This window comes from Cuculus canorus, chromosome W (genome assembly GCF_017976375.1).
Source record: "Cuculus canorus isolate bCucCan1 chromosome W, bCucCan1.pri, whole genome shotgun sequence".
In the NCBI taxonomy this organism is placed as follows: domain Eukaryota; kingdom Metazoa; phylum Chordata; class Aves; order Cuculiformes; family Cuculidae; genus Cuculus; species Cuculus canorus.
The window spans coordinates 15,134,103-15,206,191 of record NC_071440.1 but is presented as its reverse complement, the minus strand read 5'-3'; the positions used below and the strand labels follow the sequence as shown (position 1 = coordinate 15,206,191).

At 43.2% G+C, this 72,089-nt stretch overlaps 1 protein-coding gene across 4 annotated transcripts; it reads right to left on the bottom strand.

Moving 5' to 3' along the window:
• Positions 1-36,957: 36,957 nt before the first annotated feature.
• On the bottom strand, positions 36,958-67,337 carry LOC128850283 (vasculin-like). Of its 4 annotated transcripts, none has more exons than XM_054053304.1 (10): positions 67,273-67,337; positions 48,988-49,130; positions 48,270-48,493; positions 47,521-47,587; positions 45,026-45,210; positions 44,075-44,215; positions 43,428-43,592; positions 40,388-40,572; positions 38,688-38,790; positions 36,958-37,116 (listed from the first exon to the last, which is right to left on the bottom strand). In XM_054053304.1, the coding sequence occupies exons 1-10, from the start codon at positions 67,335-67,337 to the stop codon at positions 36,958-36,960; spliced, it is 1,437 nt and encodes a 478-aa protein (XP_053909279.1). The 4 variants fall into 4 exon arrangements, with proteins under 4 accessions (XP_053909279.1, XP_053909281.1, XP_053909278.1 ...); XM_054053306.1 differs by having other exon boundaries at positions 43,428-43,550; XM_054053303.1 differs by having other exon boundaries at positions 45,026-45,258; positions 47,515-47,587; positions 48,988-49,111; positions 67,275-67,337.
• Positions 67,338-72,089: the final 4,752 nt, after the last annotated feature.

Sequence of the window (72,089 nt, the reverse complement as noted above, 5' to 3'; positions counted from 1 at the left end):
TTGAACTGATCTAGGAAGGTCCACACATATCCCCTGGTCTATTTGTCCCCACATTCTATGGTAACCTCAGATTAGCTCCTAGGCCAAATTGGGGGCCTCTTGGTTTTCATGGGTTGTAAGAATATTGCAAAACAGTAAACATCCTAACATTAAGGCATGAGAGGTTAGGGAGCACAGTTTACACGATAAAACTTCTGTTGTCAACTCCCCCCACTCTCTTCTTTTTTTGTACAAATATCAAACTATTTACACAAACAACATATCAAAACTGCAGGAATACAGGGAATCAACAGTAACAGAATGTCAGTCTAGTCTTCCTGAGCAATAGATGTACTGACGAGAATCTGTATGGGAGACAAGAAGGGATATAGCTGATCCTTTCAGGTTGGGTGTTAAAAAGAGGGAATGATCCACTTAGTACTGATCTTATGTTCTCGTGCTTTGTTGTCAACAACGACCCAAGAATTAGAGTTTAGAGGTGTCTTCAGGGTCAGTGGTACTTCTCTGATAGTAGGCAAGAACAGGCTGCCCAACTTGGTATATTGGTTCTCCCTGAATAACTTGGGGGTCTTCTGTCATCTTTTGTCTATGACACAAAGCAGGAGGGGTAGAGCAAAAGGCATTAGGTTTGGGACACCCATTGCCCCCGCCCCCTCATTCACACAGGTCATTGCATTGGAGAGGCGAGTGGACCACTTTGCCTCATGGGGTTGAAGGTACCGCTTTAGGAGCCCATTGGCCCTCTCAAGTATTCCATTTGCTTGAGGGTAATAGGGGGCATGGAATACCCACTGCATTCCTTCCCCTTTTGCCCATTCCTGGACCACCCCAGCAGTAAAGTGGCTGCCATTGTCAGATTGAAGAGTCTTAGGTTTAGGGAGAAAATTGAACTATATCTTTAAACCTTTCACGGTACTCTCCCCCGTCACACTGGCAAACGCCTCAGCCAGTACAAGTCCAGATACAGCTTCCACTCCCACCAACACGTACTTTTAACCTTCTGATAGCCTAAAAGACCCAATATAATCAACCTGCCAGGCCTCCCACAGTCCCTTTCTGTCTCATATATGAAGCAGAGGGTCCTGTAGGGGGTGTTTCTTGAATTGAGTTGGGCAAACACCACATGTAGAAATTACAGTGGAACACATTTCCTGTGTCACTGGCCATCCTTTTTCCACTGCCCCTCATAGGAGGTCCTTAATTCCACTGTGCCCTCTTCTAACATGCAACCATTCAAGCAAGAATTCTCATCTACTTGTCTCTTCTATTTCCATTCGCCCCATCAGATGGATGAGGGGATCGACTTGGTTGTTCAATACATGGTCCCCTTTCTGGTGGGCAGCCACCTATCTTATCATTACTGGCCTCTGTTTAGCTATGTCCAGTATTTCCACATATCTCTGACATACTGAGACTCTATTCACCTCCTACTGGTTCTGCTCCCAAAAAGGAAGCCACTCATTACGTCCCTTATACACAGCATAAGAATCCATACAGATGTATCTGGGGTCTAAGTCCTCTTGTTGCCTATCCAATGCACTCCACACTGCTACTAATTCTCCCATTTGGGCATTGCCTTCCGCTTCTGTTATAATCTGCTACCCTGAATCAACGTGGAGAGCCACTGCTCGAAATTTCCATTTATTTCCTTCCCATCAGGAGGAAGCATTAGTGAACCACACATTCTTCATATGGGGGTCAAAGGAAGGGTCTCCCCTGAATTCACTGGGAGGGGTCCCTTTCTCTAGGGAAATAGAAGATCCATCTTGGATTGGCAATAGCTTGGGGTTCCTTCTTATGTCTTATAGGTATGGGAGAAGTGTTCTAACTGTGCGTACCACTTTCTCACAGTATCTCACTGTGCCACCCCAGCAGGGGGAAAGGTACCAGCCAGTACCAGCCTCAGCACCTTAAAAGGTCCTCACAGAAGGATTTTCTGTCACTTGATGGTCTTTTCTGCTGCCTGTAATGCTAGAGTAACCACAAAAAGGCCTTTCTCAAACACTGAGCACCGTCTCTCAGTGTCCTTGAAGCTGCGAGAGTTGGACCCTCTGGACCACTTTGCCACGCGTGAATGGACGCACCGTGTGCCACAAAGCCCCATTCAATGTGGAGTGGGTCAGTTGGGTGAATCAGACCCAGAACGTGGTGCACCCCCACCTCAAAAACTTTAAGGTTTCCTCATGAATGTAGGTCCAATCCCATGGGACTCCTTTATGAGTGAGATCATATAGGGGACGGGCTATAATGGTATGTGTCTCCTCCAGAAAGTTAACAGGCCTAGCATGTGTTGTAACTCTTTCTTATTCTCAGATATTTTTACCACTTCCAAAGCTGTTAAAGTTTCAGGAGGAATGCATGCCACTCCCCCTTTCCACCATATGCCCAGAAAATTCCAGAGATTGAAGTTGTATCTTTTAGTGTGGAATTTGTAGCCTTAAACTTTCAAAGTGAGCAATCACCTTGGTCTGAGTCAGTCCTACTGAAGTAACATCCAGTCCACCTATCAGTACATCATCAATATACTGATATAACTTGACTCTTTCTTCCAGGCATATCTCTGCTAACTCCTGCACTAGGGTATGATGTGCCAGTGTGGGCGAGTGCCGATAGCCTTATACTGAATTCCTTTCCATGTGAAAGCAAATTTATCCTGATCAGCCTTCTGTGAAGGCATCATAAAAACCCATATCTTTCACATCAATGGTGGCTAAAATTTTGTGGGACTGCTCTTGTATAGTGGAGATCAATTCAGCTATTGGGCACAGCAACTGTTAGTGGGCCAGTGTCAGCATTCAGCTTTCGATAGTCAACGTTGAGCTGCCACTTACCGTTCTGTTTATGAACTGGCCATACTGGAGAATTGTAGGGAGAATGAGTTTGTATAATCACCCCCTGTTCCTGTAGCTCCTGTCTTACCGGGGTAATGCCCTCTTTGGCTCCCAGTGGTAGAGGATATGGTTTCACATTTATGACTTTGGAGGAAGGGAGGAATAGGGCAACTTGCAAGAGCCTCACTGTCACAGCAGGAGACACAAATTTCCACTCTCTGCCCTTGGAGTCAGTCCATGACTTTCCCTTCAACAGGTCCAACCCCAAGAGGTTGATTTGAAGGGTGACTAGTACCATAACTGTGTGATCATCTCCCAGGAGACAACACTTTTGCCCATGCCACTGGATGAGGTTGGGAATAGCCAAAAGCATCCATGATTAAGATATTCTTTTTGTCTGACACTATCCTCCTGTGGGTTGCCATGTCCATATTTAAAGCTGAGATTTGTGCCCCAGTATCTAGCACAAAAGTAACAGGAGTTTTGGAAACACCAAGGGGGAAAGTTACCAACAAACCCCCTTGGTTGCTTTCTGTGAGCCTTTGTACGTGTACCCACTCGCCGCCCCTTGGCTCACTTACTGGGGACGGCACAGGAGGTTTCCCTACTCCGAAATATGAGGAGTGTGTTCAGGAGGGGCCAAAGGCATTGTCTCCATGTGCTTTTCCCTTCCTTGTTCCCTATCCCCTGGGGACTTCCACATTGCTACCAGTAGTTGCAGGTTGGAGAAAGACTGACGATCCATTAGCTCTTTTGGGATGTCCTTACTCACCCCTTTCCTCCATAGATGATATTGGGAAACAAGTTTCCCAGACTTTCCTCCTCCAGTTGAGTAGAAAGGAGTGCTTCTCAGTGCTGGTTCTTTCCGTCCTTCGTCCAAAATCCCACATGACATCTGGAATTTAACAACTCCCTTGCTGTCTCTCCCCAAGTGATACTTGGGCCAGCCTGAGACGCCCTCAGCCGCCACGGCTCACAATCTATACTGCATACATTTTCAGTGTATTGTGCTTCTCTCCATAGCTGGTATGGGGAAACAGATTCCTCGAGCTTTCCTCTCTGCTTTGAGAGGAAAGGAGCACCTCTTGGTGCCCCCATCCATCTAACTGCAGCCTGGTTCTTTCCATCCTTTGTCCAAAATCCTACAGTGTCCATAATTTAACAATCCCCTTGCTATCTCTCCACAAGTGAGACCTGGACCACCCTGAGGTCTCAGTCTGTGAGAATCGGCAGCAGGGACGATAAGATCTGCGGCTTGGCACTAGATAGAGGCAAAAAGGCAGTTGCTGGAGTGGGGGAAGCCCAGGAAGGAGATAGTAGCAGGGAGTTCCTGGCTCCTGGAAGAGGCAGCTGCCACGTGGAGGCTGACACAGGGGAAGGGGAGGTGGTCGGGAAGCATCAGCAGGAGATGGAAATACCCTCTAGGAAACGTGGCTACCTGAGCACTGCAAATAGGAGCAGGCAAACAGATGCATTGAGCATCAGAAAAACGTGGTAGGGCACTTTGTGAAGCAGTTCATGCAGGAAGGGCGAGCAGGGAGGGTGCTGGACCTTGGCCAGAAGGACCAGAGAACCATGGTGTCCATCAGTAGAAAATTAAGGAGGTGAGTAGGCTGAAGACCATCAGAGAGTGTGAGAGGGAGTTCGACCACTGGAACAACACCTTATGCTCCCTGTCTCAGACCCAACAGGCAGGCATGCCTCAAGTGACAGAGGACTCCCCATCCTCTCTCCATTCAGCTGAGGAGAGAAATTTAGGAGACGCTGGGGAATGGCAGCAGGTTCCTACCTGGCGCAGCAGGCGTGTCTGCCCTGTGACAACCTCAACCTCCCAGGTTCCCTTGAGCAATAGATATGCAAGTGGAACCAAACTTCAATTAGGATGATGGGTCTCACAGTCTAGAAACGTTCCCTAGGTTAAGGCACCCTAAGCCCTCCATCAAAACAGCCTCTGTAAAGAAGAAAAGACAGGCTATTGTCATAGGGACTCCCTTCTGAAGGGAACAAGAAGCCCAAACTGCAGACCAGACCCATTTCATAGGGAAGTCTGCTGCCTACCTGTGGCCTCGGTTAGAGATGCTGAATGAAAATTTCCAGCTCTGGTCAGGCCCATGGATTGTTATCCATGACTGATTTTTCCAAGAAGGCAGTAATGAAGCCCCAATAAGCAACCTGAGGGCAATTAGAAGGGACTTCAGGGCCTTGGGACAAATGGTGAAGGAATTGGGGGCACAGGTAGTGTTCTCTTCTGTCATTCCAACTACAGGGAATGATGAGGGAAGGAATAGGAAGAGCCAGGAAATAAATACCTGGCTCTGAACGTGGTGTGAGGAGCAAAACTTTGGATATTTTGACCATGGGTTGGCCTACACAACACCAGACCTGCTGTCCAAGGATGTGGTACATTTGTCCCCAAGAGGCAAAAGGATACTTACCATGGAGCTGGCAGGGCTCATCATTAGAGCTTTAAACTAGATGGGTGGGGGGAGGGTGACAAAACCAGACTTGATAGAAAACAGCCTGGGAACAGCACTCCAATGCCCGAGGGATGGTGTGCTAGCAAGGCCCTTTGGTCTGCCACCTCAGAGGAAGTGGGGGAGAGCACTCCAAGTGGCAGCACAGATGCAAAGGTTATTGATGGGTTAGAAACAACAGCGAGGAGTCACTTAGGAATTAAGACTATTCCCCTCAGGAGTGTGGAGGGATCAACAGCCCAACTGAAGTGCATCTACACCAATGCACGCAGCATGGACAACAAACAGGAGGAACTAGAAGTTATTGTAGGGCAGGAGGACTATGATATAAGTGCTTAGGGATATGATTTGGTAGTGAACAGGTAGGATTTGACTTGATGATCTCAAAGATCTTCTCCATCCTAGTGGTCTTCCTGCCACCACAGTTTGCAATCAATCCTGGATCTACACTGTGTACATTTTCAGTGCATCAGGCAATCCCCTAATTAATGGTGTCATCCTATCTATGTTGGCAGCATCTCTATGGGCAAGGGTTGTCCAGGGACTAACCACAGTTCATGCATCAGTTGGTGGCAGGCCTCCTTCTGTACACTCTCCATAAGATAGCTCACTCCTGGGGTAGATATGACCGTGAGGTGTCTGCGTTCTAAATGACTGAGTCCCCAGCCCAGAGTGCAGCACGCTGGGTAAGGGACCACAGCTCTCTGTGGTCATCTACCATCAAATATACCCCAATGCTCCAGTACCTGTGAGCTTCATCCTCACTCTATCTAATCCTATCTCTTCCTTCCAAAGAGATCCTCCATACATGCTCAGTTTCTGTCTCCTTTGCCTGCCTACTGTACTTCTCCTGCAGTTTAGCTAACTCCGCGCCGAGTACGGTATCTGCTTTATAAGCACAGTGGGAAGTGGTCGGGCATTCTGGTCCCCACCACCTTCACCCCCTGTCTCATGGGTTATCTCTGTTCTAACCAGAGGGCACAGTTTGGCTGCACCCATGACTGCAGGTGCTGCCTCATATCCCCTTTGGGATTCATGCAAATCATCCCCATCCCAGGGATAGAGCAAACCACCTTTCTTAACTGTGTGTTCTTCCTCCTTTAATATCACTGAGTGCCCTGACTCACTCTCATTATCCTGCCACAGTTGGAATCTCCGCTGCCTTGTAACAAAGGCGTCTTGCAAGCTGCCTTGTAACTTTCCATTAATCTGCGTCTCATCTGCCAGCGCCTTCTCTGAATGCTACCACCTGACCCATTCCATTTCTAATTCCTCTCAGAAGTGTGCTTGCTCTGCTTCCAGCTTTGCCTGAGTGGATCGCTCCGCCTCCAATTCCACCTTCCTTTGTGCCTGCTCACACCATTCTCTTTGAACAGCCATGAGGGCTGCAGCAAGAACTCTGCACATAAAGGCTTTCCCTTTTCCTGGCTTGCTATGGTTATGCCTTACAAGAGCCCTAATCCGTTCCACCACCGCAACCAGTAACTGCCAGTGTTTCTCAGTTGGCGAGAATCAGCAGCAGGGATGGTAAATTCAGCAGCCAGGCGCTAGATTGAAGCAGAAAGGCACTCCCTGTAACGAGGGAACCCCCCAACAGGGAGCGAGCAGAGCGAGAGGTGAGCGACTCCTGACTCCTGGTCACAAGCAGCTGCCATGTGGAGGCTGAAATGGGGGAGGGAGGGGGTGGCGTTCCCAAAAGCATCTGCAGGAGATTTCAATGGCCCCTATGGAGCAACAGTAACTGGAGCGCAGTGAACAGGAGCGGGCAAACAGGGTGGGGCTCAGCAGTTTTCACGGACAGTTCACTCAAGCAGGGCAAGCAGGGAGGGAACAGGGAAGGCACAGTCTCCGAGCTCAGGAGGAAAGTTCAGTCGGTGAGAGGGAGTCAAGCCATGATATCCACCCAGCAGGAGGCTGCATCCTCTGCACCCGCCAGAAGGGACATGTCAGCCCAGACTGAGTTCCCAGGGAAACACGCAGGAGCTTGCAGGGCTCATTGACAGGGCTTAAAACCAGATGGGAAGGGGGAGGGGGATAATATCAGGCTTGCCTGTGACAAGCAGTGAGGGAACACACAATGGTTGGAGGGATATGGGGGTGCTGGTATGGGCCTTCCACCTATTCCCCGGGGCATGCTGGGGACGTTGCAACACTGCTGAAGTCCCGTGGAGATGAGCGGGGTGCTCCTGAGGTAGTAGGACCCAGCAAGGAAACTTCCATGGAACACCTTAAGGGAAATAAGGGGTGTTCCACTAAGAAGGCGATGCGGCCAACAGCCCAACTGAAGTGCTTCTGCACAAATGCATGCAGCTTGGGCAGCAAACAGGAGTTGGAAGCTACCATGCTGCTAGAAAGCTACGACCTGATTGTCATTAATGGCACTTGGTGGGACAAATCCCATGACTGGACTGTGGGTATCAATAGTTACAGACTGTTCATAAGCGACAGACCAGAAAGGAGGGGCGGAGGCATTGCCCTCTATATCAGGAAATGGATGGAGTGTGAAGAGCTCTCTTTGAAGAGTAGCCACAAACAACTCGAAAGCTTGTGGGTGAGAATAAGAGACTGAGGTAACAAAGGGAACCTTGTGGTTGATGTTTACTACAAGACACCTGATCAAAGGGAGACAACCTATGAAGCCTTCTTCCTCCAGCTACAGGAAGTTTCATGCTCGCAAGCTCTCGTCCTACTGGGAGACTTTAGCCATCCTGACATCTGCTTGAAAATTCCTGCCTGACCAACCTAGAGGCTTTCTATGATGGGGTGACCACATCAGCGGACATGGGAAAAGCAATGGATGTCATCCCTCTGGACTTCTTTAAAGCCTTTGACGTGGTCCCCCACAACATCCTTCTCTCGAAATTGGAGAGATATGGATTTGATGGGTGGACTGTTTGGTGGATAAGGAATTGGTAGGATGGTCTCATTCAGGGAGTAGTGGTCAACGGCTTGATGTCCAGATGGAGATCTGTGACAAGTGGTGTCCCTCAGGGGTCTATAGTGGGACCAGTGCTGTTTAATATCGTCATCAATGATATAGACAGCGAGATAGAGTGCACCCTCAGCAAGTTTGCAGATGACACCAAGCTGAGTGGTGCAGTTGTCACACCAGAAGTGTGGGATGTCATCCAGAGGGACCTGGACAAGCTGGAGAAATGGGCCTGTGTGAACCTCATGAGGTTTAATAAGGCCAAGTGCAAGGTCCTGCACCTGGGTCGGGACATTCCACGGATTCAGTACAGGACAGGGGAAGAAGGGATTGAGAGCAGCCCTACAGAGAAGGACCTGAGGGTGTTGGTGGATGAAAAACTGGATATGAGCTGGCAGTGTGCACTTGCAGCCCAGAAGGCCAACTGTATCCTGGGCTGCATCAAAAGAAGCATAGTCAGCAGGTCAAGGGGGGCGATTCTGCCCCTCTATTCCTCTCTTGTGAGACCCCTACCTGGAGTATTGTGTCCAGTTCTGAAATCCCCAACATAAGAAGGATATGGAACTGTTGGAGTGGGTCCAGAGGAGGCGATGAAGATGATCTGAGGACTGAACCACCTCTGCTATGAGGACAAGCTGAGAGAGTTGGGGTTGTTCAACCTGGAGAAGAGAAGGCTCAGAGGAGACCTTATAGCGAACTTCCAGTACCTGAAGGGGGCTACAATAAAACTGGAGAGGGACATTTTACAAGGTCCTGTAGTGATAGGATGAGGGGGAATGGCTTTAAATTGGAGAGGGGAATATTTAGACTAGACATTAGGAAGAAATTCTTCACCATGAGGATGGTGAGACACTGGAACAGGTTGTCCAGGGAAGTTGTGGCTGCCCCATTCCTGGAAGTGTTCAGGGCCATGTTGGATGGGGCCTTGAGCAGCCTGGTCTAGTGGGAGGTGTCCCTGCCCATGGCAGGGGGGTTGGAACTGGATGATCTTCAGTTCCCTTCCTGTCGCTGTTGAGACACGACACACACGGTGATGTGGAAGCAAGTTTCTTTACATGGCTGGCCAGCCCACGCTAGATCTTACACATGCCTCTTATACCCTTTATTAACACACGCATCTCCGCATGATTGGATTAGCTTATACATAAACAATCTGTGAATGGATGTTACTACTTTCGTGCACGGTCCTATATTGTCTGCCCACTTCCCGTCCTGTGATATCATTCTGGGTACAGTCAGCAGGGATCCCCAGCCCGCTGTGGACCCCCACAATTCCCCCTTTTTGTATTTGTGCTAAAGAAAATTGCCCATTAAAAATTGCCTGTGTCGTTCACTGCAGGGCCCTTCGCAGCAGACGCACAACGCAGGGCAACATCTATAGCACAACTACAAACATACCCACTCTTGAAACAGGCAAGTAAAGCAGCATTAGCATTTGACCATGCTAAGTAATATCGTAGGTACATCTGAAAAGTATACAAGCATTGACTTATACTCCATTCCTACTGATCCTAACAGCTCTAACTTGTGGTTCCGGTACATGACTTATACTCTATTTCTACTGATCCTAAAAACCCTAACTCGTGGTTCCGGTATATGATTTATACTCCAGTTGTTATGTCAGTTCTTTGATGTTAGCAAAGGTTATCCATCACACTCATCTCCGGCTGTTTGATTCTCCACATGTGGCCTCCACGGCTTATCCACAGCAGGGCGAATACAACGAGCAGGGTACCACCAAGGTCCTTCATCTGTGGAAACACAAGCATACCCTCGACCCCAAGTTAATAGCTTGCATGGGCCTGACCACTGACCACTTTGAAGGTCCTTCACTTGAACCTTCACTCCATCAGAGATAGCTGTGGTAGACTTCAAGGATTCAAAATGTCGAATCATTGGGGGATTCTGATGTTCCTCATTGATAGTTATGAAATTTAATACATACATCACCTTGTTCAGCCTTGCTTCAGGTGATTCCCCAGACATTCCCGCCTTTTGTTTTTGTAAAAGGCACTTAAGTGTACCATGGGCACGTTCTACAAGTGCCTGACTAGTGGGGGAGTGAGGAATACCTGTAGCATGGCTCACACCCCAAGACTGTAAAGATGCTTTCACCCACCCACAAACATAAGCGGGACCATTGTCGGTTTTAATGACAGAAAAAAAAGGTATCAATTGATACATGTACATACTTTTGTCGGCCAAATTCTATAATATGAGTTATATCAGTCTGACAAATTTGTAGGGCCTGTAAGCCTCTAGGATTTACTCCATAGACTGTTGGAAAATGTTGGCCTTGAAAATGGGGACATGAGGCAACAATAGATCAAGCTTCAGTAGTAGAAAGTTGAAACTGTCTCTTGAGTACTATGTGACCCTGGTGAAAAAATTGATGAGAAGCAATTGCTTGTTGCATAATGTTTGGTACTGGTCCTAATGCTACTGCAGATACTAATTGGTCAGCCCGGGCATTTCCTTCTGCTATAAAACCAGGTAAGTCAGTATGGCTTTTTATGTGTAGAATATAATAGGGTAGGCTGCGGTTTTTTACAGTTTCCCACAGGAGCTTCATAACTCCAAGCAACAGGGGGGTTGTCACTTGTCCAAGAACTGTTTTATCCAATCTCTGCACTAGGCCTGCAACATAAGCAGAGTTGGTTACCACATTTATGGCTTGTGGGAACTGTTGAAATGCCAATGTGACTGCTCGTAATTCCACCACTTGTGGGGATCCTTGTTGATGCTCAATTAAATGTTGCCAATTTTGTCCATTAAACCATGTAACAGCAGCTTTTCCTGTTTTCCCAGACCCATCTGTGAAAACTGTGGGTCCATCAACAGGTGCTGTTTGGCTTAACAATTTCTGTGCGATAGAGATTTGAGTTCCCAGTTTACAAAGTGGATGGGAAGGAAAATGATACGATATCTGGCCTGTAAAATTCAGGAGAGCAGCTTGAAGTGCAGAACTATTGGCAAAACACCATTCAAAATATTGAACTTGTAGAGGAATAACAATACATTCTGGATCTCGTGCCAATAGTACCACACATCGTGTTCGAATTTTTATAATGAGTTAACAACTCATATAATCCTGGAGCATGCTTTTTGTTCAAAATGGTAAGAAGATCCACTCCAATATATGGAGGGGGTCTTCCCACACCTGATCCCACTGCACAAGCGCAGTGTAGGGCACTGTACTTTCCACAAAGACCAATGCCTACACAAATACAGTCAGGTCAATGCGTCAGACACGCTTTTCCTGAACGGCTTGCTCTACTAGTGTCAGAACATTTCTGTGTTCCATATTTAGAATCCTGGGTGCTGCAATATCTGTGTCGCCTTTTAATAGATGAACTAGGGGTTGTATTTGTGATGACGTAAGGCCCAAATAGGGCCTCAGCCAATTTATAATTCCAACTATTATTTTGAACATCATTTAAAGTCTTGATTTCAGTTACTATCTCAATTGCCTGAGGTTGGACTGTTTTGGCCAGCACTTTCATGCCCAAATACAACCACGGTTTAACACATTGTACCTTTTCAGGGCCAATGGCCAGGCCATAACATTCCAATGTTTGTCTAGTGTCCCTTTCCAATTCTCCTAATTGTTCTGACATTGCAGCAACCAATTAGATGTCATCCATATAATGATAGCAATAGCATTCAGGATATTTCTGCCACACACCACTCAGTGCCTGGGCTACAAACCACTGACAGATGGTAGGTGAGTTTTTCATCCCTTGAGGTAAAACCTTCCAATGATATCTTTTTGTGGGTTCTGCATGATTAGTCGAAGGAACTGTAAAAGCAAATTTTTCAACATCATTTTCATCTAAAGGAATTGTAAAGAAACAATCTTTTAAGTCCATGACCAATATGTCCCATTGCATCAGAATCATTGTTGGGGAAGGTAGTCCCAGCTGTAATGCCCCCATGGTTGCAAGCATTTCATTGATTTTTCGCAGGTCATGTAATAATCGCCATTTCCCTGATTTCGTTTTGATCACAAAAACCGGTATGTTCCAAGGACTGTGTGACTCTTCAATATGGCCTGCAGCTAACTGTTCTACCACTACTGTGTGCAGGGCTGTGAGTTTCTCTTTGTTAAGGGGCCACTGATCCACCCACACTGGCTTATCTGTGAGACATCGCAACCTTAAAGTGAGTTTTTTAGTGCCCTGCAGGATAGCGACCCCTATGGAAAAATCCGTTGTGATACAGACTCCCCATTGTCCTAAACAGTCTCTTCCCCAGAGGTTTAAGGGGGCTGGAGTAATATAAGGTCATACAGTGGCATTTTGCCCTTCAGGATTTGTAATAACTACAGGTTTTGCTGCAATGAGACTAGTAGCCATACCTCCTAGTCCCATTACTCCTGAAGTTGCAGGTACCACGGGCCAGTCCCTTCGAGCAATGATAGTAACGTCAGCCCCTGTGTCAAGCAGTCCAGATATTTGAATGGAATGTGGAAAAGCAGTGTTCATAACAAGGATACATTTCATTTGTGGCTTTGTGCCTGAGAGAAGTTGTGACCAACAAATTTGAGGTGGTCCAGTGGATCCAAATCCCCCATCTCCACGGATGACTTGCTCTCTTTTAAGAACACTGCTTTTAAAAGGCACCAATTGTGCAATGCGAGTTCCCTCTTGTACTGTAACAGGGGGGGTGATAGTAGAAACCATTGCACAAATCTGTCCTGCAAAATCCTTGTCAATTACTCCCACATGAACTAGAATGTTGTGCAAGATAGCACTGGAACAGCCGATAAGTAAGGCACTGAGTCAATAACTGATGGGCCCCCACGCTTTCAGAGGGACCTTGTGTACTCCCTGTGTATTAATAGTTACTGTGTGGGCGGTGGATACATTCATCCCTGCTGCTCCGCTGTTTTTTCCTGATAAGAAGTCGCAAAGGCCTGGGGCCGCATTGGAATTGCAGCGCTACAGACTGGGGGAAGAATGGCTGGAGAGCTGCACAGAAGAGAAGGACCTGGGGGTGCTGGTTGACAGCCGACTGAACATGAGCCAGCAGTGTGCCCAGGTGGCCAAGAAGGCCAATGGCATCTTGGCTTGTATCAGAAATGGGGTCACCAGCAGGTCCAGGGAGGTTATTCTCCCTCTGTACTCGGCACTGGTGAGACCGCACCTCGAATACTGTGTTCAGTTCTGGGCCCCTCACCACAAGAAGGATGTTGAGGCTCTGGAGCGTGTCCAGAGAAGAGCAACAAAGCTGGTGAGGGGGCTGGAGAACAAGTCTTATGAGGAGCGGCTGAGAGAGCTGGGGTTGTTTAGCCTTGAGAAGAGGAGGCTGAGGGGAGACCTTATTACTCTCTACAACTACCTGAAAGGAGGTTGTGGAGAGGAGGGAGCTGGCCTCTTCTCCCAAGTGACAGGGGACAGGACTAGAGGGAATGGCCTGAAGCTCCGTCAGGGGAGGTTCAGGTTGGATATCAGAAAAAAATTCTTCACAGTAAGAGTCATTGGGTACTGGAACAGGCTGCCCAGGGAGGTGGTCGAGTCGCCTTCCCTGGAGGTGTTTAAGGAACGGGTGGATGAAGTACTTAGGGACATGGTTTAGGGAGTGTTAGGAACGGTTGGACTCGATGATCCAATGGGTCCTTTCCAACCTTGTGTGATTCTGTGATTCTGTGATTCTTCATGGGCACGGGTATTTGTGTCTGGGCCTGCCCCCCCCCCCCCCCCCCCCCCGCACTCTGTCTCCCGTTTCCCAGCTGTAGCAACTCACCATTTATGTGATATTTGGACTGGCAATGCTTAGCAAAGTGTCCACCTTTCCCACACCTGAGACATCTGCTAACAGGTGATGTAATCACTGATTTAGCAGTGCCATTATTTTTTTTTCGTCTATTTGAACAGGCAGTTTTGAGATGTCCTGTCTGGTTACATTTACAACATCCTTTGTCAGATGTTCCCATGGCTGCCATAGCAGCAGTGAGAGCAGCCATTTTTGGTCAACCAACCCCATCTGGGCACAAGCCATGATCATAGTTTCAAGAGCCAGTTCACCTGGCAAGGCATGTATTATTTTTTGACAGTCTGCATTAGCATTATGTTGCCCCAGTTCTGTGATCAACAGTGTTTTGACATAGTTATCAAAAACTTGGCATTCTACAGCAGCATGCAGCCTCTCTACAAATTGTAAAAATGGCTCTCAAACTCCCTGTCTAATTGTTGTATATTTGTCCTTCGGTTCAGCGATCTCTGCTGTTCTCATCAGTGCTTCAAGCCCTACTGTTTTTACCTGTTCAAGCACTAAAGGGTGCCACTGAGCTTGATGCTGTGGATTACTAAACTGCCCAGTTCCTGTTAAAACATCTACACCGTTCCCATATCGAGGGTCTGACTCAGGGAGCTGCAGGTTCCGTATTGCCTGTGCTTCTGCCCTTTGAGTCCAAATATTTTGAAAAACTGTGCACTGAACAGGCTGAAACATAATTTGTGCAATTTGGGCAAAGTCATATGGTGTCATTTCTTCCGTAGTTAATAATCGAAGTAGTTGCATTGTTGCAGGAGAGCTGGAACCATACTGTGTAACAGTTTTTTGAAGTTCCTCTATTACTTTCCAGGTGTATGGTCTATGCTTGCGGAAGAATGGCTCATGATTTAATAGCAGTGAACAATCCAGGGTTTGCTGTCTGTAGCTAGGCCTGACCTTGAGATAAGATAAAAGGGAATAGAATACAAGAATGTGGAATCCAGTGCGGGAAAGTCCCGAAGAGTCGTGATGAGAACTTTGTATCTGCCCCTTTCGCGTGCTCAAGAGCGTCTGGCCAGTTGCGTGACAGCATAAGGCACGTGAACAGCGGGACATAACCAATTAGGATTTGTTTTGTTAGTGTTATAAGTTGGAGGCGAATAATTGATTCAGCCTTTGAGGATCAATTCACAATTTTATTAATTACAGCAAGCGATAGCAAGCAAACAGCACTGGGTGCAGTCGGGGGGTCTGCGCTCCACCAACGGCTCACACCCTTTCACCCCCAGCAGTCCCCTTTTATGGTTTTCTTGATAACTTCCGTGTATGCATCTCTTAGGCAAAGGTTTCCTGTTGTGCTGATAGGCAAAGGCTTCCGCGTTGTTTTCGCAAGTGGGGTGATAGGCCTCTTCCTTGTGGTTGTCAGTTCCTGCTAAGTCTGCAAAGCTCCATGCCGTATGCAACCATTTTATTGTTTCACAACATCTGTCCACTTTCACACTTTATGGCTCAACCCCCACATAGTTCCTCCTGCATTCAAGTTTCCACTCTTGATGAACAAACATGTTATTGTTATTTTTCACAGTTAGCGCGTGCACTATTGGGATAAGTATATAAGAAGTGTAAGGTGCATGAATAAATGAGAACGATCATACTCATATTGAGACTCCATCGCTACTCTGGGTCCGCCTCCCACTCCGACATCTGGTAGCAGAGGAAGGTTACAGGACACCTTTGACTTCTCCGAGACTGCGGTAAGCAGCTAGAGGAGGGGAGTGGGAAAACAGCGGCTAAGGGAAGCGCTGCCCGTGCATAGTCAAGGTAGACAGCTGGTGTGAGGTCGCTCCTCACCCCTTAGGGATAATTATGGAAACAGAAGCTGCGGCAACGCTACTTGTGGGAATCCTCTCTAAGAGAGGGCATGAACTGCCCGCAAAACTGCTGGAAACAGAAGCTGCAGCAACGCTACTTGAGGGAATCCTCTCTAAGAGAGGGCATGAACTGCCCGCAAAACTGCTGATAAAACTTCTACATTTAGGTAGAAAATGGGGACACTTTACTGATCCGCACACAATGTTTTTTGTTACAGAGTGGCGAGATTATGGAGCAACGTTGTGGCAAAAGACTATATCAGGAACAGACAAAGAGGAAAAGGAAATTAAAACTGTTCGCGGGGATTGGAATTTGGTGTTGGACACTTCAAAAGAGATGAAAGCGGAGAGGGAGGTGGCTTGTGCAGCAGTCCAAATGCTGGGATCTCTACCTAATGTCGAAAAAACCCCCAGCCGGGGCGGGTTCGATTTCCCGTTTATTCGGATTGCCTGCGGTGAAAGGCACGAAAGGAACTATTTGCAAGAATGTTGGCGAGTTAACGCGAAAAGCTGAAACAGGGGAGAAGGAGGGGGAGCGCTGGTTCGGGAAGGAGGAAGTTGATGCGTTGGGAGACATGGAACCGACTGAGAAAAAGCAGGAAGTACCCAAGGGTGGCTTTAGTTGCCGCCCACGTTCCTGTGCTCCTCCTTCGGTACAGCCTTCTGCCCTCCCCAATCGAGGAATTAACTCCTCCGGTGCTGCCTTCCCCTCCGCCTCTGTATCCTTCATTGTCGCCGAACAAGCCTTACCGCCCTGCTTATCCACTACTCGACCGGCTTTATTACGGGGAGTGCGATGGAAGGGAATTATCAAAGATGCCATAGTGCAAAGCCAGTGGATGTCACCTAACAATAGTGAGGGGCTAATGCCCTTAGCCTTTCCTGCCGTCCAAGAAAATGGACAGGGGAAGTGGGAACCGCATGATTGGAAGATTTTACAACAGGCACGTGCCACCGTGACCACATATGGGCCGAAATCTGAAGCTGCACGACAGATAGTGACCTGGATTTTCTCAGCAGATTTTGATGTGTCCGTATGATTGTCAAAATTTAATGAGACTACTTTTGACCCTGACTCAACTTTTGCTATGGCAATCCTCATGGCAGCAGCATGCAGTTGCAGCAGCAGCACATAGCCAGGATCCACAGGATCCCCTTAGGGGGTAACACCAGATATGCTCACCGGTCAAGGTCAATATGCTGATACCAGAGTGCAAACCACCTTTCCTGAGGATATGCTGCGCTTATCCGCCCAATTAGCTTTAGAAGCCTTTTTGAGCTTACCAGGACCCAGTGCCCCATCGTTTGGTAACCTGGTGCAGGGTGCAACAGAGAAATATATGATCGACTTTGGGATAACGTCATGAACCACCCTGATCTCTCTCCTGAAAGTAAAGAGCAAATGTTTCGAGTATTGGCCTTCGATAATGCCAACAAGGCTACCAAACAGATTCTAGCCGGGCTTCCAAAGGGAGCCGGAGTGGAGGAGATGCTTTTAAGAGTAGAAAGAGCTGACTCTTATAAACAAAGTAGCTCTGTTGCTGCCGCAGTGCAGGGAGCTGTACGTGAACTTGTGCAATCACTTGCTACTGCAGCCCAGAAAGGAAGGGGCTGTGTGCTAAAGGGAGGAAAGTCATCAACCAACCAACCCTTCCACGGGAAGTGTTATCGATGTGGGAATGAAGGGCATTATTAATTATAATACCTGGATTGATCGACGCAGATTATACAGGGACGATACAAGTCATGGTGTATACACTTTGTCCACCTATCTTTATACCAGCAGGTAGTGAAATAGCACAGATTGTGGCCATTGAAAGTATCTTACCTTCACAGTCCCAAGTGGAATTATATAGGGGCGACCGAGGTTTTGGATCTACAGGCCCTGCTGTTTGTTTTACCACTAAACTACATCAACGGCCTGTATTAACAAGTGGACTACTCCGTGACAATGAGAATCGACAGATTCGAGCCATGTTAGACACTGGTGCAGATATCACGATAATCAGCTGTGAAACATGGCCTCGACATTGGCCAGTGGAGCAACCTTTATCAGCTATAGCCGGAGTAGGAGGACACTCTCTCCCACAGATCAGTCGGGAACCGATTCAACTAGAGTTCCCTGAAGGACAAAAGGCTGTATTAAAAGTATATGACAACCAAGGACTGTTACCTGTTAAACAACTGATACAAACCTTATTTTATAATATATGTGCATGTTGTAAGTGTTGTATGTGTTCGGTACCGTGTATAGTTTAAATATTCATACCATCGTGCTATTCTTATTGACTGGTCGTAAACAATATTGTATAGGTATATTAAGCCAGGTCTCAAAAGAGTGGTTCTGTGTGTGTATGCGTGTGTGTGTTTAAAGCGCTTTAAACGTTTGTAAGATTTGCAAATTGGGTTTTCGTTATAGGAGCTTGAGTCTCTGTTTGTTTCAATTAATCTTAAAAATGGAACTCTGAGACCTTTCAATCTCAAACGTCCACTAAGCCAGCAAACAGGTAGATTTACCTGGGACCTTTGAAGTGAAAGGCTGTAGAGGACACAATTTCAAACTAAAAAAAAAAAAAAAAAAAACCAAAAAAAAAAACCCAAGCAAACCTAAAAAGAACGTAGACAATAGAAAAAGAAAATGGAAAAAAACCCTAGCCCTGTGGCTGTGTGTGAGGTTTGTTTCCACCCCCCCCCCCATTCCTCCCCACCCTTACTCCTGATATGTGAAGGTTTTTTTGTTTTGTTTCAGCTTGGCAGTCCTTATCTCTCTCTAGGGGAGTAACAATTTATGAAGAACACTCTGCATTCCAGTGTCCGTTATAACCATTTGATGAACTGGCACTGCAGACATTGAAGGATATGCTGAGAGATAAAGGACTTGTTGTTGCACCTGAAAAAGTACAAAGCTCAGCTCTGTGGAAGTATTTGGGCTGGTGCATTTCTGATGCCCAAATCCCACCACAGAAAATCGAACTGACGACGAGTTTATGAACTGTTAAAGATGTTCAAACATTGTTAGGGAATATTCAATGGGTCCACCTGTTGTGCGGACATTTCCAACTCTGATATTGCTCCCTTGACTGTGTTGTTGCACAATGCCGACACAGCCTCCAAAATTGAGCTTACCGCAGATCAAAGGACTCTTTTACAAAAAATCAGTTGTCGCTTACAAAATATCTTGGTCATCTTGGAAGATACTGAATTTACCAATATCGCTTTTGGTATGTAACAATAGCGAATCCCCGTATGCAGTCATCTGTCAATGGCAAAACAAAAGAGGGGAACCTGGGAAGGACAGAGACCTGAATGACCCTGCCATTGCCAGTAGCAAGAGAACCGATAAAGCTGAATCATTCTGGGTATTGGAATGGGTGTTTCTGGGTGTGCAGCCAAAAACGAGCATTCAAACCAGACCCAAAGCTGTGGCAGAGCTAGTATGAAAAGGCAGATCTCGAATTATTGAGATCAGCGGTCAAGAACCTGCAGACAATAGCATTCCAGTTAATGCTGTAGACCTAGAGTGGTGGTTACGAAATGTAATATCACTTCAGGAAGCCCTATTAGGATTTGAAGGACAAATACATTTGCAGCAGCCGCAAGGGAAAAAGTGGCAGATATTGTCACGAAAGCAGTGGCTGGAAAGAACGAAAGTCAGTAGGCAACCACTGGTGGATGGCCTTACTGTATATAGTGATACCGGAAAACGACTGCATCGTGCTGTTTGTGTATGGCACGAACGTGCTGAATGGCACAAGCATATCTTGGAGGGACAGCCCCAAGACTCTTTACAGACCTTAGAGTTAACTGCTGTTGGTTGGGCCCTGTTGAATTGGCTAACCACCCCTCTTAATGTTGTAACGGACTCATTGTATGTAGCAGGAGTAGTCCCAAGATTAGAGGATGCTCTTCTAAGATAGACAACTAACCCAAGATTAGGAACATTGTTTGTGCAATTACGCTCCACGCTTCAACAACGCACAGAGCCTTGTTGTGTTATTCATGTGCGAAGTCATCAACTTGACGTAGGACTAGGAAGGGGTAATCAGATAGCAGATAGCTTCGTTAGTCCAGCTCAGCATATGCCCCCTATGGATAAATTTTGTGTAGCAAGACAGAGTCACAACCAATTTCACCAGAATGCCAAAGGATTAAAACGGCAGTATGGCTTAACAGAGAATGAAGCCCGTAGTATTGTACAAGCCTGTCCAAGATGTGGAAATCACAGTCCAGGAATAGGGATCGGAATTAACCCTAAAGGACTAAAGTCCTTAGAGCTTTGTCAAATGGATGTCACTCATATTGGGGAATTTGGAAGACTAAAGTATGCTCACGTGACAATCGATACCTTTTCAAAATTTGTATGGGCAACCGCATTACCTGGTGAGAAAGCACAACATGTGTGTAAACACTTGTTGTCCTGCTTTGCTGTAATGGGGGTGCCTGAGACCATAAAAACAGATAATGGGCCTGCCTATACTAGTCAAAAGACGAGGGTCTTTTTGTCCAAGTGGGGAGCACAACATATCACAGGAATCCCGCACTCTCCCACTGGGCAGGCTTTGGTCGAGCGAACTCATCAAGTGTTGAAAGATTATTTACAAAGACAAAAAGACACTGAAATGGACATGCAAATGAGATTGAATAAGGAGTGATAGAGAAGAGCCACCAGTGATAATACATCATCAAAGTATAAGGCTGAATGAAAAGACAATTATCCCCAGCTTTCAAGTATTATATAGAGATCCAGTAACGGGAATATGGAAAGGACCTGTTGCTGTAATATTTAATGGTCGAGGATATATGTGTGTTTCCACAGAAGGTGGTCCTAGGTGGATACCAGCAAAAAGCATTCGACCCTATCTACAGACGTCATCAGAACGTGATCAACGGCCTACACAAGAAGATCCTGCACAGGAATGAATGAAGAAAGCTGTAATTGTGGGAATTGTGATCCCTGGGTGTTCCATAACTGTGGTGACTGTGATAATAATCAGTGACCCTGTAATATGGACTATTAAGGATCAAAATTGGAAGAAAGTAAAAGAAAACTGTAGGCATTCTTGTAAATGGAAACGGTATCGAAAAATGTATGGATTACTCTTGCACAAGTCTTGAACATTACTAGTTTTGTGCCAGTTTGGCGACCATTTGTGACTTGTCTTATAGGACTTCCCATAAAAAAAAAAAAGAAAAAAAGAAAAAAAATTATTTTTTTTTTAACTTTAATCAAACAATGCAAGAGTTGAAGTTACAGTTTAACATCACTAGTAACTCACCCTTTCGATGGGAAAACCAGAGTGAAGCATTCGATAAATATGATAATTGGGATGACAAACTTCCAATTGGATCCAAACCACAAGAACTTGAACTTGTGGATTCACTGAATGCTGCGTATTGTTTTTTGGGTTTTTTTTGTTTTTATAGGTTTAGCATCATAGTCTGAGGTATAGAAGGAAACAAGACTAGCAGATCAAGCAGCACCAACAATAATTAATCCCATGGGGAACAGCAGTGATTGGGAGCAGAAATGGTGCAACATTACAATGCCGCTCCTGGCACTGTATTACCAAGACGATTACCACGATCTTTCGATCTGTGGTAATCGAGCGTGGGCAGGCATGCCCTCTAACCCAAAGGGTGGGCCATGTACCATTGGTCAGCCCAGTTTGGGCATTCCATATCATCATCCAAATCAAACTCATCCCACAAGGTGGAAAAGAGACCTGAATTATGGAATTTTTGGGAAAGATTTTTGCATTTCTTTTGCTATCAAGAGTCGCAGCCATAAAAGCGCATAAAAACTTAGAAGAATTATTTTGTTGGGTAGTGAAGCAAGCCAACATGACAAGTCGAATTTTGTCTGAACTGGCTGCAGCAATAAATTTTTCTTCTTTTTTTGTTTGTTATTGGCGCATGGTCATGGCTGTGGCGATTTTGACCTAGGTCTCTCCTTTTTTTTTTTCTCTTTTCTTTGATTTGGATGGATTATCCAACTGGTTCGGATTGACTGGTTGGCTTAGGAGCGTGTTAAAAATGGGATTAATGTTGTTGATAGTTATACTTGTAGAAATAGTTCTTTTCAGTTGTGTAAGGTTATGTCTAAGAAAAATGCTATCGCGAGCAACAAATGAACCCTGGCTTGTTCAAAACAAAAAGGTGGAATTGCGGAAGAATGGCTCATGATTTAATAGCAGTGAACAATCTAGGGTTTGCTGTCTGTAGCTAGGCCTGACCTTGAGATAAGATAAAAGGGAGTAGAATACAAGAATGCGGAATCCAGTGCGGGAAAGTCCCGAAGAGTTGTGATGAGAACCTTGTATCTGCCCCTTTCACGTGCTCAAGAGCGTCTGGCCAGTTGTGTGACAGCATAAGGCGCGTGAACAGTGGGACATAACCAATTAGGATTTGTTTTGTTAGCGCGTGCACTATTGGGATAAGTATATAAGAAGTGTAAGGTGCATGAATAAATGAGAACGATCATACTCATATTGAGACTCCATCGTTACTCCGGGTCTGCCTCCCACTCCGACATGTGCTCATCCATAATTCCCTGTCCTGGATCCCCCTGGACCACCAGGAATGCCATAGCTGTTGCAGGACTCTGGTCACATTCCTTTAAGGGTGTAGTTATTGCCTCGGACAATGCCCAAAGTCCTTCTAGCATAGCCCGTTGTTTTACCTTTTGCCAAAATAACCAGGGATCATATGGTCTCACAGTAACCTGTGCCAAGGGTGAATCCCATGCCTGAGGGGTTTGAGGTTTACCAGAGGACCCCCCAGAGATTGGCTCAGTGTTAGCCTTGATCTTTCTATTTTTTGAAGCAGCCGCCTCAGTGCCCCCCCGCCACGGGATTGTCCCAATCACCCGGCTCATCTGGCAAAGGCGGGCGTACCAAGGGATTGTACGCTTTGGGTGCCCCTTGCTCTTCAGGGGGCAGTGGAGGGGCGGACGGCGTTACCGGGTTAACCCACCGTCGGCTTTGTTTATGTATTGGACAAGCCGAGTCTGTTTCATCGTCTGACTCATCAACAAGAAAACTTTTTCATGGTAACCGAGATGGTTTATTCTTTGGGCGCGTTATCGGATTTCTTGAATTAAGTGTTGAAACTCAGATAGAGATGCAGAGTCTGGGTCGGCAGTTAATATAGAAAATTCCTCTTGCTCCGTTAACAGATCCTCAGCAGATGGAGGCTCGTCTCGGGAGGCAAGGGGTGAAAGATCTTGCTCTGCCCGATCCCTCTGTTTTTTAAAGACTATCAAAGTATCAAACAAAAGGCACCATGTGGTTAACAAGGATACTGACTCTTTGTCTCTGTGTGAAGCACTATCAAACAGCCTGTTCCCTATTTCTTTCCAATTCAAAACAGTAAATGATGTTATTATATCTGGAGTATAACCTTGCTCCATAAAAGCATCTTTTGCAACATTAATTCCTCTAGCTTTACCCCCTTCTTTTCTAGTATTTGCTTCCACATGCTTATAATCATTTCTTCCTCTTTTGTTAGTGAGGCTCCCATCTTTTTCCCCAGCAGCTCACCTGCACTCGGTGTCTTCTTAAAAGTCCCGGATCCGGAATTAAGCAGCTTCTCTCGCCGCTCCTCTTGGCTATTCTCGCCGAAAACTCTTTTTTAGTGGCTGTGCCACCTCAGGGAACCCCAAAATTAAAACTCTCATTAAATCGCTAGCTATATCACGTCGGGGTCACCAGATGTCGCTGTTGAGACACGACACGGTGATGTGGAAGCAAGTTTCTTTATTGAAGTTACATGGCTGGCCGGCCCGCGCTTGATCTTACACGCGCCTCTTATACCCTTTATTAACACACGCATCTCCGCATGATTGGATTAGCTTATACATAAACAATCTGTGAATGGATGTTACTACTTTCGTGCACGGTCCTATATTGTCTGCCCACTTCCCGTCCTGTGATCTCCTTCATCTCCTTCCGGGTACAGTCAGCAGAGGTCCCAAACCCGCTGTGGTCCCCCACACCTTCCAACCCAAATCATTCTATGATTCTATGATTTTCCGCCCAGTCGCATCCAGTGGGATCAGGGCATGCTTTATAGTCTTTCAAATCATTTTCTAATGGGGAGCAGTCAAACATAAGAGTCCAGACCTCCATGCTTTACTGCTTGGGAACAACCTGCTCTGAGCAGGTGGACAGAACCCCCTTTCTGCAGTTACTAAAACTACTTACCCCTAAATTACACCCACCCCACCCCCCCTCACCATTTCTCACCGAGATCCCACTCCTGGTACCAATATTAAAAAGATGTTGCATCCCACTTTAAAGTGAACTCTTGGAATCAGAGTGACACAAATCACTCAGGAGGAGGGTGTAAATAATATTTTACTAAACAAGGTGCACGCCCTTAAAACACTGGATTCAAATAATCAAACAACCCATACACGATAGAGCAACGACAAGAAACCGCAGTTGGCAGAAGCTACCAGAACAGTCTGTAACTTAGCAACACTGGTAATGCTGTAACAATCTACTTAGCGGAACCGAAAGAAACAACATAGAGAGCCTGATGCTGCTAGAGTCAGAACCAAACCCCAAAACTGCCAGCTATAGCCTGCCAGCTATAGCCTGCCAGCTATAGCCTGCTGCAGCTGCACGAGAGTTACAAGGAGACAAAGGAAAAAGAGAATGAGGAGAGAGAGAGAGAGTTTACAGGAGATAGAAAAGATGAAAGATAGTCACCATTTTCATGGTTCCACATGTTGCAGCATGTTTCTTTGTCCAGAGGGGTCCAAGAAGATAGTGGGTGTCCACGAGGTTGCAGGGTTTCCTGGGGTTATTTAAGCTCTCTGTGCCTACTACCCCTCACTTGTGTCAGGTGGTAGAGCAGGTAACAAGTTGGGACATGCCTCTCAGACAAGTTGAGATGTGCTGGCAAGTGGGCTCCTGCCACTGGGAGGGTAAGCATCTCAGAACTTCCTGCTTTGAGACATTTTTTAACCCATGCCATGCCAGGTCCATACACTAGACCAAGCAGCCATGTTGTTCTTTGTTTCCAGCAGGGGCTAAACCACGAGATTTTGGTACAGAGATTATTTGTGTGCACACACTTTGAAGGGGAACCACAACAGAAAAAACAATGCAGAGAAATGCTCGTGAAGACTTAGTAAAATGTCTGCATACTTTACATTCATATGCAAGCTTCTTTCTAAAATAGCTGTCTAACGTAGACAGAAGTATTCCCAAGCTTTTGTTAATGAAGTTTTTATAGCTTAGTATAAACAGCAGCTTGATTCAGTAGGCTGCTTACAATATACATCAGTTCCTTACAGACCAGCTCATTTCAAACATTATGCATCCAAATGGTATCTCTTGTTACTTAAAGCAATGTTACAGGAAAATAACCGAATCTGATAACTGGTGAAGAAGCCCTTCAGCCTGGATATAATTTAAGTTCTGTATATCCTGGGTAGGAAAAAAACATGATACTGATGACAAGAACTACCATTAACACCAACAGGTACAAATAGCAAGTATAGAAAATAAGTTATTGCTAACAATTCTACAATGTTCCCTTCTATTACATTCAAATTGTGTGCACACGTGTTTGTGCACATGTATGCCAGATGACTCAAAGCTAGATCGTTTTTCATCTGTACTTAGGGCAAGACTACAACTTACACCTTTCCAGTTGTGTCCAACTACAGACACTGAAAAACAAGAGAAGGAAGACAGAAGATGAACATGCATGTAGATAACACTTCTTAAAGAACCTGCTCATAAGAAACTCTTTTCTTTGAGTGATTTTGTGTGTGTGTATTTTCTCTGGATAACTTCAAGAAGAAATATTGCATAGCCACAGCTAGAGGAACAACAAAGTCTTTCACGCAAACAGTAATCGCAGGACCACTCTATCACATGAGAGTTTGGCTCTAAAGGCTACTCTAGTAGTGTAGCGTTTGGTGAAGGTGTAAATAAAGCTAGAATTTGCAAGAATGCAGACACACAAGCTCAGATTGGATGCTCCATAACTTTCTAAAGAAAGCTTCAGTAGTTTTGCAACAGGAAGCAATGTGAGATGGAAGATGCAAAGATTAGGATAGCACTGAGCTCCCAGACACCAAGCTATCATACAGACAAAGGAATAAGAATCAAAAGGAAGCCGCTGTACCAAAGCCACCATACTGGAATAAGCATGATCAAAGCTGCACTTTACTTCCTGCTATTGGCTATACTGAGTAACAATTTGGAGGAAAAAGCTACATCACCTCCCTTTGTGAGCATACAGGTCAGGAGCTGTCTTTTGGTACCTGATGCAAAGAGGACTGTTTCAGAATCTGTACACTTAGAAGATGATAATTCAGGACAGCAAACAGCCAGCCTGGTTGCCTACCAAAATGCAACAGCTCAGGCCACTAGGCTGCTCCAAGTTCATCTTTCAAACATTTGGAATTTATTGCATCAGTTCTCAAGTCTGCTTCCTGGCAGAGAGGAAGAAGTTTGCACTACTTTGCTTCCCAAGGTGAAGCCTCTGTAGTGACTTGCTTAGTACCACCTGAACCAGGTACCTCTCCATACTTCCTAAGGGGAATGCAGGTTTTCTCATATTGACCCAAGCTCCATCAGCCTGATGTGGAGACACTTCTCTGGAAAGTAGCAATCATATCAGTTGCTGAGAATGTCCAAGGAAGATGTATACAGAATGAAGTCTAAGCATACTCTCGGGTATCTTTGTAGGGATTTAACAAACACATGTCACTATAGGCCTTGTAAGATCTTGCATCTCTGTCAGATGATCAGATTTGCACACGAGAACGCAGTGGAAGCAGGCTTTGGTAGGCAGTGAATTTAGTAACAGAGCAGTACACTCCATTGACCAACTGGTTAAAGGTATGATTTTTCTTAGTCTGTCTGAAGGTCCTTCCTAGATGGCAACACAGAAATAAACCATAGGACTTGCTTTCAAATCTCTGAGGAAGCACAAACCTCCTGAGATAGAAGAAAGTTTTCAATACACACCTATGTTTCACACAGCCATACTGCCTCGTAAATCACTGCCAGTGGCAGCCTAGCAAATGCATTGCCAGCTATCTGTAGGAAAAGCTGAAGAGCAAGATCCAGAGAATTAAACAAACCTCATTCAATTCGCAATAAGCATCACTATGAATGATATATGATATATTATTCATGACTATGAATAATAGCATAAGGAAAGCTGACCAGCTACTCAGCACATTTATAATTCTAATGAGACAGTAATTCTTAGTGCACAACAATAATACTAAATCAGACCAAATGTTCCATGCAGCAGAGTAAACTGTCTCAACCACTGCCTAGACGCAAAGAGAAAAAAGGAAAAAACAAAGACATCTTTGACTAAGCTCTCCTTCCAGTTTCTAGTGGACAGCAGTTTCATAGATTCATAGAATAGCTTGGGTTGGAAGGGACCATAAAGGTCATCCAGTCCAATCCCCCTGCAATGAGCAGGGACATCTTCAACTCGATCAGGTTGATCAGAGCCCCATCCAACCTAACCTTGAATGTTTCCAGGGATGGGGCTTCTACCACAGAAGTCCATATAGATCACATCTGTTGGTTTTCCTGTGTCCAGTGCTGCGGTTACCCCATCATAGAAAGCCACTAAGTTGGTCATACAGGATTTGCCTCTGGTGAAGCCATGCTGGCTGCTATTAATCACCTCCATGTCCTCCATGTGCTTTAGCATAGCTTCTAGGAGGATCTGTTCCATGATCTTCCCAGTCTTAGAGGTGAGGCTGATAGGTCCGTAGTTCCCAGAGTCATTGTTTCTACCTTTTTTAAAATGGGCACAATGTTACCCTTCTTCCAGTCACCAGGGACTTCTGACTCCTGGTTGTGTAGGGATGAAGTCAGGAATGCCAAGGCGCAGATGGAGTTGAACTTGGCAAGGGAAGTAAAGACTAATAAGAAGGGCTATATCAATCAGAAGAGGAAGGTGAAAGAGAACGTACCCCCACTGATGACTGGAAATGGGGATCATGTATCAAAAGATGAGGAGAAGGCTGAGGTACTTAACAGGTTTTTTGCCTCAGTCTTCACCGATAACTGCTCTCCTCGCTCCTCCTGGATCAAGGGACAGCAAGATGGTGACCAGGGGGATAAACCCCCTCCCACAGTAGGGGAGGATCAGATTCGTGAACACCTGGAGAACCTGAACATATATAAGTCCATGGGACCTGATGAGTTGCATCCCAGAGTCCCGAGGGAATTGGCTGATGTGGTTGCCAAGCCACTCTCCATGATATTTGGAAAGTCATGGCAATCAGGAGAAGTCTCTGGTGACTGCAAGAAGGATAACGTAGTGCCCATTTTTAAAAAGGGTGGAAAAGACGACCCTGAGAACTACTGACCTGTCAGCCTCACCTCTGTGCCTGGGAAGATCATGGAATGGATCCTCCTAGAAGCTATGCCAAAGCACATGGAGGACAGGGAAGTGATTAATGGCAGCCAGCACGGCTTCACCAGAGGCAAATCCTGTATGACCAACTTAGTGGCATTCTATGATGGGGTAACAGCAGCATTGGACACGGGTAAACCAATGGCTGTGATCTATCTGGACTTCTGTAAAGCCTTTGATATGGTCCCCCACAACATCCTTCTCTCTAAATTGGAGAGAGATGGATTCGATGGGTAGACCATTCAGTAGATAAGAAACTGGTTGGATGGTCATATTCAGAGTAGTGGTCAATGACTCAAAGTCCAGATGGAGATCAGTGATGAGTGGTATCCCTAAGGGGTCCGTACTGGGAGCAGTGCTGTTTAATATCTTTATTAATGATATTGACAGCGAGATTGAGTGCACCCTCAGCAAGTTTGCAGATGACACTGTCAGAGTGGGAGGCGGACCTGGAGTAACGACGGAGTCTCAATATGAGTATGATCGTTCTCATTTATTCACACACTTAACACTCCTTATATACTTATCCTAATAATGCATGCGCTAACAAAACAAATCGTAATTGGTTATGTCATACTGTTCATGCGCCTTGTGCTGTTACATAATTGGTTAGATGCTCTCAAGCACGCGAAAGGGGCAGATACAAAGTTCTCGTCGGCTTCACGACTCTTCAGGACTTTCCACATTCTTGTACTCTGCTCCCTTTTATCTGATCTCAAGGTCAGGCCTAGCCACAGACAGCAAACCCTGGATTGTTCACTGCTATTAAATAATGCCCTCGTTCACCGAGCCATTCTTCCACGTGACACCAAGCTGAGTGGTGTAGTTCCCACACTGGAAGGACGGAATGTCATCCAGAGGGATCTGGACAGGCTGGAGAAGTGGGCCTGTGAGAACTTCATGAGGTTCAACAAGACCAAGTGTAAGGTCCTATACCTGGGTTGGGGCAATCCCTATTTTCAGTACATGATGGGGGATGACGTGATTGAGAGCTGCCCTGCAGAGAAGGACTTGGGGGTGCTGGTCAGTGAGAAGCTCGACATGAGCCAGCAATGTATGCTCGCAGCCCAGAAGGACAACCGTATCCTGGGTTGCATCAAAAGAAGCATGGCCATCAGGTTGAGGGAAGTGGTTATGCCCCTCTATTCCTCTCTTGTGAGACCTCATCTAGAGTACTGTGTCCAGTTCTGGAGTCCTCAACGTAAGAAGGATATGGAGCTGTTGGAACAGGTCCAGAGGAGGGCTACAAAGATGTTCGGAGGGCTGGAGCACCTTCCTTACAAGAACAGGCTGAGCTGGTCTTGTTCAGCCTGGAGAAGAGAAGGCTCAGAGGTGTTCTTATAGCAACCTTCCAGTACCTGAAGGGGGCCTACAGGAAAGCTGGAGAGGGGCTATTCTTAAAGGTTTGTGGTGACAGAACGAGGGGGAATGGGTATATATTGGGGAGAGGCAGATTTAGACTAGACATTAGGAAGAATTTCTTCACCATGAGAATGTTGAGACACTGGAACCGGTTGCCAAGGGAAGTTGTGGATGCCCCCTCCCTGGAGGTATTCAAGACCAGGTTGGATGGGGCCTTGGGCAGCCTGATCTAGTGGGATGTCCCTGCCCATGGCAGGGGAGTTAGAACTAGATGATCTTTAAGGTTCCTTCCAACCCTAACTATTCTATAATTCTATGACTTTTGGAGGGTAGACTTTGGTCTGTTCAGAAGGCTGCTCGATCAAGTTCCATGGAAGGGAGTTCTTAAAGGGCAAAGGAGCTCATGAGGGCTGGATGCTCTTCAAGAAGGAATTCCTGGCAGCACAAGAGCAGGCCATTCCCGTGTGCCATAAAATGAGCCGTTGGGGAAGAAAATGAGCTTGGATGAATAGAGAGATTTGTGTGGATTTCAGAAAAAAGTGGAAATTCTATGAGCTTTGGAAGAAGGGGCAGGCATCTTGGGAGGACTACAAGGGTGAAGTGAGGTCATGCAGAGATAAAATCATAAGGGCTAAAGACCAGCTAGAACTTAGATTGGCCCATTTTGTGAAAGATAATAAAAATCTTTCTACAAATATATCAACAACAGAAGGAGGGCCAAGAAGAATCTCCATCCTTTACTGGACACAGGGGGAATAATAGTGACAAAGGATGAGGATAAGGCTGAGGTGCTTCATGCCTTCTTTGCCTCAGTCTTTAATAGTAAGGTCAGATGTCCTCTGGGTACTCAACCTCACGAGCCGGTAGACAGGGAGAAAGAGCAGAACAAAGCTCCCTTGATCCAAGAGGAAATGGTTAGACACCTGCTAAGCGAATTAGACATTTATAAATTTATGGAGATGAATGGGATTCACTTGAGAGTATTGAGGGAGCTGGTGGAGGTGCTTGCTAAACCCCTTTCAATCATCTACCAGAAGTTCTGGCTGACTGGAGAAGTTCCACTGGACTGGAGGCTGGCAGATGTTGCACCCATTTACAAGAAGGGCCAGAGAGAGGATGCAGGAAGCTCCAGGCCTGTCAGTCTGACCTCGGTACCAGGGAAGATCACGGAGCAGGTCATCTTGGGTGCCATCTCACAACACATAGAAGACAAACAGATGATCAGGCCCACTTAGCATGGGTTTAGGAAAGGCAGGTCCTGCCAAACTAATCTGATCTTCTTCTATGACAAGGTGACCCGCTTGATGGCTGAGGGAAAGGCTGTGGATGTAGTGGACCTGGATTTCAGGTAAAGCCTTTGACACTGTTTCTCACAGGATTCTGCTTGAGAAACTGGCTGCCACTGACCTGGACAGGCGCACACTCTCCTGGGTAAAACAGCAGCTGGATGGCCAGGCCCAAAGAGTGGTGGTGGATGGAGTTAAATCCAGCTGGAGGCTGGTCACCAGTGGTGTTCCCCAGGGCTCAGTGCTGGGTCCAGTCCTGTTCAATATCTTTATCAACAACCTGTATGAGGGGATCGAGTGCACCCTTAGCAAGTTTGCGGATGACACTAAACTGGGATGAAGTGTTGATCTGCTTGAGGGTAGGGAGGCTCTGTAAAGGGATCTGAACAGGCTGGATCAATGGCCTGAGGCCAGTGGGATGAGGTTCAACAAGGCCAAGTGCCAAGTCCTGCCCTTGGGACACAACAACCCTGTGCAGTGCTACAGGCTTGGGGAGAATGTCTGGAAAGCTGCCTGTCAGAAGACATGGGGGTGTTGGTTGACAGTCAACTGAACATGAGCCAGCAGTGTGCCCAGGTGGCCAAGAAAACCAGGGAAGTGATTCTGCCCTTGTACTCAGCATTGGTGAGGCCACACCTCAAATCTTCTGTTCAGTTTTGGGCCCCTCACTACAAGAAAGACATTGAAGTCCTGGAATGTGTCCAGAGAAGAGCGATGAAACTGGTGAAGGGTTAGAAAACAAGTCTTACGAGGAGTGGCTGAGGGAAATGGGGTTGTTTAGCCTGGAGAAGAGGAGGCTGAGGGGAGACCTTATTGCTCTCTACAACTACCTAAAAGGAGGTTGTAGAGAGGTGGGTGTTGGTCTCTTCCCCCAAGTGACAGGTGATAGGACAACAGGGAATGGCCAAGGGAGGTTCAGATTGGCCATTAGGAAATTTCTTCACCGTACGTGTTATTGTGCACTGGCACAGGCTGCCCAGGTAGGTAGTTGAGTCACCATCACCGGAGGTATTTAAAATATGAGTAGATTAATTGCTCAGGGATATGGTTTAGTAGTGGACAAGTACAGTTGGACTCTATGATCTCAAAGGTCTTTTCCAACCCAGCGATTCTATGATCACATTATTTAGTGAAAAACAATAAAAATTAAGCATTATCACTTCTAGGAGCAGACACTCTCTGAGAACATTTCGTTAATTTTCAGAAAAAGCAGTCTCTTAGAAAAGCAGTCTCTTAGAAAAGATTTTATTGAAGGAGGACGAGGGAGAATATCCAGTCTCTATTGGATGCAGAAGGAATAACAGTGACAGGGGATAAGGACAAGGCTGAGGTACTTAATGCCTTCTTCGCCTCAGTCTTTAATAGCAAAGAAAGTTGTTCCTTCTGTTCATAAATCCAAGAGTTAGAGGGGCAGAATGAGGCTCCCATGATCCAAGAGGAGGCGGTTAGAGACTTGCTTGCCCAGCTAGACGCCCACAAGTCTATGGGGCCGGATGGGATCCACCCAAGAGTATTGAAGGACCTGGCGGATGTCCTTTCCAAACCCCTATCCATCATCTTCCAGAGGTCCTGGCTGACTGGGGAAGTTCCACTAGACTGGAGGCTGGCTGATGTTGTGCCCATCTACAAGAAGGGTTGCAGAGAGGATCCGGGGAACTACAGGCCTGTCAGTCTGACCTCAGTGCCAGGGAAAGTCATGGAACAGGTAATCTATCATGAAGCACATGCAAGAGAACCGGGTGATCAGGCCCAGTCAACATGGGTTTACAAAAGGCAGGTCTTGCCAAACTAACCTGATCACCTTCTATGACAAAATCACTCGATTACTGGATGGGGGAAAGGCTGTGGGTGTAGTCTTCTTAGACTTTCGTAAAGCCTTTGACACAGTTTCTCACAGCATTCTGCTTCAGAAACTGTCATCCTCTGGCCTGGACAGGCGCACACTCTCCTGGGTTGAAAACTGGTTGGATGGCCGGGCCCAGAGAGTGGTGGTCAATGGAGTTAACTCCAGCTGGAGGCCAGTCACAAGTGGGGTTCCTCAGGGCTCAGTACTGGGTCCAGCACTGTTCAATGTCTTTATCAATGACCTGGATGAAGGCATTGAGTGCACCCTCAGCAAGTTTGCAGATGACACTAAGCTGGGAGGAAGTGTCGATCTGCTGGAGGGTAGGGAGGCTCTGCAAAGGGATCTGAACAGGCTGGACTGCTGGGCCGAGACCAATGGGATGAGGTTTAACAAGGCCAAATGCCGGGTCCTGCACTTGGGGCACAACAACCCTATGCAGCGCTACAGACTGGGGGAAGAATGGCTGGAGAGCTGCACGGAAGAGAAGGACCTGGGGGTGCTGGTTGACAGCCGACTGAACATGAGCCAGCAGTGTGCCCAGGTGGCCAAGAAGGCCAACGGCATCTTGGCTTGTATCAGAAATGGGGTCACCAGCAGGTCCAGGGAGGTTATTCTCCCTCTGTACTCGGCACTGTTGAGACCGCACCTCGAATACTGTGTTCAGTTCTGGACCCCTCACCACAAGAAGGATGTTGAGGCTCTGGAGCGTGTCCAGAGAAGAGCAACAAAGCTGGTGAGGGGGCTGGAGAACAAGTCGTACGAGGAGCGGCTGAGAGAGCTGGGGTTGTTTAGCCTGGAGAAGAGGAGGCTGAGGGGAGACCTTATTACTCTCTTCAACTACCTGAAAGGAGGTTGTGGAGAGGAGGGAGCTGGCCTCTTCTCCCAAGTGACAGGGGACAGGACAAGAGGGAATGGCCTGAAGCTCCGTCAGGGGAGGTTCAGGTTGGATATCAGAAAAAAATTCTTCACAGTAAGAGTCTTTGGCTACTGGAACAGGCTGCCCAGGGAAGTGGTCGAGTCGCCTTCCCTGGAGGTGTTTAAGGAACAGGTGGATGAAGTGCTGAGGGACATGGTTTAGGGAGTGTTAGGAATGGTTGGACTCGATGATCCAATGGGTCCTTTCCAACCTTGTGATTCTGTGAAAAGTAGAAGGATAATTGGTTCTGGTTTAGCTCAAACCAGAAGAACTGAACAGCCCCAACTCTCTCAGCCTGTCCTCGTATGAGAGATGCTCCAGCCATTGGATCATCTTTGTGGCTTCCTCTGGACCCATTCCAACAGCTCCATATCCTTCTTACGTTGAGGCTTCCAGAACTGGACACAATACACCAGATGAGGTCTCACAAGAGAGGAATAAAGGGGCAGAATCCTCTCTCTCAACCTGCTGCCATGCTTCTTTTGATGCAGCCCAGGATACGGTTGGCCTTCTGGGCTGTGAGCAGACATTGCCAGCTCACATCCAGTTTTTCATCCACTAACACCTCCAGGTCCTTCTCTGTAGGGCTGCTCTCAATCCCTTCTTCCCCCATCCTGTACTGAATCCGTGGAATGCCCCAACCCAGGTGCAGGACCTTGCAGTTGGCCTAGTTGAACCTCATGAGGTTCTCACAGGCCCACTTCTCCAGCTTGTCCAGGTCTCTCTGGATGACATCCCGTCCTTCTGGTGTGACAACTGCACCACTCAGCTTGGTGTCATCTGCAAACTTGGGGTATCTATTACTTGGGTTAAGAAATTATATTCAATGCACTCCAGGAGTCTCCTGGATTACCTACAGCTTGCTGTGCTTCAGGTTGGTTGAAGTCCCTCAGCAGGATGAGAGCCTGCGAGCCCAATGCCTTCTTTAGCTGGACTAAGAAGGCTTCTTTTAAATGTATTTACTGCAGAACAGGCATTCTTTAAAGAAGAAACACTAAAGTTGAGGTCTCCATCATATGTAAAACAGATTTTATTTTTATCCCTCCAGAGGCGATTGTGTAGGACAAAACTCCCAATTTCCATTATGCTTGATAACATTTCTCAAAGACTGGGATTACAAGCAGCAAAGATCTTCAGAATCTTGATTAGGTCCAATACACATCAATGGACTTTACTGTAATTAACACTCTTATCAGGAAAGATATCCAACTTCTCTTACCAGTTGAGAGAAAAAAAGAAACCCTGTACAAGTCAGTGAGGAAGGCCTCTAGTCATTCTAGATAAGGCAAAGGAGCCTTAGATCCTTACTGTAGACAAAGTTGCCCTCCATACTACCAGCATACAGAGGGCGCATCCCTCATCACCAATAGATCAGAAAATCAATGAGTGATTAATCAGTCATCTTCCCTTTTACAAAAAGATGGGAAGGGGAACAAAGAAGATGTGGTTCTCTGCCAATAGAGACAGGATTAAGAAGAAAAATGGCAGCGATTACTGCAAATCATACAGCAGTGCCATGTCTGCATGCAGCAATCAGTGACTACTGTCAGTAAAGTCAAGCTTTCTGGGGCTCAGTAATGACAATCTTCAGCAGACATTCTTTAATATACAAAGCTTGCTAGAACCTACTAAAGGAATGGGCAAGCTTAGTCCAATAACTTCTTAAGTCTTTAAGGTAGACTCCCTTGCTAGCATTTAATATGCTCAAGCTGAAAAACAAGAAAGGATTTATCCTAGGAATGGATCATGGTTCAGGTACGACAAAAGAGAACATCTGATAAACCACTAAAATTGCCATGGAAAAGGAACAAAGTCAAAGATGCAAAAAGTTGCATTGTTAAATGCTAGAAAATCACATTTCATTCTGCTTTACATCCTCAAGCACTGAACAAAAGGGAGTGGGGCAGCACAAAAGAATGCTTTCATACGTTTTATGGAAGTAAAATATGAAAAACAGACTTTGTTTCAAGTCATACTTCCCAGGAAAATAAAAATATTCAACCGAAAACAGAGTTCCTCAGTGAGTGACTAAAGAAAGTGTTTCTTATTAAGGTGTCAGAAAAGAGGACCAATGCATTACTCAGCTTTGTCATTAAGTAAATATGACATAAGGCAATTGATTCCTCAGTGAAAATATCACAGCTTCTTCATTTCCATCTCTTACTGTGGTGAGGGGCAAACTGAAGTAACAGAGAACCATTTAAGCTAAGGGGCATGCAGACCTTTGATGTCAGTTTCTGAACTAGTATGAAGGGCCAGAATGGACCTCTTATAGGACTAGAACTGAATCCACAAGTCGTTTAAGTTTATGCATCCGCACATCATCAAATCACAATAGACTTCAGAAACACAAACATGGTGTAGTATGAGTACAGAGTAATTATGCTGGGTGTATAGAACCAGAATGGACAACACAGCAGATACAAGGGAAGTAGCCACAAGAAGTCACACTCATAGAAGACAAGTTACAAAGCTGTAAAGGTGTGTTTCATTTTACGAAGCAAAACAATGACTTAAGTCCTGTTACTTCCTTTGCTCACAACTCATTGCGACCTGTGCTTCTGTTACCATTTTCAAGATGTAAATTATTCTGCACGCGAATAGTAAAATCAAAGTGCTTATTTTCCCACAAAAAACATGTTCTCTGTGAGAATACTGGGTCTTGCAATGTCCCATATAAAGCTTTCAATTTAAAGATTAGTTCTAGAAATTTGGAACCAAAACATGGTTTGGTTTTTTTTGTTTGTTTTTTTTTGCCATTAATAACGATGACTACACTACAAGTGGCTAAAGAACAGCTATGTGTGGAAGAAGTAGAACAGTACAACAGCTCAGTTAAGGAAAAGAGTTTTAGTGCACTTTGCTCTTTTTAGCCAACATGCTACATTGCCCTTTTTCTATACAAATTGGACTCAAGGGTTTCCACTGTAAGAAAGAAATTACTTGGCAAGCAAAACACTGAGTCAAGCTGCCCTCTTTTTTTTTCCTAATAGACTTGGACATATTAAGATAGAAGCTTTGCAAGACATTACACAATTCTTTTTGTTTTTATTATTAAATGAAAAAGTCTGATTTGTTACATCGCCATATTGCTAGTCAGAAATGCTGCAGTGATGAAAGTCAATCCAAGTCCTCATTCTACAACACTTGTTTGCCAAGAAATTATAGTAAAACAACATTCCTTGCTTTCTTCAGGGAGAAGTCCCATCATTCTTCCTCTAAATGGGGTATGTTACTACATAAATTAGAAATTTTTTTTGTACAATACACCCCCAAATTTTCATGAGATCAAGACAAGCTTCTACAGATGTTACAGAATTCTTCACACATCATCATCATCTGATGTATCACTGCTGCTTGTTTCAGAATCCTCATTCTCCAGAGCAGGTTTGAAAATGCTGTTTTTCCAGGGGCTAAATTTAATATCACAGATGAGGCCATTTTTCAAAATGCCATTTTTCCGATGGCCATTTTTCTGTAACTGAAATGAGAAAAGAAGATGTATTCAGAGAAAGAAAAAGCTAAACATAACAATTTGTTGCATTTCAGCATTCTCTACATCATCTATGAGCTACATTAGATCCAGTGCACAACTTATTTTATATATACACACAAAGGAAAATTCACCTGAGAGCCTTCACTTCTGAGTCAGCCATCTGCATCCAAGAGCCTCCAACTTTGCTCAGCTACACTCCTGCAGCGAACAAGAGCTTACCCTTTTCTCACCCACTTCCTCAGACATCTTGCCCCAGTGATCCCTCCCCCATGGTCTCTCCTGTGATGCAGTCCCCTTTTCCACATTCTGATGCAAACATCTGTGCTAAGAAGGACAAGGTCTGCAGTGAGGAAGGGGGATCCAGGAAGAGAAGAAGCAGGGAGAAATGGGTATCCCACTCTGTCTACCTGATGCAGTTGGAAAGTTAGACAGTGAAGAGAAGGAAACAACTTATTCTACAAGAAAGGAATTACTGCATTTCCACACATAGTGCAGAAGCTGGGCAATAAGCCAAGCATTTAAGAATTTAATATTCCAAATGCTCTAATTAGCACCTGCATGGCTAGATGTATGGAAATATCAAATATTCAGATTCAACATTATGCAAGATTCTCCCTTCCAGCCCCTCCCTCACTGACCCCTATTAGGTATATAAAACACTCCTAATTAAAAAAAAAAAACAAAAACAACCAACAAACCCAAACAGTTGTGGGAATATAATGGAAGACTGGCAAGGAGGAACTGTAAAACAGCCTTGCAGCTGGGGTGTAGAAAACCACAGAAATCATGCTAATCGTTACTTAATATGGTGTGCTTGACAAGTAGAACCTTTGTCTTTATGTAACACAGGCCTGTGATAACCTCAGGACCATCCCAGAAAACAGGCTTGAGACTTCTGCTCTGCTGTGAGAAAGATCAAAGCACAGTGGAAAACTACTCCGCCTTTCCCAGATAAATGCAGGCAAAGCAGGAGGTTTGGAATTCACACTTTCTAGCAAGGATTGAGCTCTGCAGTGCCTGTGTTCCCACTTGCGTTTCTTCTGCCTGAGTGCTGATTCAGAGTTTTCCTAGTTTAGGAGGTAATGGAAATAAATTTACTCTTTACATTTCATCCATGGCAGGATGTTCCTGCATCTTGCCTATGTTTAGCACACATAATAATATTCAAGTCTGGATTGCCTTTTTTAGACTTTGTTACTAGTGAATTAAGTGCCCCTCAATTTCCAACAGAGAAAATTCAGATTTTGGAAAGCCAAGGAAGCTGTATAAAAACCTTGAAAGAAAATTCCCTTTCCTCAGGATAAGCTGAGGAGCTGGAAAGCCTGTGCAATTCTACTACCAGCAATGCTGAAACTACTCAGAACCACTCCCCTACTCTTTCCTTGTTATTTTGAGACTAGGTCTTACCTACAATAAGCACTGGCTCCCTATTTTTTTTAAAGCAACTATTCTCCTGAAAGCACAAGGAGGCAAGAGAGGAGAAAGAGTAAAAGGTACTGAAATGGCAGCATCCCTAACCATCAAGATTACTGGAGATCCCCCGTCATTAGCATTACCTGTTCACTAATGACTTGGAATTCCCTCATCTCATCCTCTGTTAGTGGAGCACATGTTTCATCATTTTCACTGTCTTCCTGCCAGCCCATCTCCTTTAACAACCTTTAAAATAAGAAGTACGACACTAAGGAATTTGCTACACACACTCAGACGTTTCTAGCTCTGCCTACATAGATGTGTAAAGATCTGTAATAAATGGATTAATCAATCCATCATTTTTTTTACACAAATTCATCCAAAAAATTACGTTAAAAACCCTACAAAAGATATATAAAGCACAGAAGTGGAGTTCTCAGGTCCTTCACAGATGACCCTGTTTTACCACTACATGTTTTATTTCAAAGGTTGCAAAAACTGAACAGTAATACTTTATCTATAGAACACATTCTTAATTTCAAGAATATATCCACACCATCACTTGCATATATCGAGTATTACATTTCCTGCCATCAGGTTTTACACACAAAATAGACCCTGCTCTCTCTGCCAGTCCAGTGGACATAAGGGCACAAAAGCCAAATTTCATATTATTTCACTTCAGGATCCTTATTACCAGCCTAAAAAAAGTGGACAGTTCTTTATATTCCGTTTCAATTGGATGACTGCTCTCCAGGACTGCAGCAATAAAAAAATCAAAAGAGAAAAGAATTTGGATCATATGCAAGTTCAGCTGCTGATGTATAGGACATGAAAATCAACTGTGAGTTCATCCAATTTCCCCGTTTTAGTATATTCACTATTCTTCAGTTCTAAGTGTCTACATGCATGCAGAGGTCTCAGCCGAAGGACTAGTACAGTATGGAGAAACAGCGTCTCTGGGATACCACAAGGAAAGATGCTTGTACAGAAACCCTATGAAAGCCATTCAAAGTCATCTGTATTGAGAAATGAGAGTTAGATTTGACTCCTATCTTTTAGTAAAAAATATTCATCAGCAGCCTCTAGCAGCCAAAGATTTCTGTCTCCATAGCCAATGGCAGAATAAAAGGAACAGAGCAGGGTGCATTACACTTTTCAGACTGATGAAAGTTTCCTCTGCAGGCACTACAAAAGGAAAAGTTCTCTAGTCCAATGTATACATAGAAGCTATCATTAAAAAAAAATCTATCTATCACTAAATTTCTGTAGTTGTCAGAAACACTAAGAATTTAACAGAGCTCGTGACAAGCTCACCTCCAGACTAAGTTGAAATTTCCCAGCAGCATCATTCTCAATCTCTACCAGTTGCTACTGCAATTACTGTTATGAGATACTAAAACTGTTTCAATCCTTTTTTGATATTACTTTCTCCCTTTCCAGTACACTGTCCTGTGTCAACTGTCAGAAGTAATTAATTTCTTTAACAAGGAAAAATTCACCGGAGTTTTACATAAGATGCAGCATTTAAACTATTATTAATACAAATAGCAATTACATGCATTGCTTTTTCCTAGACATGCAGACCAAAAATCAAAGGGATGAAGTAACTATGTAGTTTGCTTTATTATGAAATACATCAAATTTTAGTAAAGCAAGTTTAAGATGTCAGTACACAAATCTAGTAAAAACAAAGTATATTCCATGTTAAATTAGTACATTTCTAAAAGACTTTGACAGTACTCATTAAACATTTTATATGTTCTCATTTTTCCAATTCTGACTTATGAACTAGTAAGAATTTAAAACATGCTCACTCTTTATATTATTATGAAGTACATACCTATGCTCTGCCTCAAGTGAGCTTGAAAGAACATCTGACTGAAGGAAAGTTGAAGATCGAATGATCTGTTGAGATGTAATTGGAGCATTGCTGTTCTCTTGTGGAATTTCATTTTCAAAGTTTTGGTTTATATCTCTCTCATTATGAGGACTGTTGCTGTTATGCAAGTTAAAGGACTCATCATCCTGTTGAAAATAATTATACATTATGAAGTTTTAAATTAAATTCCATTCACAAGTAAATGTCGGCAAATGCTGCAATTCCATTACTCTGTTTAATTTAAATTAAGTTTAAATGGAGATGCTCTATACTACTTCAGGGGTAATTCTGTTCATACATCTAGAGTTTGCAATACCTGGATACTACAGAAATCTTAAGTTATGCCACTGATCAAGTAATGTAGAAAGCAACTCCCATGCTCATCCTCAAACTTTTTTCTACAAAGTTTCAAGCATCTTAAAATTCAAACTTCTTATTTTTATAAGTATGAAAGGCAGCTTAAATAAGTTATCTGTTTAACTTACAAATTATGTTCCTAATTATCAGTCATGCATGTCAGGAGAAGTCTGAAAGCACGAGTTCTCAAATTTGCTTAATTTAAGGGGCAGGTCACAGCCAACTTACCTCAACCAGCAAATTCATCTGCCACAAGTTCAGAAAGACTGGATACTGCTCTTTAAATTCAGACAACAGCTTCCCCTACACACATGCACACATCACAGAGCTTCTCAGGTTGTTGTTACAGCAACTGTAACTTACCAGTCATGAAATAAGAACTAGGAAGGAAGTTTATTTAGAAAGCAGACTGTTCAGGTTCACTCAAATATTAAAAGCTCTTTAATCCTGTAAACCAGAGATGTTTCTTTTAATTCTACTCATTCAGCAACTTGTAATTCTTATTTAGTAACAAGCCAAATAGCCTCAAAAGTCTTACCAAGTGTAAAAACAAAGAGGAGAGTATGAACATTATCTAGCTAATACCCTTTCGAAAACAAAACCCCTAAACTTGGCATATAACAGCATTATCCATAGCAGGAGGCAATCACTCAATTAGCCAGTTCTGCACGTGCACAAAATCATACTTCGGAATCCATGATCGAGACCATCTATCATCATTCCCCTCCCACTCAAGAGTGTTGTCTGCCTCCAGAAATTATAGAATGCTCAGCAAGGATTTCTCAAGAACAAGTACCCCAGTAAACATATATTCACCTGTTAAATCATATGCCAGAAGAATGCATCTCATATTACCAAAGAAAATTCATTAAAGTATTAAACAATTTTAATATATTAGGGCAAAATAGCTTCTTCCAAGCATGATTCAGTTGCTGATCACAATTTGCCTCATTATTTCCGAGGTGAAATCTGTTACTGCCTTAAAATTCTATCAACATGATCATGTTATAAAAGTCTTTTGTGCGATTATCTCCTTATCCACTCAGTTGCACAGCATGTCTTCTACTGATGATGATTAAAATGAATGTTGGAAATAGGACAACTATTAGTTACATGAATAACATCTTTTCACACCTGTTAGTGAAACAGCAAGGGCAGGGAAGAGGACGCATGCACTTGCCAACAAATATTCCAGGCTACATGTTACATACACCCGTCCAAGGGCATTACAATCCCCCTCAAATACACTGCTTCTGAAAATCAGCTGTGTATTTGAGGGACAAAAAGTGCATTTGACATAATTATCATGAAGATATTAAGAACTCAAAACAATTTCAGGAACAGAAATTCCCACAAAATTAATGTTCAGAATTCTGAAGCTCAAAACAGCGTTTCCCAAGATCTTAAATAGAAAATATGTGCACTTCTTAAACACACATGAACAGCATTAAGCCCAACACCCATCTCAGTGCTCAGCCATAAAATGCCTAATGAAAAGATGCAGATCGTTCCCAACTGACACATGCAGTTAAGTTTATTTTGCTTGAAATAGGAACAGGGTCAGAAAAGTCAGCCTTTTGTGAGCAACGCACACTGGCGCCGATTCTTTTTTCATGTCTCTGAATCTGAATAATCCTTTCTCAAAACCACTTATTTCATTTGTCTGGCTGATTTGTAATTTCTGCCTTTTTTGTTTACACTTTAAACCACTCATTTACAGAAAACATAGACCTTTAATCACCTCATCCTGAATAACATGTTACTTCACTTGGACTATGTATGCTTATAACTATATGCTTATGGCTTGTTGGTGGCTGGTAGCACTGACACAAATATTCTCAGGTGCCAGCTAAGCACTGCATAAACTGAACCAGACTAAAAGAAAACTGACACATAATATTATACACAGTACAGGCTTTTGAGTTCTCAATTAGAAAGTAAAATTATTTTATATATATATATGTATAAATCAAACTACTGCCCCTATGACTAGACCAGGAATAAAGAACTTCTGGCTATCTAAACACTCAAATTAGGAAGGAAACAGTTTGAGAAGCAGAACCAAGTTTTTCCATTAATTGTTTTGTAGGATAACTAATAGCCAAGGTGTGAAACACTGCCCACCCTCCACAAAGGTTAAGTTAGTGTTCTAAGCTTATTTGTTCTTTTTATTTGTTGCTAATAACTCAGGCACACCTGTCTCTAACATGTATGAGCAGATACTGCAGAAAGAAAAAAGAAAATACTAAGAAGCATTAGAGAAAGAGTAGTACTCAGAGTAAATTTTTAAAATTCATCAAGAGGTAATTCCTTTCACAGAATCACAAAATGTTTGAAGTTAGAAGGGACCTCTGGAGATCATCTAGTCCAACCCCCCCTGCTAAAGCAGGTTCACCCAGAGCAGGTTGCACAGAAACGTGTCCAGGCAAGTTTTGAATATCTCCAGAGATTCCCCAGCCTCCCTGGGCAGCCTGTTCCAGTGCTCTGTCACCCTCACAGGAAAGAAGTTTTTCCTCATGTTGTTTCCTTCATTTAGGAGATCAAGGCCATGACTTAACAGCTGTTTATAGCCAAATAAAAAGCAGTTTATGTTCAGTCTGAGAACTGTTACTGCTGGATCTACAATAGGTATGAACAAAACTACCTTCTCTTGCCCAGCATGATTTTCATCTTCATGTTCCTCTTCCACTCTATCTTGTTTCAATGCTTTCAAAAATTCACTCTTCCTATCAGTCCGCATTCTTGTCAATTTTGTTAAACGAGGTTGACCAACTTTGTCAATAGGGGATGATGAATTTGACTGATTACACTAACATAGAGGGGGTCAGAAAAAAAAGAAAGAATATTAGAAGTTTATTCATTTAGAAAACTTTGAATGAAAACAAAGACTCACAGGCACCTGTAGTTTGAGGTTCCATGTATATTCAGAGGGAAGATATTTGTATTTCAGTATTGAGTTCTTACACGTAACCCCAGCGATGAAGGTTTATGGAGCCCTGCTAACAAACAGTGGACCTTCTGAAGCGTATCACACTATTAGCAGTTTTGAAGTTTAAACCTGCCATGTTATACTTCCTAATACACCATTTTTACTCCAAAACAAACTTACAAAGCAAATATTGCAGTATTTCAAGGCCAGTAACATACCTTCCATATTTTTCTCTCCCATACTAACTTCCACAAAAATAAACTTATTTAATACAGTTCTGCATAAAACTTACTGATCCAGTTATCCAACTAAATAAATTTAAAATTTGATAGATTTGATAAAAGCTACAGATATTGCTTTACCTCTTTCACTGAATTCTGTGATACAGTAAATGCCTCGGCAGTTGATTTGAAAGGACTGAAATTGCCAATACTATATGCAGATTCATGAGAAAATGGACTCCCAAGTTTATTTTCTTTTACTTGTCTTTTCCACTGTGTAGGCTAAACAAAAATTTAAACAAAATTTAGTGTAATTAACTACAATAGGACTATTTTCAGGAATATTTAGAAAAATTAGGCAAAAGCAAATCATAACTACAACCATAATTTAGAGCAAATACCTATTTCACTGTGGAAAATAGACTGTTTAATGAGTAATTCATTCTCTCTCACAAATACTGTTTACACTTTTTATATAGAGTTAAATTTACAAACAATTAAGACCGTCAAATATTTGAGGTATTAAGAATCAAAATATGAGTCTTCAACAACCAAAAGTAGTGGTTTTAATGTAGTATGTTAAGAGAGTTAAGATCAGCTCTGTTAAATGCTCTCAGGAGCACAGAAAAATTCCTGAAACAAAATTAAAAGATGAACGTGGAAAGCTGCATATGGAGAGGGACCAGAATGACACTAGGCACATCTATATCAATAATTGGGATAAATTCTGGAGGTACTATTATGCCAAGCCAACTATAACTCTCCACTAGATATCTGTCTTTCTGTTAAAAACTTATATAGAAAAGGCATTGCTATTCTGCAAGTTAAAAACATCCTTTTCACTCTCCCCTGGATAATGCTTGCACTTCTCAAAAAAGGTAAATGAAAAACTGAGAGATCCAATTACAGCATAGTTTAAAAACAAAAATTAGAAAAATAGTTTCCATTCACTTTCAGGGTGTTCTGCACTTAGCAAGATTTGAAAGCATAATACTCTAGTAACAGTATTCTCAGGGGTGAAATAAGCACATTCAGAATTAGAGCATGTTTGTTTTCAGCATGTTGTTCATGCCACCAGTATCTAAGACTCACCTTTCCGGTTGCAGTAGTAGGTTTAGGGATTAATCCTTTATAAACACTTGTGCCAGTTCCATTCTTTACTGGCTGTGAATGAAGACTTCCAACTACAGGGAATCCAGATATCTGCAGTTCTTTTGTACTGCCTTTTTTAATGACCAGCATTCTTGGAGATCTAGATTTAGGATTCAAAGGATACTCTGGGGAAAAAAAAATGTGTGCGTGTGTGTGTGTGTGTGTGTGTATGTGTGTATATACATGCATATCCATGTGTATACTTTCTTAAGTTCCTAGTTCATAGGATACTGGATAGTCATATGGTCCACAACAAACAGGCATAAATCAGGAACTTCTTCCAGTATTAGTTCCACAAATAACACACTGTACAAATCTGAGTAAACACAAGTTCTGTTCCATTTTCCACAACCACCTTTTATAAAATATTTCACTTTGTAATGCAGGAATTTTACTTTCAGAAAATAAAGATATCCTTCAATCAAAGAAGCTAACTACACAGTTCAAAAGAGATTATGGTTTTCATATTTCCCTTTAAGCTTACAAAAGAATAATTACTCATATTTATTAACAACTAATTTTAGAACCAAATGTTCCACGCTGAGGCTGTATAAACATGAGAGAAGTGATGAATGCTACTGTAGAGCATGGTAATGACCGTTTTCTCTGTCTTTATGCCTCAGATGGGCATAATAAAACGTCTAAAGCTTACACCATTTCAAGGTTCAAGAGAGCACTAATTGGAGACATACATTCAGCTGTCATACTAAGTAACTGACATTTAACAGTTTGAAAGAACACCTATTAAAAACAGTTCTAAAGTTTTAAAAAACTGAAAAACACTTTTTTTTTTTTTTTTTGGAAAAGGCATTCCAATGCTGCATTAACATTCATTTCCAAGTATCTCCCCTCTCTTCAAGCATTTCTACTTCACAGGCAGAGTCACCATATCCTACATTTAAAAAAACCTATCGTAAAGGCGTAAGTGATTTTAGCTTTGTTTAGCAGGTAGATGTTACAAAACATTTGCGACAACTGTATACTTAACTTTCATTAAACTTTATGAAAACTTTTCATAATACTCTCATGCTCCCATCCCATATACACAAGGTAAAATGGAATGTAACAGAAGTATACATTTTTAACAGTCATTAAAAGGGGATAGCAACATTCCTCTTGTCCTGAATATTAAGTTTCCTTTAATAGGGAATAAAAATAACCTTAATTTCAGTTTTTTTCAATTACAAAACAAGGCTCAGAATACCAGAAATGTAATAAAGTAAGACATCAATCTGTAAGCTGTAACAAGCCACTGCACAGAACTATGTAGCTAACAGAACTGTTCCTTCCTTTGCTTGTGAAGAGCGATACCTAGAAAGCCTGGAAAACATGCCCTTCTTCAGATCAAATTGAGCCACATCACACAGCAGCCACAGCCAGAGTGCTGTAAAGGTCGTAAAACACTCAAGTTGCTATATAATTTTCCACAACTTCATTAGGGAAAAAATGAGCTATCATTACTCTTTCAATAAAAGATAACTATATTTCCTGACTTTCACATGAAAGCCGCTAAATGCACAAAAAAGGAAAGCAGTCCAATTGTTTAGGCTCCTGCAAAAGTTCTTAGCAAATAGATATTTATATTGAGGCGTTGGCCTATGCCTAGTATTACCTAAGAATGCAAAGCATACTGGGGAAGTATGAGAAAAAGAATCAGCAAATTAAAGTAAAATTTAAAATAAGCAACCAGTTTCAGACCTCAGTATTAACAACAGTTTAAGTTGTAGTAAACTTATTTCCTCAAAGAGAAAGGTTCTCATTTTGAGTAAGTTTATTACTTTAAAGCCTGTGTAGTCTAAAGCTGCCACCTTCTTAGAGTAAACAATTCACTACTTAAAGTCCACGGAACGGTAGCCAAATTTATCAGGTGAAGATGAGAAAACAAACCCAGACTACAGTTCAGTTAAAGCTGTTAAAGCTGTTTTAAGCTAAAGTACTCATAGTACCAGCTTTGTTAAAAGTAATTCATAAACACAACCAAAGCTTAAGACATTTGCTTCCAGAAAGAGACCTTAAATCTCTGCAAACTAACCTGCTTTTCCCAGCGCTCCTAGGTTTCTCTCCAAGATCTTCCAACACCTTTAAACAGTCAGGAGCACTCTTTTATGAAGTCTTCAGCTAGCAATCACTTCACTAGTTTAGGTAACTCACCTTCACATTTCCTCTTAAGAGATAAATTCTTAACATCTTTACAAAAAGACATATACTTGTTCTTGGAAAAAATCCTAGTTGTGGCTGCATCTACAGACCAGACTGATATCCAAATAGAAGTGTCACTTCTCTAACAAAAAGATACTTACATTACAATAATACTGAATTTTCCCCAATTTCAATCTATACCTCTGTAATAGTAAAAAAAAAAATCCTATGTTTCAAATAAAACAACTCCAGATATCCGCTATATTTTTATATTTAGAAACATCAAATATACTCACCCCACACACCTGCAGCAAAAGACTTATTCTGGTTTGGTGTTCTCTCATATTGAGGATTCAAAGATGGCTGAAAGGAAAATTTATCATTATTACAAATAAAATTTAATAACTCTTGAATTATGGGATCAATGAAATAAAGAACCACAATAATATCATATGCAAGTAAGTATGATCTCTGCTGTCAAAGATTTTTAAATGGAGACAGACTAGACACTTCCTCCTGCGACCCAAGTAGATCAACATGCTCACTTGTTTCTCTTCTCCAACAAAACATCTCAAGCAGCAGTAAATACCATTATATGAACTGAGAAAAGCAAAACACATGATGTATGGCTCACCCTTCCCCTTACATCCTACAATTTTAGGTTGAAGCATGGGACCTCAAACGGCCAGTGGCAGAAAGATCATTTTGTTAGTACTTCAGATTTCCAGCAAGGTATTTGTGTAAAATTCAATACATACACATGCCACAGTAAACTGTGGTAAGATATTATGAAATAAACTTAGAGCCCAGCTATAGTTTCACTCAAACACTTAAGTAACAATAATTAAAACATAATGATAAATACTTGATATAAAAAGAGAAACAAGTTAGTGGCCAAATGACTAAAACCCTCTTACCTATGGGAAGAGTGATCCCTTATATGATGATGTGTAACTGGTGAAATCTCATGAAATATCTTGTAATAGATAAAATTTCACTTGCAGAAACAATGAAACCTTCCTTATTATAATTACAATTAACTTACAAAATCCTCAGCCTCAAACTGTTTGGATATTTCCTTGTCTTCCTTTTTCCCAGTTTCATTATCATATACATTGTTTTCATGCAGTCCTTGGCCTTTTCCACAGTGGAAAGTGCTGGTACGAGTGCAGGAACCTCCGCCATGGTATCTCCCACGACAGTTTATATTTTCTGTACCATTTCTGCTTTGTGAACACCAACCATTCTTCTCTTTTCTCCCAAAATGCCCTTTAAGATTTTTAAATTTTAAAGAAATATAATTACTAACAGTTTTGAAAGAACATTCTACATTTACAAAATTGGTAGAGGAGTTAAGCAAGCAGCTCTATACTCTGGGATGTGATAACACAGTAAACTTAGTTTTCATCCACATAAGCAACAGGGAAGTATCTCACAAAACAGTGCCAAAAGAAAGAGGATAGTAGTCCAACATAAAGAAGTCAAATCCCTTTTCTGGCTGCTCATTCATACATTGTTGGCTAGAGAATTAACTTGACCATCTTCTTAAGAGAGAAATACATCTGGAATCACACTACTTTAACCAACCCTTAGTAATCACATCATCTAGAAGACCCACTTGTCTTTCCATGATCTCTATTCCACTACACAATACAGCATTCAGCATAGGACAGCTGTTATCATCAGACTTTTTTTCTAGCCAAAGTGTTACAAAGCAATGATGTAAATGTATTTAAAAGCATTCCATGAAAACTAAATTATACCTCCATTAGGCCACCCAATGATAGGATCAAACCCATGTGAAGAGTTGAGTCTTCTGCGATTTGCTTCATAATGATTCTCTGTCCACAGAAAATTTTCAGAATGTTTCTCAAAGTTCAATGATGACTGTAAAGGAGCACAAGTGGTAGGCCCAAGATATCCGATTAATAACAAAACTAAATTATTGGAACTGTAATACGTACATTACTCATGGTATACACAATCCATTTTTAAAAGGACTATGAATGGTAGACAATGCAGCAGCTGTCAAGTATGCATATGATCAGTTATGTCATCATCTCCCATGTTAGCAGAAGCTATATCTTCCGCTTTAGGGCACTGAAACAGTGCTGAGGACCATGCTTATGACACAAAGTAAAAACCCCAAGTATTTATTCTGTCAGCAGAACAGAACACAAGTGATGTGTGGCAGAAGAGGAAAAATAAAAATAGGTAACAAAGGATAAGAGATCACAATTTGGAAGGCAGGAAAGAATTCTGGGATCTTAATTTGAGCAAGAAGTTGCTTCCACCAGAGGCAGCTGTACCCAAAAATGCCCAGTTTATTAGCCTTGTAATTGTAACTTAATAAAGCAAATGCAATTAGTTATTAAATACAAGTAAAATCTAGAGTCAAAAGTGTAGATTCACAAATATACTTCAATTTATCAGCTTAAGTAGGCACTGTAGAAATTTTAAAGTAGTAAATCCTTAATATACCAGTAGATATAAATTATTTTATTTTTATAAATTAATAAATTAATTTAATTTTATAAATTAAAACCTTATGTTGAGAATAGCACTCAGAAATCAAAACACATCCTAACTAGAACTCATACCTAAGGAGATTAAACCAAAAAAGATCATGTCTTACTTGTATCTGGCTTTACTATTTTAACACTATAACATTTATTTCACTGTGTAGTACTTCATCTTACTGTCATACATGCCACACAAATTCCAGTGATAAGTACTGTGGCTGTGTGGCAGGGAGATGCTGGGTAACAATCTTCAATGCAGATGAAGCAAAGCTCCCTTTCCTCCAGCACATACTGTACACATACCTGGCCATTGTACTGCACATGTACAAGAGATCAAACACTTCCCAGGGCCATAATAGCTACAAATAAATAAATACAAATGCAGTTATGTGGAAATTTACTATGTGAGCAAAGTAAGCTTAGTGATTCCGGGAAGTATCAACTTTGCTGCCTGAACTACACACCCTTTCCAGACTAACATTCAGGGGATGGAGGGAAAGTAGTATAGCAGTAATGGTGCATGTTTAAAAATGAAAGACCAAAGTTTATTTCAACAGCTATTATCCATTAACGTATAAACAAGCCACATTAATATTTAAAGTACTCCACTGATCAAAGTGAGTAGGAAGGAAGAAAAAAAGGAAATCGCATTAATAGTTTTAACTACTTCAGAAATACATTGAAGAAAATTATTTCCTTCTCCCCCACCACCATGAGACAGTCACACAAAAAATGACATCTAAGTTCTACTGACAATGCCCCAGTAGAGCTCAAGGTACTGTTCAAAATCCACTGCTAAAAAATCCAACTCAAGCAAGCAAAAGATATGTATTTCCAAACTGTACAGAAGTCAAACGAAAAGGGATTTCCCTCTCAATTTGAGACCTGGGAAGTGAATTGTTTCCTTGACAAACTTGGAGAGACAGAAAAAAACAGAAACCCACAAGAAATTATCAAAATTAGGTAACAAATTATAATGAATGTCAATATTTAAGTGTCAGGTTGGTGTTAAAATAATTGTCATTTTTCACCATCAACTTCAAAGACATATATCTCAGCTTAGACTAAAATTTATTAATCAAAATAAGAACCATTAGAATCTACACATTTTTGCCAACAAGGAACAAGTCTATTTATTCTAGTGGCACAGAATTCTGGAGTCCTGCAACTGATTAATTCTTTGAGAGCATTTTGAGCTGCTGCTTGGTTGTGGAAAACCTTCTCTTGCAGGAAGTTGTCGAGGTGCTTGAACATGTGGCAGTCAGTGGGAGAGAGATCTGGTGACTAAGTTGGGTGAGGAAGAGTTTCATAGTCCAGCTTGCGCAGCTTCTGCAGAGTCTACTTGTGAGACATGCAGTCGGGCATTGTCATGAAGAAGAACAGGTCCTTTGGGATTGACCAGTGTTGAACACAAACACTACAGTTCTTGGTGCATTTTGCCCATTTCCTGTCAATGCTTCTCTGCTGTGATGGTTTCACCAGGATTCAAGGTGGTGTAGTGGATGATTCCACTTGGCAACCCCCAAACAGTGACCATAACCTTCTTTCGATGAAGCTTTGGTTTGAGAAAGTATTTTGGAGCTTCACCTCGGTCCAGCCACTGCACACAACGCTGTCAGTTGTTATATAGAATACATTTTTTGTCACATATCACAATACCATCAAGAAATGGATTGTTTTAGTTGCGCAAAAGAAGCCCAGAGCAGACTTTGTAATGGCAATTATTTTGATTTTCATTCAGCTCATGTGGCACTCAATTGGCAAGCTTTTCCAATTTTGTGCAAATGTCAAGCAACTGTTGAATGGTCAACATTTAGTTCTGCAACCTCTGTGGCTTTCTATGATGGAGTGACCACATCAGTGGACAAGGGAAAAGCAACGGATATGATCTATCTAGACTTCTATAAAGCGTTTGACACAGTCCCCCACAACATCCTTCTCTCTAAACTGGACATATGGATTTGATGAGTGGACTGTTCGGTGGATAAGGAAGTGGTTGGATGGTCACATTCAGAGAGTAGCGGTCAATGGCTGGAAATCCAGATGGAGAACATGACAAATGGTGTCCCTCAGGGGCCCGTACTGGGACCAGTGCTGTTCAATATCTTCATCAATGATATTGACAGCAAGATCGAGTGCACCCTCAGCAAGTTTGCAGATGACACCAAGATGAGTGGTGCAGTTGCCACACTGGAAGGACCGGATGTCATCCAGAGGGACCTGGACAAGCCCTGAGTAGCCTGGTCTGGTGGGAGGTGTCCCTGTCCATGGCAGGGGATTGGAACTGGATGAACCTTAAGGTCCCTTCCACTCCAAACCACTCTATGATTCGATGATTCTCTCGAGTTGTTTTGTGTGGGTCTGCTTCAATATTGGCCCTCAATTTGTTGTCATCTATCTCAGAAGGACATCCATGCCCTCCTCATCTTCAAGGCTCTCGTTTCCGTTACAAAATTTTTTGAACCAATGTCGAGCTGTAGGTTCATTGACGGTGCCCTGGCCAAATGCTTGGTTGATATTGCTGGCAGTTTCCCCTGTTTTACATCCCCTTTTGAACTCCTACAACAAAACTGCTCAAATTTGCTTTTTTCAATATTTAATTTGACAGTGTAATATAAAAAGAATATCAGTGAAACCAAAACCATTAGCATAAAGAAGTAGAGTGAATATCGCCCTTGAAAATGGTGTACTACATGAACACAGTTACAGAAAAGTTTAATCCAAAATAAGCATCACAGATTACAATGACAAAAACGCAATTATTTTTACACCAACCAAACAAAAAATAATTCCTTATAAACAAACTTTGAATAAGCTGCCAAAAATTTCCAAACTCTCCAGATCTGTTGATCACAGATGAAATTTTTGAAGTTAGCTTTATGTGTTCATTTACACACAACCTTCTAATATTGCCTTTGGAGTTTAACTTTCTTTCTTGTATAAGCTTTGAAGAACAAGCACATTGTCACAAACTATAACTGACAGTACTTGATACATAGTGTTTGAGTTGTACTTCATATAATGCATTTGAAGTCTCTAAATTACATACAAATATGCAGTTTGCATTTGCCTCACATGATGGAGATATCAGTCTATCAAGCTTCTTGTGGCAAATATGAGAGTAAACTTTGTAATCAACAGGAAATCTATTGGCAATTTCCAGAAGTTTGAAATTGATTCATCCAACCAAGAAAGAAAGCAACACAGATTTTTTAAGAAGTCTTACTGCCTAACATGAAGCAATAGTAAGCTTGCAAAAACTACTGAGTTACTAGTCTATCTGCAATCTCCCCACACACATTTTCATAGAATCATTAGGTTGAAAAAGATCTTAGAGACTTGTTTTCTAACCCTTCACCAGTTTCATCGCTCTTCTCTGGACACATTCCAGGACTTCAATGTCTTTCTTGTAGTGAGGGGCCCAAAACTGGAATCCAACACAGGATTCAAGGTTCGGCCTCACCAGTGCTGAGTACAGGAGCACAATCACTTCCCTGGTTTTCTTGGCCACCTGGGCACACTGCTGGCTCATGTTCAGTTGACTGTCAACCAACACCCCCATGTCCTTCTCTGACAGGCAGCTTTCTACACACTCTTCCCCAAGCCTGTAGCGCTGCACAGGGTTGTTGTGTCCCAAGGGCAGGACTCAGCACTTGGTCTTGTTGAACCTCTTCCCATTGGACTCATCCCATCAATCCAGCCTGTTCAGATCCCTCTGTAGAGCCTCCCTACCCTCAAGCAGATCAACACTTCATCCCAGTTTAGTGTTGTCCGCAAACTTGCTAAGGGTGCACTCGATCCTCTCATATAGGTTGTTGATAAAGATATTGAACAGGACTGGACCCAGCACCGAGCCTGCGGGAACACCACTGGTGACCAGCCTCCAGCTGGATTTAACTCCATCCACCACCACTCTTTGGGCCTGGCCATCCAGCTGCTGTTTTACCCAGGAGAGTGTGCGCCTGTCCAGGTCAGTGGCAGCCAGTTTCTCAAGCAGAATCCTGTGAGAAACAGTGTCAAAGGCTTTACCTGAAATACAGGTCCACTACATCCACAGACTTTCCCTCAGCCATCAAGCGGGTCACTTTGTCATAGGAGGAGATCAAGTTAGTTTGGCAGGACCTGCCTTTCCTAAACCAATGTTGAGTGTGCCTGATCACCTGGTTGTCCTGTGTGTGCTGTGTGATAGCAGTCAAGATGACCTGCTCCGTGACCTTCCTTGGCACTGAGGTCAGACTGACAGGCCTGGAGCTTTTTATTATCTTTCACAGACTTTAGCCATTCTGATTTTATCTCTGCGTGACCTCACTTCATCCTTGTAGTCCTCCCAAGATGCCTGCCCCTTTTTCCAAAACTCGGAGTCTTTCCTCTTTTTTTCTGAAATCCACCCAGATCCCTCTGTTCATCCAAGCTTTTTTTCTCCCTCGCTGGCTAATTTTCCGGCACCTAACCTGCATTGGTTGGCAAAAAAGCAGCAGCCCCCGGACAAAAGCGGCAGCCCCTGGACAAAACTGCCCCCCACTCGAGAAAAGAAACCGCCTGCCACCCCTTCAACAAAGGGAACAGCAGCCGCTACTTCAGCTCTTGTTGGTGAGATTACCAGCCCCTCCAGGCTGAGAAAACTAGTGGAGCTACCTTTAGCCCAGATAAAAAGCAGCCAGTGGGCTTATTTTAGACAGCTCACAGAAAACAAACAAGGGGATTTATTGGCTACTTTCCCCCCTCGGCTAATCTAGATGCTGCCCAGGACAGCCTATCTTGGTGAGCCTCCCAAAATTTGAGAGGCACCCCTTATTTTCAGGGTTCTCTGTAACGATGACAGGATGGTGATTTCTGGCATGGTTATGATGGCTCCCTGGGATATGCCCTCTTTGTATTGCTCCCATTTGTCTTTAGCATTGTTGGTGATACTTCTAGCCCTGGCAGCAGCTGCATGGGCAGCTGCTCAAAAAAAAAGGGAGGTCAGAGAGACATACGAAGGGTTGAAAACAGTGAATGAGGCATTGGAGACTGTGGAAGAATATCTTACCGTTAACGGACATGTGAGCAATCCAGCTTATGGTGTTGGAGAAACTGTATATATTAGCTAAAGATGTTATTAACTATGGGTTACCATAAGGCTGTTGGCATAAGCATAGGCCACAATATGAGGTAACTATAGGTCACATTTAATGTCACGTATGCACTGGAATAGGGAAGATAGCAAGAAGAAAAATAACTCCCAGAGGAGGAACCTGGACTTTGGCAAGTCATCAAAATGATGTAAGGGTGCATGAAAAGCCACAATGCCCTTGAAGGACCATGAACAGTGCGGTAAGAGGAAACAACGGATAGCAACAGTAAGCTATGGCTGTATGCCCAGAAGCTGAGAGGGAGGTGTAAGTTAGAAAAGTAGAAATCATGATAACTTAGGGGAAAAGGATGTAAAATATGCAAAGCTAACTAACCAAGTAAGCATTTGATCTTCGCATGGACAGTATTCGTTATCCAGTCGCTATGGCTTAGTTATTTAGGATATGTAAACGTGTACCAATCACTGTAAGAACTAGCTGCGTGATCACAGGGAAAAGATATATAAGATGTTATCTGGGTTTAATAAAGCGTCAACATATTGATCACATTGATCTGCGTGTTGTCCATTTTTCTCCCGCAGGAGACAGGTCTGGAGGCAGAGCAGGGAGCTCTGCTGAGAACACAGAAGGCATTGATTGAACTGAAAAGGGAAAAGGACATGAAGGTGTTCCCCGAGACTAGAGAAGACCATCTGGCATAGGAGTGTCAGGGGCTTTACCTCCTGGGGCAAGAACATCTACAGGAGCCCTTGATGAAAGTAGGACCCCAGGAGGAAGAATATACCCTGTTGGTAGACACCGGGGCAGAAAGGACATGCCTAGTCCAGATCCCCAATGGATGTAAAACGAATGGTGACGAGATAAAGGTGGTCGGTGGTTGGAAAGGGGGAAGGGATTTAAGGTGGCAGTTATTAAAAAGATCAGAATTCGGGGGGAAACCGATAGGGAATAGGGGATGCTTTGTTAGTCCCAGAAGCAGAGTGTAACTTATTGGGCCAGGACTTCCAGCTACAACTAGGGATTGGGGTGGTACCAAGGACCAATAAAATGGTGGTAAAACTTCTACAATTACGGGAAACAGATGAAGCATTGATCAACCTGGTTGTGTGGGTGACAGAAGGGAACAGGGGTGGGTTGGATATACCCCCGATACATGTCCTACTCAAGGACGAAGAAAAGTCTATTCAAGTATGGCAATATCCCATCTCAAATGAGGGGAGAAGGGGATTAAGATCAATTATAGAAGGACTTATTAAGGACGAGACCCTGGAAACATGTATGTCCCCACATAACACCCCCATTCTCCTGGTCAGAAAAGGGGATGGGACATATCGGTTAGTCCAGGATTTGAGAAAAGTAAATAAGTGCATATTTACACGATATCCAGTGGTCCCGAATCCATATACGATTTTGAGTAAGATTCCTAGGAATCATGGTTGGTTTAGTGTGATAAACGTGAGGAAAGTCGGGATATCTTTGCATTTGAATGGGAGGACACAGAGACAGGACAAAAGAATCAAGGGCTTCACAGAATCTCCCAACTTGTTTGGACAAGCTTTAGAATCTATTATGCAACAATTCTCCTCCCCAGGAACACAGATTTTACAGTATGTGGATGATTTGTTATTGTCAGGGGAAGGGGAAAAGATAGTATGAACTGAGACTATAAGACTTTTGAATTTTCTCGGAGAACAGGGACTAAGAGTGTCAAAGGGAAAGCTACAGTTTGCAGAAACAGAGGTGAGATATTTGGGACACGTTATCAGCGAAGGGCAACGAAAAATTAATCCAGAGCGGATTTCTGGAATTATTTCTTTACCAGTTCCACGAACCAAAAACGAGATCAGGAGGTTGTTAGGGCTAGTCAGATATTGCCGATTGTGGATCGAGGGTTATACCCAGTCCGTGCGGTTTTTATACAAGAAAGAAGTTGAGGACCAAGAAGTGGATGGACACAAGAGGACAAGCAGACCTTTGAAAAGTTAAAGAATAAATTGATATCTGCTCCTGTATTGGGATTGCCATCACTCGGACAGCCATTTTTCTTATTTGTCAATGTTGAAAAGGGGGTAGCACACGGGGTACTAGCTCAAAATTGGGGAGATAAGAAGAAGCCCATTGCATTTTTTCTAAGATGTTAGACCCTGTGAGTCGAGGATGGCCGATGTGCATCCAGGTGGTAGCCACCACTGCATTAGTGGAAGAAAGCAGGAAATTAAGATTCAGAGGAAAGTTGACAGTTTATACTCCACATGCGGTTAGGAGTATTCTCAACCAAAAAGCGGAAAAATGGCTCACAGACGCAAGAATCTTGAAATATGAAGCCATTTTGATAGATAGGGATGCTTTGGTCCTAGAAGTAAGCCACCACATAAATCCTCAGTTTTTATACGGAGAACCTGGTGAAGACTTCCAACACGATCGTCTTGACATCATACGTTATCAGACGAAGGTCAGGGAGGATTTGGAGGAGGAACCTTCGACTCAGGGGGAGGAATTTTTTGTAGACGGGTCTTCAAGATGTATAGAAGGAAAAAGATTTTCAGGGTATGCAACAGTAAATGGGAAAGGGATGGAGGTAATTGAAAAGGGAAATTTACCTTCATCTTGGTCAGCACAGTCGTGTGAACTGTATGCATTAAAGCGAGCATTAGATTGGTTAGAAGGGAAGCAGGGGACTATCTATACAGACTCAAAATATGCATATGGTGGAGTCCACACATTTGGAAAAATTTGGGAGGCCCGGGGGTTGTGGGATTTGAAAGGAAAAGGATTAATTCATGAACAATTAGTGCGAGACATATTAGAATCTTTAATGAAGCCAGAAGAAATTGCAGTAACGCATGTGAAGGGTCACCAAAAGGGGATGGGGAAGGAAATTAGGGGCAATAACGCAGCAGTTAAGATAGCTCACGAAGCAGCAACCCAGCTAGAACCAAAAGTTTTACTGGTTATGACTCCAGAACCCAAGGAGGTGGAAGTTCTGGTATTTGAAGCAAAAGATGAGGTCCAATTACGTGCTATAGGAGTGGAGAAAGACAAAGATGGAATTTGGAGATTGGCTGATGGGAGACAAATGCTGAACAAACCCATCACTTGAGAGGTCCTCCTCCAAATGAAAACCCATTGGGGAACTCAGGCATTGTGTGATCAGTTCTTAAGGTCTTATGGATGCATAGGAATTTACAAAGTAGCTAGGATAATTACGAACCAGTGTTTAACTGTAAAAAGGTGAACCGTAAAGTCATGAGAAAGCAGGAGTGGGGGGAGGCCTTTTGCAGTACGACCCTTCCAGATTATTCAGGTAGATTTTACCGAGTTACCTCGAGTACAACAATATAAGTACCTACTAGTAGTAGTAGACCAACTCACTCACTGGGTAGAAGCTGTTCCGACAGTGAGGGCCACTGCAAACATGGTGTCCAAAAATCTATTTGAACAAATAATTCCTAGATATGGAGTAATGGAACAAATTGATTCAGACCGCGGCACCCACTTTACATCCAAAATATTGCAACAGGTAGTCAATGCACTAGGTATAAAGTGGGATTTTCATACTCCATGGCATCCACAAAGCTCGGGTAGAACGGATGAATCAGACTCTGAAAAAAGCCTTAACAAGACTCATGGTTGAGACCCAGCTACCCTGGACACAATGCCTCCCTCTGGCATTACTGAGAATTCGCACTCAGCCTAGAGCAGACTTAGGGGTGTCGCCTTATGAGATGATGTTTGGACTACTTTTCATGATTCACACAGGAGGAATACCTGAGTTAGTAGAAGGGCAAGAAAAAACAGAAAAATACCTGACAAAACTGGGGAAAACCATAGAAAATCTGTGGCGTAGGGGGATGTTGATCTCAGACTACCCCTTTGGACTTCAAAATACACACTGTCACTCCAGGAGACTGGGTACTAATCAAGATTTGGCAAGAACACTCATTAACCCCTGAATGGGAAGTCCTTTCCAGGTACTCTTGACCACCGAATCAGCAGTTCAAAGATGAGAGTTTTCCCGAGTCAAAGGTCAGGTAAAGGAGCCTGCATCAGAGTGGAGAATCTAGAAGGATCCCCATCCCGTGAGGCTGAGATTATGAAGACAGACTGGTAAGACCAAGTGAAAGAGCACTACTCCGGTGGTTTGGATTGGAACCATGGGGATATCTAAGTGAGGGGGAACTTGGGAAAGGAGGGAAGGTGGGAAAGGTATGCCTGGGAGGGGTGTATGTAACCCCAGCTCAGAGGGTGGTCACGTTTGATTGGGATCAAGGGGTTATCGACAGATGGGTCGCTGTTATTTCGTGTTTACAATGCGGAAAATTGCAATGACCAGGAGACCGAGGGTGGCATTATTGTGTGAGTGTATAAAGTGTAAATCTAGATGATTTTATATTGCCAGATGTAGAAGAGCTGAATGTATTGTTTCCCTGAGATCCCCCAGTATTATAATTGGGAAAGAGCTCACCAGGAGGCGAATTATGATTAAATTGGAGTGTGGTAAACTCAGACTTATCCCTGAAATTTGGGACATCTGGGAAAGAGATTGGGAATGTACTACCCGGTATTGCCAAAAAAGAAATCAAAGAGGCCATAGAGCAGAGGGCAAGACCAGATTGACTCCTATGCTTGCCACCAAGAAGAGATCTCCTACCCTGACTGTGGGCTGCAACCCCATAGGTCAAGGGGGTGGAAGCATATGTCATACCGGACCTCTGTTCATAATCCTCCTCTTGATACCCCACCCGTTTCAGTTGTGAGGAGCGTAGATTAGCTCCCTGCAACGGGAATAATACCATTTACGGGAGGTGTAATACCACCCAAGGCATCGTGTGTAACAACCCCTGAGGGAAACCCAAGGAGTGGGGTCTGAGGGAAACATACTAGGATATGTGTGATCCTTTTGGCCCATGTTACAATGCTGCTTGAGTTTGCATAAAATGGGCCATTTGGAATACTGCTGATAAAACGGTTTTGTTAACATTAGGACAGCAGTATACCAGAACCGCCTGCTTTCAGATTATCTTTTGGCTCCAGAGGGAGGAGTCTGTGGGAGATTTAACTTAACCAATTGTTGTCTTCAAATTGATGATGAGGCAATTTAGATATGGAGAAGTGGTGGAAAGATAATTGGTGGAACTCTGGAGGGTTAAAGGGTATAATACTAGGGGGAACCCTCCTGATGATAATACCTTGACTCCTCCCCTTATTTGTTAACAAACAAAAACATTGGGTCATGTTTATGGCTCAAGCCAAATGTAGTAGCAAAAGAAAAAGGGGATTTGATTGATTGGATAAAAGATTTTGCATTGTCCGTTTATGACAAGAACTATAGTTTTGACCCTATTTCTTAAAATGTTATACTCATACTGGTTCGCTCAGCTATTGTTATATTAATCCTGATCCCTGTATAATCATGTGCGCCATCCTGGTTGTCTTTTCCCCTTCTCTTTTTTTTTTTTTTTTACATCTTTCTTCCTCTATCAGGTGTATCCTGATCCCAAACTCTTCGTGTCTTTCGAATGAGCAAGTCGTTAGAGGCCTAGGTGTGAGTTCGCAGCTCATGGTTCTAGGAAATCCCCCCTGTCTTTCAACTAGCAAGTTGATAGCTCATGGATCTGGGATGTGACTACCCCTTCCTTCTCTTGCCCTTGGTCTTATTCTCCTTATCCTCCCCGCTTCTTATAAGTGTCACCACTACAGACAGCATGGACCTGAGTTTTGGATTTGAGTTCTGTGACAAATGTTTAAGTCATGGGGTGGAATGTAAAGCCCGACTATGTTTCTTTCTTTGCCTTAAAATTTTGTCTGAAGACTGCCCATTTGTATGTTTTGTGGCGCCAGCTTGTCTGTGGTGCCGGGTTCAGCAGAGGGGCAGTGCAGGAGTGGACACTGCTCTCCCTGTTTGGCTAAACTCGGGACCTGGAGCTGGCTGCCACGGGGGGAGGTGGTGCAGCGGGGGCTGCCCGCCAGACTGCCCAGGCCGGACCCTCTTGAAAGACAGGTGGCAAGAGCACCCCAACACATGCTGATGGGGGTCAGACAGGCCTTATAAAAGAACTCGCAAGGAACCAGGTGGGGCTCTCTCATTCCCATGCTCTCACGCTCTCTCTCAACCATCACTTCGAGCAGACAGTCTGGACCACGCAGCCTGGAAGAAGCCGCTACTGCGACCATGTGTTCTGGAGAACCCATGCTGCCATCGATGTGGTGATTTCTTTCTCTCTTTGTCCCTTTTCTCCCTTTGTCTCCCTCCCGTTCCCTTATGTTGTGCATGCTGGATCGGATCCGAGTGACCTGGGTTGCGTTCGGGGATCAGACTGCGATCCGAACAGGTTGGGATTCTTTTCTGTAACTTTGGGAAGTTGCACCCCCATGTCCTGGCTGTGCACCCCAGTATTTTGATCTGTTTATGTTTGTTGGAGCCAGAATACATATCGCTTTTGATTTGCACCCTGGGAGTGTCCTTGTTGGCCTCCGTATTGCCGCACAGATAAATGAACCCCCCCGCCCGGTCAGGCCTGGACACTAGCGCATGGCTCATGGGTCTGGGGTGTGACAGCCCCACAAGGCCTTCTCTGATCACAAACAACAGGTCCAGTTGGGCACCTTCCCTAGTCGACTCGCTCACCACTTGTGTCTGGACATTGTCTTCCACCCACTCCTGGAACCTCCTAGACTGCTTCCTCTCTGCTGTATTATACTTCCAGCAGACATGTGGTAAGTCTCCCACAATGAAAACGGCTAGCAATCGTGAGACTTCTCCCAGTTGCTTGTAGAATAACTCATCAGCCTCCTCATCCTGGCTGGCTGGTCTATAGAACACTCCCACAAAGAAATCTGCCTTACTAGGTGAACTTCTGATTTCTACCCATAGACATTCAACCCTATCATCACCATCATGGAGCTCAAGGTGATCATAGAATAATTTGGGTTAGAAGGGACTTTAAAGATCATCTGATCATCTAGTTCCAACCCCCCTGCCATGGGCAGGGATATCCCACTACATCAGGCTGCCCACTACATCCAACCTGGCCTTGAACACCTCCAGGGATGGGGAATCCACAACTTCCCTTGGCAACCTGTTCCAGTGTCTCACCACTCTCATGGTGAAGAAATTCTTCCTAATGTCTAGTCCAAACACTCTCTAGATCAATGTCTAAATCAAAACACTCTCAAACATAGAGGGCTACCCCACCGCTTCCCCTTCCTTGTCTGAAGAGTTTATAGCCAGACATGGCAGCACTCCAGTTATGCGAGTTGTCTCACCATGTTTTTGTGATAGCAACTATAACGTAGTTTTCTTGCTGTACAATGACTTCCAGTTTCTCCTGTTTGTTGCCCATGCTGCGTGCATTGGTATAGATGCACTTCAGTTGGGCTGTTGATCCCTCCACACTCCTGAGGGGAATAGTCTTAATTCCTAAGTGACTCCTCGCTGTTGTTTCTAACCCATCAATAACCTTTGCATCTGTGCTGCCACTTGGAGTGCTCTCCCCCACTTCCTCTGAGGTGGCAGACCAAAGGGCCTCGCTAGCACACCATCCCTCGGGCATTGGAGTGCTGTTCCCAGGCTGTTTTCTATCAAGTCTGGTTTTGTCACCCTCCCCCCACCCATCTAGTTTAAAGCTCTAATGATGAGCCCTGCCAGCTCCATGGTAAGTATCCTTTTGCCTCTTGGGGACAAATGTACCACATCCTTGGACAGCAAGTCTGGTGTTGTGTAGGCAAACCCATGGTCAAAATATCCAAAGTTTTGCTCCTCACACCACGTTCAGAGCCAGGTATTTATTTCCTGGCTCTTCCTATTCCTTCCCTCATCATTCCCTGTAGTTGGAATGACAGAAGAGAACACTACCTGTGCCCCCAATTCCTTCACCATTTGTCCCAAGGCCCTGAAGTCCCTTCTAATTGCCCTCAGGTTGCTTATTGGGGCTTCATTACTGCCTTCTTGGAAAAATCAGTCATGGATAACAATCCATGGGCTTGACCAGAGCTGGAATTTTTCATTCGGCATCTCTAACTGAGGCCACAGGTAGGCAGCAGACTTCCCTATGAAATGGGTCTGATCTGCAAATCAGGCCTCCTGTTCCCTTCAGAAGGGAGTCCCTATGACAATAGCCTGTCTTTTCTTCTTTACAGAGGCTGTTTTGATGGAGGGCTTAGGGTGCCTTAACCTAGGGAATGTTTCTAGACTGTGAGACCCACCATCCTCATTGAGGTTTGGTTCCACTTGCAGAGCTTCATATCTACTGCTCAAGGGAATCTGGGAGGCTGAGGTTGTCACAGGGCAGACATTCCTACTGCACCAGGCAGGAACCTGCTGCCATTCCCCCCATCTCCTAAATTTCTCTCCTCAGCTGAATGGAGAGAGGATGAGGAGTCCTCTGTCACTTGAGGCACACCTGCCTGTTGGGTCTGAGACAGGGAGCATAAGGTGGTGTTCCAGTGGTTGAACTCCCTCTCACACTCTCCGATGGTCCTCAGCCTGCTCATCTCCTCCCTGAGTTCCATCACCAAGCGGAGGAGTTCCTCCACGCGAGCACACCTCCCACAGGTGAATTCCCCACTGGTGTCCGATATCAGTGCAAAAGGGAGGCAAACCCTGCAGCCTGGCATCTGGGTGGCAGCATGCAGCCACTGGGGCTCTGTTTATATTAAAGACTGAGACAAAGAAGGCATGAGGCATCTCCATCCTCATCCTTTGTCACTACCGTCGCCCCTGCAGCCAGTAAAGGATGAAGATTCTCCTTGGCCCTCCTCTTGCTGTTGATATATTTGTAGAAAGATTTTTATTATCTTTCACAGAATGGGCCAATCTAAGCTCTAGTTGGGCTTTAGCCCTTATGGTTTTATCTCTGCATGGCCTCACTTCATCCTTGTAGTCCTCCCAAAATGCCTGCCCCTTCTTCCAAAACTCATAGACTTTCCTCTTTTTTCTGAGATCCACCCAGATCTCTCTATTCATCCAAGCTGGTTTTCTTCCCCGCCGGTTCATTTTCTGGCACACGAGAATGGCCTGCTGTTGTGCTGTCAGGAATTCCTTCTTGAAGAGCATCCAGCCCTCATGAGCTCCTTTGCCATTAAGGACTGTCTCCCATGGAACTTGATGTAGCAGCCTTCTGCACAGACCAAAGTCTGCCCTCCAGATGCCCAAGGTGGCTGTTCTGCCTTGCTTCTCCTAGAACGGAGAATTCTATCATCTCGTGAGCACTGTGCCCCAGGCGTCCTCCAGCTGGCACATCTCCCACAAGGCCTTCTCTGATCACAAACAACAGGTCCAGCGGGGCACCTTCCCTAGTCAGCTCGCTCACCACTTGCGTCAGGACGTTGTCTTCCACTCACTCCTGGAAGGACAAGGGCTCCTCCCACAAGGACAAGGGCTAGCGATCGTGAGACTTCTCCCAGTTGCTTAGAGAATAACTCATCAGCCTCCTCATCGTGGCTGGGTGGTCCGTAGCAGACTCCCACCATGAAATCTGCCTTATTAGGTGAACCTCTGATTTTTACCCATAGACATTCAACCCTATCATCATCATCAATGAGTTCGAGGCTGTCGAAACTCTCTCTAACATAGAGGGCTACCCCACTGCCTCTCCCTTCCCGCCTATCCCGCCTGAAGGGTCTGTAGCCTTCCATAGCAGCACTCCAGTTATGCGAGTCATCTCACCACATTTCTGTGAGAGCAATTATATCATAGTCCTCCTGCCTTACAATAACTTCTAGGTCCTCTTGTTTGTTGCCCATGCTGCGTACACTGGTGTAGATGCACTTCAGTTGGGCTGTTGATCCCACTACGCTCCTAAGGGTAACAGTCTTAATTCCTAAGCAACTACTCACTGAATTATCTAACCCTTCTGTGGTGCCATTTGAGATGCTATTCCTCACTTCCTCTGAGGTGGCAGACCAAGGGTCCCTGCCAGCACACCATCCCTCAGAAACTGGAGTGCCATTCCCAGGCTTTTTTCAATCAAGCCTGGATACGTCCCCTTCTCTCTTCAGATTTTACAGCAATCTGAAAAGTTTTGTCCATATCCCAAGATGGCTTCACTATTCATAACACTTCCGCATTTGCGCCTTCTCAACTGCAATAGCACGCTGATGCAAATATATTGGTTCCAGACGTGAAATAAAGCTACTGAGAAATGGATATCCAGCTATCTCAGTAGACTTTGCTATATAAGTGACAGGGAGATGATATAAAAGCTTATCCTTAAGAGGAAATAATCAGCAACAAGCGAGATGAATTTAGTCAAGCTTTAGTCTGTATCAGTCACATTAAGAAATCTCATTCACAATCCCACGCTTCCTGGCACCAAATTTCTCTAATGTTAGCCTTTACCTATGTAAAGCAAAGCCTCAGCTACCTAGGATTGAGGGGAAAACCAAGCTCTTAAAGATGCAATTCCTAAAAATACCTCTTTGGGGAAATAAAAACTAACTGGACAGAGTTCAGTTTTTCCTTCTCAAGTCCAAATGTTGTTGATGCCATAGCCTCATGCCAGCTCCATTCTGCATGAAACATGAGACACCTTGCCTTCCTCATCCCATTCTTCCTCTTAATCTCCATCCCTCTTATCTGCTTTTCTCTTCAGCTGCTTTGTTGAGATATGGGAAGCAGCAATAAACATCTGTTCCAGCAAACAGAGGGGACAGGGAGCAAGGGGGGCATAACATTTGAGACTCGTCTTGTAGAGTAACGATAGGATAAGCCTTATCCTGTAAACTAGGAATTACTACACATTGGGTAGGACCAAAAAGACTTTTCAAGTGTTTAATATCCAAATGTGTTCTATATCACAGAATGTTGATTATTGAGGGGGGAGGTAACACAAGGAAATAAGCTGCATTTCAAACAATGAAGCACAAAGACTATAATGGAGAAAGCATACAACTACAGTTTTTGGAAGAGATGAAAGAAAGTCTATCCAAACTCCTTAAGGCAAAGATTCATGGAAGAGAGCAGGATCCACAATATAAGCTTACAATGAAATTTCACACAGTTCAGGAATGAGTTAACAAGTACAACCCACATCCCAGATATATTTGAGTAGTACTGGAGTAGTGCTGGAACTTATTTTTATCCTGCTATACTGACACTTTAGGCATGCAGGTAAAGCTCTTCCAGCAGATTCTTGAAATATGTGGAGAAAGATTGCTTTGCAATTGTGACACCACATTACACTAAGCTCTAATTACTTTTCTGACTGAAAATGTATTTAATTTGGAAAAAGCAGATCAAGAGAGTTGAATATTTCAGAAATTAAGTAGAATGCAAAACAAACATATTGCAGGAGCCATCCTGGAACAGACAGGCCTGATGTTCCCAGAAAAGCAATTGACAGTTACTGACAAACTATACTAATCAAAGAAGCTAGCTAGATCAGTGTGGAAGAAAGATGAATAGAGCAATATAACAAATAAGGACATTCAAGGACCCGACTTAAAAAAAATTCATGCATGCATGTGTATAGACATATATAAGTAAAGCAATAGGAACTCAACTAATGCTGACAGCTGACTACGCATTTAACAATAGCAAAAGCCTATCTCCATAAGTTTATAAAGGCTAAACATTTTCCATGGACATAAAAGACAGCAAGAAACATATAAATACATTAAAGCAAAAGCAATGTCACTCTCATAGCTACAGATATAGATACTGCATTCAAAAGACCATAATGAAGACAACAGGTCTACAAATAGGGAAATAAAATAGATGACAGGAGTTTGAAATAACCAGTACTGCCTCTGCTTCTGCATTCGCACAAATTAAGAAAGAGTACTAGGCCAGAAAAAAAAAAAAGAAATATTTATGACAGACATATTCATGACTTCCTAGAACACTTACAAATCCTAACGATTCAGAGATTGCCATTTCTTGTTTCCAAGCTGTCCCACTGTATAAAGTGAGTAACAGTAATCTTGATGAAACAACCACAGTGAGAACACACAACTATTTCAAAGCGCTACACACTACCAGTAGTAGCAATCATCCTGCCAGCAACTGAAGAGTGATTTCAGAAGGTCTATTTCAAAAGCATTTTTTTCATCACTTGGATGACAGAATAACACTTCCGTAAAATTTATAGGACAGAGCAAAATCAGAAGCAAGAACATTAAGCACATACCTCTGTCTTACTTCTTCTAGCACAAAATAATATAATCCATTTTAAAGTCCTGATAAAGGCAATCTTAATTCAACAACAGTGATGACAACTTTTCCAGGCACATACTTCTTTCCATGAACTCAGATACTCAAGCAAGGACCCCTACCAGAGGTACAAACTTGACAACCAAGGTCCAACTAATCACAACAGCAACACTTGTTAGATGTCATTTGTTACCATCCTTCACATATTCATGGAGAGATTTGCATTTTTACTATAACTGAGGTTATGACAGCTAGACTTCTCTAATAATGTGACTGCCTGTTCAAAAGAACAGCAAAGAACATACTTTTGTTGACAATGGCAGAGTAGGAAAATTAAGCCAGGCTGGAGCAAAGTCATGCTGCGCCATTTAGGTCCAGTCTCTCTGAATCAATGAAACAAGGCTTCAGCATCTCATGGCAAGTCCCTGTAATTGGAAAAAAACAAGAAAATAAGTACTTTTCAGATGCTTATCTTATAAAAGGATTATACTTGTGGTGTTTTGATCATTATTTCCCTTCTGTTTGCTGGTATTTTCTCACATAGATCTGGTTTTAGAATCTAACTAGCCTTATCTCATTTAAAGCAGCATATCTGCGTTTTTATTACTGAAGTGTCACACTAATCAAATATATCACAGGTATCACGAAAATACAACTGTAACATTCACTCCTTTATTTCCTGTTATAAATAGGATGAAGCATCTTGTGTAAGGTCTGAACAGAAAGCTGTAACAAAATTAGCTTGTTGAAGTGTTTTCCAGTACTATCTAGAATGGATTGTAGGAGCTATTTCATTAGTTTCCTAGAAGCAGTTGTTCAAATTAGTCCCTGAAAGTTAATCTTGGAGACCATATTAAAGTTCCTTAATAAAGAACTAGATACTCAGGACCACCACAAGCCCCATATATCTGGAGCGTGTCCAGAGAAGAGCAACGAAGCTGGTGAAGGGGCTGGAGAACAAGTCGTACGAGGAGTGGCTGAGAGAGCTGGGGTTGTTTAGCCTGGAGAAGAGGAGGCTGAGGGGAGACCTTATTACTCTCTACAACTACCTAAAAGGAGGTTGTGGAGAGGAGGGAGCTGGCCTCTTCTCCCAAGTGACAGGAGACAGGACAAGAGGGAATGGCCTGAAGCTCCGCCAGGGGAGGTTCAGGTTGGATATCAGAAAAAAATTCTTCACAGAAAGAGTCATTGGGCACTGGAACAGGCTGCCCAGGGAGGTGGTCGAGTCGCCTTCCCTGGAGGTGTTTAAGGAACGGGTGGATGAAGTGCTTAGGGACATGGTTTAGGGAGTGTTAGGAATGGTTGGACTCGATGATCCAGTGGGTCCTTTCCAACCTGGTGATTCTGTGATTCTGTGATATCTCTAGATTAAATAGAAACACTGTTCACATGTTCAGAAATACTGTCAAAATCCAGTAAATTTCTCTAGTTTGAAAAGGGGCAAGAGGAGATAATGGCTTACAATAAAATGCAAGAGTACTTTTTCTACCCCATGCTCTCTCCACAAGTGGGAAAACATCTTTCAGCAAGCAAGAGAATGCAAGATAAATCAGTTGCTGAGGGGAGATGCTCTGGAGCCAGCCTGATCCACAGTGGAGCAGCTGATCTTGGCACACAGGTTTTCCTGAGGCAGGGAAGCACCAGCGCGGCAGAGAGACTCACCAGGAGCCAGCAGCTCTCCAAGGAGACCAGGCATGGGCATTGCCAAAGAAACAAAAAGGGACAAAGGAACAAAATAGACGGATGTCTGAGTTATAAGGGTATGCAAATCATGCTCTTTGGCTACGTACTACAAATTTATCAATAACTCAAAAGAGAATTAACATCCACATGCCTTTTACAGGGAGACCCGAATAAACACATATTCCATATCTCTGCACAACAGAGTGCAGGTCCATTAGTGAGCACAGATGTAGTTAACTTCAAACTAAAGCTGCTGTAATTTCAGTAAGTTTCACTAAGAGCTGTGAAATTTGAACTTGCTAACTGATAACTATTATTGTATTCTGGTCTAAACCTGACTATTGCAGACAGTGACAGAGCAGAATGTTCCAACTTCTAAAAGGAAGTATAGCAGATTTGTACTATTTAGTCGAGTCGATGGTTCTTTATTTACGCAGTGAGCTCATACTAAAATTTTTAGGTACCTCTGATACCAGAGTTAAACTATAAGGTAAGATGCACAAAATCCACTGTCATTAAATAGAGACAAGTTTAAAAGTATGTGTCACCCAAATAACTCATTATAAATTACTGAAGCCATCCAACACTCTCCTAAATTTACTTCAAAAGAAATTCCAGAGAAATTTTCTAAAAGAATCCAATTATGTTAGACCAGGAATGAAGTTCTAGAGTCACAGAACCATCACAAAAATAGCTTCTCTTCTAATGGGAACCAAGTTCACTTTTACTGATTAATCATGTTCAGCAATTGTACAAAAACAAAAAAGAGTATATGTTTACAGATGAACCAGTACAAGTGACACTAAATTAAGAAAGAACAAATTAAATGTGAACAGACTACAGCAAGAAAAGTAGTTTTTTTCCTCCTTCCGTCAGATACAGTTCTCATCTCCAAGCAAGAGAATCATGACATTTTTAGAAAGGACCCAGACAAATATCAATACTGGAAGATCAGCACAACCACAACAAAATTTTCAGACCAAGGCACCTACAGTCTAAAAAACAAATGAAGGAAGAAATTAGGTTTATACCAAATAATAACATAACAAAGGATCCAAAAAGTATTACCAAGTTACTGGTGAATTGGCTATTAAATATGGGACGACAAAATCACTAACAATGTGATTTCTTAATAGATTAACCTTACTGTTTTTAAAAAAACTAGCCAAGCGCCTTAACACTACTACTTATCCGACTGAAAACTGGATGGATAATTAGTTGGATGGTCTCATCTGAGTCCTCATCTGGACTACCATGTCCAGCTCTGGAATCCTCAACATAAGAAGGATATGGAGCTGTTGGAACAGGTCCAGAGGAGGGCTACAAAGATGATCAGAGGGCTGGAGCACCTCCCATACGAGGACAGGCTGAGAGAGTTGGGCTTGTTCAGCCTGGAGAAGAGAAGGCTCAGAGGAGATCTTATAGCGACCTTCCAGTACCTGAAGGGGGCCTACAAGAAAGCTGGGGAGGGACTGTTTACAAAGGCTTGGAGTGATAGGACTAGGGACAATGGGTATAAACTGGAGAGTGGCAGATTTAAGCTAGACATAAGGAAGAATTTCTTCACCAAGAGTGGTGAGGCACTGGAACAGGTTGCCAAGGGAAATTGTGGATGCCCCATTCCTGGAGGTGTTCAAGGCCAGGTTGGATGGGGCCTTGGGCAGCCTGATCTAGTGGGATGTCCCTGCCCATGGCAGGGGGGTTGGAACCAGATGATCTTTAAGGTTCCTTCCAACCCTAACTCTTCTATGATTCTATGATATGAAAATTTTTTTTCTTAACTTGCTACCATCACTACCTTCTACCTTTGCACATAAATCAAGGGCTGAGGTGAAACTTGGTGATCATCAAGTATCTAAAGATTGGAAAAGTGTTTTTAACCAAACTTTGTCCACAGCTACTGGGTGCATGCATGTTTCTTCCCACAAAAATAGAAGCAGATTCAAGTCTTCCCCATGTTCTTACTTCTCCAACTAGAAGCTCTAAAAACTAAACAATACTCAGAGTACAGAGTCAGCAGCAGAATATCTGTAAATTTCAATAAGCCCATAAAAGAAACTTTTAGGCCCAATTCTTCCAGCTAATTTTGATAAAAGAACAACAGTAACAAAAGCACAGATGTATTTTTAGAACCAATTTCATAAGTTTACAGTTAAAGACTACCAAGAAAAGCAACTCCTGAAGATACTGATCTCCACACCACTGAAATAAAGAAAAGTCTCTCATCTATCTGATTGTATATATTATTGGTCTGTCAATTAGACACAGAAAAATCAAGTAATTTCATTATTAAACCTTATTTACTCACCAACATCTAAAAGACACAAATATCCTATCCATAATTCAGTTGGGAAACACATAGCACATCAGGAAAGAACAAACTTTTTTTTTTAACTACATTTTAGAGCATACAGCCTACCCAGCTTTAAGTTGACAATAGAATATTTTACCAGGCTTCATACATACTCCTATAGATGATACCAACAAGTTTGTCCTAGAATATATTTTAATATAAAAACATTTTCACTACAAGCATGAGCTCTGTTTTGATGATCTAGCAAATATCCAATGGCTCTAGGATACTCTTCAGTCTTAGGAAGATATTTTTGGTAAATTGAAAATAGATCACAAAAAGCGAGAATGGGATGTCAGCAAGACCACACTGCTGCCACAAATGGGATATTCTATGCTTAAACCATTTGTGCTCAGCTTGGTTTCCAAACATCAGTTTGATCAATTCGTCATTGCTTTTCAATTTAAGTTAGAGCAACAACTGAGACTCTCTTTCTTCTGCAACACATCCCCGTATTGAACTACTCTTACATCACTAGAAAAGTTTCTTCTATGAGGTCCAACATAAGGGGTTTTTTTCGTGCTATTCAAGTCCATTACCTCTTAAGCTATCCCCAGAGACATTTCTGCATTCTGTCCCCCGAAGCACTTGCAACCTCTACTGAGATTCATAGTATCTACAAATTTAATAAGCATACACTCCATTTCATGACTGAAGTTATTTTTAAAATATTCCTTAAAGTATTTGAATAGAAAGAAAGTAAATAATATGCACCCATACAAGCATTTACATGAATTTGCTTTAATTATACTGACAGACCACAAAGAACTCATTTGTCTGCTAGCAAGCCTTCTCTTACATACACACACCATAGAACAGATCAACTACTGTTCATTAACACTGATAAAACAGCTACTGTAGCCCCAGCATTAATACAGTTATCAGAAGTAAGGTTATCAAGTCAAGCTCGATAAACAGATCTGAATGTTATTCCACTGCTTTCAGAAACTCTGTTGGTAACAAGAGATCTGACCCAAAATTCATGACTGAATGATGAATTCATCATTCCCTGATCACAAATTCAAAATATACCTGCCATTCTCTAACAAAAGTATCATAAAAGCTAACTTGGTTCAGGTTGTCT

What these genes read in the sequence shown, in the direction of transcription:
- LOC128850283 (XM_054053303.1), bottom strand. Translation starts at nt 67,337, where the DNA reads ATGGCGCAGCATGACTTTGCTCCAGCCTGGCTTAATTTTCCTACTCTG. An exon ending in CTCTGCCATTGTCAACAAAA is followed by an intron (nt 49,112 to 67,274) that starts GTATGTTCTTTG and finishes GCTCCTTTACAG; the next exon opens with TCATCATTGAACTTTGAGAA. An exon ending in CACAGAATTCAGTGAAAGAG is followed by an intron (nt 43,593 to 44,074) that starts GTAAAGCAATAT and finishes CCTCTATGTTAG; the next exon opens with TGTAATCAGTCAAATTCATC.